At 36.9% G+C, this 72089-nt stretch overlaps 1 pseudogene; it reads right to left on the reverse strand.

Moving 5' to 3' along the window:
* Positions 1–29738: 29738 nt before the first annotated feature.
* LOC133101052 (small ribosomal subunit protein uS9m-like) lies at positions 29739–30939 on the reverse strand (annotated as a pseudogene).
* Positions 30940–72089: the final 41150 nt, after the last annotated feature.

Consider the following 72089-nt stretch of genomic DNA (forward strand, 5'->3'; position numbering starts at 1 on the left):
AACCCTCTTATTTCTCTACATTTTGTAAAAGGAACTTGGATACTCCTGTTTCCAAGATTGTTTGATTTAGCCGGATATAAACCATTAAGCTCGAAGTCACCAATTCCCTTTCCATATAAATTTACCCAGACTATTTATCCCTCATGCCCCAGTAATCTCTTAATCATAGTTATTCTCATACCTATATCATTTTATTTGGATGGCACAGTTAAATTCCCTAGATTTGGGGTTGTGGTATAAAAAAAAATGCTCATAGACCTTTACTATATAAAGGTTAGAATAATGTCAGTGACAACTACTTAGGTAGGCCTTCAGTTCTTAAAGCATGATAGACTTATCCTATTTTCCTGAAGCTAAGAGAGGTAAACGGAAATAATATGGCTGATTATCTAATACGAATTTTTGTTAATAACAATATCTGTATTTATGAAATATCAATACCTACTACACTAACTGCTTTTTAGTAGATATTTTGTAGTTAGTTTTGCATTAAACTTTCTCAACAACACTAGGACGTAAGTTCCATATTTTTCCCCATTTTTCTGATGAAGTTGAATAAAGCAGTATGGGTTTGGTAGGTGCAAACTACTACATTTAGAATGGGTAAACAAGGTCCTAAATGTATAGCACAGGGAACTAGATTCAGTACCCTGTGATAAACCATAATGGAAAAGAGTATAAAAAAAAGAATGTATATATGTGTATAACTGAGTCACTTTGCTGTATAGCAGACATTGGCACAGCACTGTAAATCAACTATACTTCAATGAAAAAAAAAAAGCTAATAGGGGAGAGGTCTTAGTAGAAGCACTTTGATCCTAGGCTCCCTGATTCCAAAGTTCATGATCATGTGTTCTCCCCATGAATCCATTTGGTTAAGAGATAACATAAGCCCAGATTTTTTGTTTGATAATACATGGCTCTTCCTACTCTATCAACTGCTAAATAAATGTTGTTTACAGAAATAATAAGAAAGTGATGTTTGCCTAGGACACTAAGCATAAACATTATAGTCATTTAGATATAGGGCAAAAGGCAAGTGCTTTAGAGTAGAATTAGCCTACATTCATTTTGGCTCCAGTTATGTGCTATGCATTCTTGGGCAACCTCTCTGAGCCTCCACTACATCATGTGCACAATGGAGCATAAGCCTGCTTCTCCAAATCCTAAGTTGTTTTTTATAAATATAAAATTCCTGGCAAAATTCCTGGCACATAGCAGGTACGCAATTTAAGACAATTTAACGCACCTAGTCCAGCACCTATTACTTAGCAGGTATAAATGTGTTAGTTATTTTAATATGTGCCCAGACTGACAATCTCCATTCACAGTAGCACTTAGCACCCTAATTCTATTTGCATACCATTAAGAAATTATAATTTAAGTGATAATTAGTGTAAAGACAAGTAAAATTTTGCTAATGGAAATAAGTCAAGAATGGCAAAGATATTTACAACAGGAAAAAGTCCTGTAGGGAAAGTAAATAAACAAGATTTCCACTTAAGTATTTTAATTAGTTATGTCATTGATGCAACGATTTTACTATGTTACCAATATGTCCTATTTATGTGTAATATTAGTATGTGTATATATAATAACTTATGAAACCTTTTTAGAAGTTTATCAGTATAGCAGATGATTGTGAACTTAAACAGGAACAGGAACTTTTTTGATCAGATATCTTCAATACATAACCTTCAACATATACTCCTGACAGGATTCAACAATAAGCTATCTGGGAAACTTAACTGCTTTCTCTTTCTGACATTAAAATGCAGAGAAATAGAGTGAAAAGAGCACAGGCAATAGTTCTCGATCTTAGCTTTTGTTAAAACCATCTGGGCAGCTTTTAAAGCATGCATTTGGAGCTCCTACTGCAAACATACTGAATGAGTATTCCCAGGTATGTAGTCCAGCATCTTAATTTCTTTTATGCTCCAAATGTGTTTCTTATGTGTAGCCAGGAATGGCAACTTCTGAATGAAGGTGTTGAAACAGAACATTCTGTGATTCAGTCCTAGGTCTATCATTTCTATGTAGCATAGTACATTTGAAAATTAATAGCATTAACTCCTGATTCAAATGGTTGCTATAAAAATTGGACATAAATGTACCTGGATCATATGACACAGATAAAGATATCATTCTCTCTTGATTAACAGTGGTGGAAGTACTTCTTGGTTCTGGGCCCTAAGGAAATCAGTTGGCATGTCTGACAAGATAGACCCTTTACTCTTTTTAGTCTGTCACCAAATAGAACTCTGCTATACTTTTATGTGTGTATGCTCCCAGGAAAGAATAGGCAGTGGTTGAGACTTCATCTTCCAACGCAGGGGATGTGGGTTCAATACCTGGTAGGGGAGCAAAGATCCCACATGCCTCATGGCCAAAAAACCAAAACATAAAACAGAAGCAGATTGGTTCAAGATGGCAGAGTAGAAGGACATGCTCTCACTCCCTCTTGCAAGAGCACTGGAATCACAACTAACTGCTGAACAATCACTGACAGGAAGACACTGGAACTCACCAAAAAAGATACCCCATGTCCAAAGACAAAGGAGAAGCCACAATGAGACGGTAGGAGGAGCGCAATCACAATAAAATCAAACCCCATAACTGCTGGGTGGATGACTCACAAACTGGAGAACAATTATACCACACAAGTCCACCCACTGGAGTGAAGGTTCTGAGCCCCACATCAGGCTTCCCAACCTGGGGGTCCAGCAAAGGGAGGAGGAATTCCTATAGAATCAGACTTTGAAAGCTAGCAGGATTTGATTGCAGGACTTCGACAGGACTGTGGGAAACACAGACTCCACTCTTGGAGGGCACACACAAAGTAGTGTGCACATCAGAACCCAGGGGAAGGAGCAGTGACCACAAAGGAGACTGAACCAAACCTACCTGCTAGTGTTAGAGGGTCTCCTGTAGAGGCAGGGGTGGCTGTGTCTCACTGAGAGGACAAGGACACTGGCAGGAGAAGTTCTTGGAAGTACTCCTTGGCATGAGTCCTTCCAGAGCCTGCCATTAGCCCCACCATAGAGCCCAGGAAGGCTCCAGTGTTGGGTTGCCTCAGGCCAAACAACCAACAGGGAGGGAACCCAGCCCCACCCATCAGCAAACAAGCAGATTAAAGTTTTACTGAGCTCTGCCCACCAGAGCAACAGCCACCTCTACCCACCACCAGTTCCTCCCATCAGGAAACTTGCACAAGCCTCTTAGATAGCCTCATCCACCAGAGGGCAGACAGCAGAAGCAAGAAGAACTACAGTCCTGCAGCCTATGGAACAAAAACCACATTCATAGAAAGATGGACAAGATGAAAAGGCAGAGGGCTATGTACCAGATGAAGGAACAAGATAAAATCCCAGGAAAACAACTAAATGAAGTGGAGATAGGCAACCTTCCAGAAAAAGAATTCAGAATAATGATAGTGAAGATGATCCAGGATCTCGGAAAAAGAACAGAGGCAAAGATCGAGAAGATGCAAGAAATGTTTAACAAAGACCTAGAAGAATTAAAGAACAAACAAACAGAGATGAATAATACAATAACTGAAATGAAAAATACACTAGAAGGAATCGATAGCAGAATAACTGAGGCAGAAGAACAGATAAGTGACCTGGAAGACAGAATGGTGGAATTCACAGCTGAAGAACAGAATAAAGAAAAAAGAATGAAAAGAAATGAAGACAGCCTAAGATACCTCTGGGACAACATTAAATGCAACAACATTTGCATTATAGGGGTCCCAGAAGGAGAAGAGAGAGAGAAAGGACCCGAGAAAATATTTGAAGAGATTATAGTCAAAAACGTTCCTAACATGGGAAAGGAAATAGCCACCCAAGTCCAGGAAGCACAGAGAGTCCCATACAGGATAAACCCAAGGAAAAACACACTGAGACACATAGTAATCAAATTGGCAAAAATTAAAGACAAAGAAAACTTATTGAAAGCAGCAAGGGAAAAATGACAAATAACATACAGGGGAACTCCCATAAGGTTAACAGCTGATTTCTCAGCAGAAACTCTACAAGGCAGAAGGGAGTGGCATGACATATTTAAAGTGATGAAAGGGAAGAACCTACAACCAAGATTACTCTACCTGCCAAGGATCTCATTCAGATTCGATGGAGAAATTAAAAGCTTTACAGACAAGCAAAAGCTAAGAGAATTCAGCACCACCAAACAAGCTCTACAACAAATGCTAAAGGAACTTCTCTAAGTGGGAAACACAAGAGAAGAAAAGGACCTACAAAAACAAACCCAAAACAATTAAGAAAATGGTCACAGGAACATACATATCGATAATTACCTTAAACATGAATGGATTAAATGCTCCAACCAAAAGACACAGGCTTGCTGAATGGATACAAAAACAAGACCCATATATATGCTGTCTACAAGAGACCCACTTCAGACCTAGGGACACATACAGACTGAAAGTGAGGGGATGGAAAAAGATATTCCATGCAGATGGAGATCAAAAGAAAGCTGGAGTAGTAACACTCATATCAGAGAAAATAGACTTTAAAATAAAGAATGTGGCAAAAGACAAGGAAGGACACTACTTAATGATCCAGGGATCAATCCAAGAAGAAGATATAACAATTATAAATATATATGCTCCCAGCATAGGAGCACCTCAATACATAAGGCAACTGCTAACAGCTATAAAAGAGGAAATCGACAGTAACACAATAATAGTGGGGGACTTTAACACCTCACTTACACCAATGGACAGATCATCCAGACAGAAAATTAGTAAGGAAACAGAAGCTTTAAATGACACAATAGACCAGATAGATTTAATTGATATTTATAGTACATTCCATCCAAAAACAGCAGATTACATTTTCTTCTGAAGTGCACACGGAACATTCTCCAGGATAGATCACATCTTGGGTCACAAATCAAGCCTCAGTAAATTTAAGAAAATTGAAATCATATCAAGCATCTTTTCTGACCACTACGCTATGAGATTAGAAATCAATTACAGGGAAAAAAACGTAAAAAACACAAACATATGGAGGCTAAACAATACGTTACTAAATAACCGAGAGATCACTGAGGAAATCAAAAAACACCTAGAGACAAATGACAATGAAAATACGACAATCCAAAACCTATGGGATGCAGCAAAAGCAGTTCTAAGAGGGAAGTTTATAGCAATACAAGCCTACCTCAAGAAACAAGAAAAATCTCAGATAAACAGTCTTACCTTACACCTAAAGGAACTAGAGAAAGAAGAACAAAGAAAACCCAAAGTTAGCAGAAGGAAAGAAATCATAAAGATCAGAGCAGAAATAAATGAAATAGAAACAATGAAAACAATAGCAAAGATCAATAAAACTAAAAGCTGGTTCTTTGAGAAGATAAACAGAATTGATAAACCATAAGCCAGACTCATGAAGAAAAAGAGGGAGAGGACTTAAATCAATTAAATTAAAAGTGAAAAAGGAGAAGTTACAACAGACACCGCAGAAATACAAAGCATCCTAAGAGACTACTACAAGCAATTCTATGCCAATAAAATGGACAACCTGTAAGAAATGGACAAATTCTTAGAAATGTATAACCTTCCAAGGCTGAACCAGGAAGAAATAGAAAATATGAACAGACCAATCACAAGTAATGAAATTGAAACTGTGATTAAAAATCTTCCAACAAACAAAAGCCCAGGACCAGATGGCTTCACAGGTGACTTCTATCAAACATTTAGAGAAGAGCTAACACCCATCCTTCTCAACCTCTTCCAAAAAATTGCAGAGGAAGGAACACTCCCAAACTCATTCCATGAGGCCACCATCACCCTGATACCAAAACCAGACAAAGATACTACAAAAAAATTACAGACCAATATCACTAATGAATATAGATGCAAAAATCTTCAACAAAATACTAGCAAACAGAATCCAACAACACATTAAAAGGATCATACACCATGATCAAGTAGGATTTATCCCAGGGATGCAAGGATTCTTCAATATACACAAAGCAATCAATGTGATACACCATATTAACAAACTGAAGAATAAAAACCAGATGATCATCTCAATAGATGCAGAAAAAGCTTTTGACAAAATTCAACACCCGTTTATGATAAAAACTCTCCAGATAGAGGGCACAGAGGGAACCTACCTCAACATAATAAAGGCCATATATGACAAACCCATAGCAAACATCATTCTCAATAGTGAAAAACGGAAAGCATTTCCTCTAAGATCAGGAACAAGACAAGGATGTCCATTCTCACCACTATTATTAAACATAGTTTTGGAAGTCCTAGCCCCGGCAATCAGAGAAGAAAAAGAAATAAAAGGAATACAAATTGGAAAAGAAGTATTCCAATGTCACTGTTTGCAGATGACATGATACTATACGTAGAAAATCCTAAAGATGCCATCATAAAACTACTAGAGCTAATCAATGAATTTGGTACAGTTGCACGATACAAAATTAATGCACAGAAATCTCTTGCATTCCTATACACTAATGATGAAAAATCTGAAAGAGAAATTAAGGAAACACTCCCATTCACCACTGCAACAAAAAGAATAAAATACCTAGGAATAAACCTAACTAAGGAGGTAAAAGACCTGTATGCAGAAAACTATAAGACAGTGATGAAAAAAATTAAAGATGATACCAACAGATGGAGAGATATGCCATGTTCTTGGATTGGAAGAATCAATATTGTGGAAATGACTATACTACCCAAAGCAATCTACAGATTCAATGCAATCCCTATCAAATTACCACTGGCATTTTTTACAGAACTAGAACAAAAAATCTTAAAATTTGTATGGAGACAAAAAAGACCTCGAATAGCCAAAGCAGTCTTGAGGGAAAAAAATGGAGCTGGAGGAATCAGACTCCCTGACTTCAGACTATACTACAAAGCTACAGTAATCAAGACAATATGGTACTGGCACAAAAACAGAAACATAGATCAATGGAACAAGATAGAAAGCCCAGAGATAAACCCACACACCTATGGTCAACTAATCTATGACAAAGGAGGCAAGGTTATACAATGGAGAAAAGACAGTCTCTTAAATAAGTGGTGCTGGGGAAACTGGACAGCTACATGTAAAAGAATGAAATTAAAACACTCCCTAACACCATACACAAAAATAAACTCAAAAGGGATTAGAGACCTAAATGTAACACCAGGCACTATAAAACTCTTAGAGGAAAACATAGGAGGAACACTCTTTGACATAAATCACAGCAAGATCTTTTTTGATCCACCTCCTAGAGTAATGGAAATAAAAAGAAAAATAAACAAATGGGACCTAATGAAACTTAAAAGCTTTTGCACTGCAAAGGAAACTACAAACAAGACGAAAAGACAACCCTCAGAATTGGAGAAAATATTTGCAAACGAATCAACAGACAAAGGATTAATCTCCAAAATATATAAACAGCTCATTCAGCTCAATATTAAAAAAACAAACAACCCAATCCAAAAATGGGCAGAAGACCTAAATAGGCATTTCTCCAAAGAAGATATACAGATGGCCAAGAAGCACAGGAAAAGCTACTCAACATCAGTAATTATTAGAGAAATGCAAATCAAAACTACAATGAGGTATCACCTCACACCAGTTAGAATGGCATCATCAGAAAATCTACAAACAACAAATGCTGGAGAGGGTGTGGAGAAAAGGGAACCCTCTTGCACTGTTGGTGGGAATGTAAATTGATACAGCCACTATGGAGAACAGTATGGAGGTTCCTTAAAACACTAAAAATAGAATTACCATATGATCCAGCAATCCCACTACTGGGCATATACCCAGAGAAAACCGTAATTCAAAAAGACACATGCACCCCAATGTTCATTGCAGCATTGTTTACAATAGCCAGGTCATGGAAGCAACCTAAATGCCCATCGACAGATTAATGTATAAAGAAGATGTGGTACATATATACAATGGAATATTACTCAGCCATAAAAAAGAACAAAATTGGGTCATTTGTAGAGACGTGGACGAATCTAGAGACTGTCATACAGAGTGAAGTAAGTCAGAAAGAGAAAAACAAATATCATATATTAATGCATATATGTGGAACCTAGTAAAATGGTACAGATGAACTGGTTTTCAGGGCAGAAATTGAGACACAGATGCAGAGAACAAACATATGGACACCAAGAGGGGAAAGTGGCAGGGGGTGGTGGTGGTGGTGGTGTGATGAATTGGGATATTGGGATTGACATGTATACACTAATATGTATAAAATGGATAACTAATAAAAACCTGTTGTATAAAAAAATAAATAAAATAAAATTCAAAAATTCAAAAAAGAAAAAACAACAGAAGCATTATTGTAACAAATTCAATAAGGACTTTAAAAATGGTCCACATCAAAAAAATCTTAAAAAAAAGAAAAGAATAGGCAGTGGTCTGATAGTGATAGAAGGTAAAAAATACTCACATTTATTGAGCACAGTTCCATAATTATTTCTTACCACAAGTTGTGGAATCATCCTGCTGTAATAATTACATGATTCCTCACCTCTGATTCCTCTCTGGCTCATTCAGCCACCAAGCTTTCACTAGCCAATGAAGAAATAGCATGAACCAGATCATACCATGCCTTTTCAATTCAGAGGAAGAGTATATTGCAGAACTCTTTAGTTGCAGAATTGTTTAGTTGCAGGTTTCTAGATAGCAAATTAATTCTTGTTTGATTAAGGAGTTCAATAAATGGAGCCATGCACTGGTCTGGTTAAAGATTTTCAGAAATGAACAGATTCTATTCTTTAGAGAATCAGTATTTATATTTTTCCCTAAGTATGGAGATTGAAATACATCAAAAGCATATATTCCAAAGGAATATTCCAATAGAAAACTATGGCTAATGGGATGTTTATTACAATATTATGGTAAAATACTAGAAAAAATTCAACAACAGGGGAATGATTGATTAAATCACGGTATGACTCAATGACTATTTAACTCTTTGGATGGAAATTGCTTCTTGCTAACCCCACAATGGTGACACTCTCAGAGAACCCAGGTAACACATGACACTTCACCTCTATTCCTTGCCATGCTTTATTGTGGTATATTGCCTAGATGGTCATACCATTCCTTTTAGGACTGAAGCATTCATTCCTTCGGCTGCTGGGAGTACTGGTTGCTAATTGCTCTCTGACAAGTCCCACCCCGAGGACTGTTTACCAAATGTTAGGTATGGTGGTGCCAAAGCTGGCTGTCTTGCCTCAATCCAAAACAACTCTGAAGGGTTATCTTAGCTCCAGAATTCCCTCTAGGATTCATTGAAGCCTTCTTTGCAGTCCAGATTCCCTCTCTGCCTACTCAGCTCCCCACAGATGTCGTCCAAGAGCATTTCCCAAATCACATTTCCTGATTGCAAATCTCTCTCTCAGACTCTGCTACTCAGGGAACAAGATCACCAACTTGCCTGCAATGGACATCTCATCAGCTGTACTGATGCAACTCTCTCTCCTCCAGTTTTGGGATTCACTTACTGGAACTTGGAAATCATAGCTTAAATATTTTTTCATGTTAAAATATATATATGTATCTCCATATTTATAGCTTTACTTGTACTTTCATTTTCTAATAAATCAAATTTGAATTTATACTATATAGAACCAATCATTTAGGAGGATCATTAAGTAGAAACAAAAATGGGTTTATCTTAGTTCTATCCCTAGTCAAGTTGATGCCCTAAAATCAGTTTAGCTAGTCTATTTTAATGAGCTCTTAATTGGTCTTTCTGCCCCAATTATTTTTTCTCTCCAGTCAATCTAATGCAGTGCTAAGATAGTAACAGTCATTTAATACACACCACAAAACTTGTCAGCTCAAAAACTGCAGTGATTCTAGTTATTATTTTAAAATGTATATCTCAGAAATAACAAACAAACAAACAAACAAAAAAAACCCCAAAACTTGCAGTGGTCCCAAATTGCCCCAGGAGTGAAAAATAAACTCTATATTATTCAACAATCTGGCCCCAACCTAACTTTTCTAACCTCATATACATTTTAGTCTATTTTTTTGTTTCTTGCTAATGATCTTCCTTTTCTTCACTTCTAATTTCATACTTTTTGTTTTTCGACAATTTATTTTCCCTATCCCCAAAGGAGTAACCTATCTGTTAGAATGCAGGTCAAATGACACTGGTTTTTGTAGTCTTACTATAACTCCCTGGCCAGAGTAAACTTTTGCTTATTTCAAGTACCACATTTTATATTTGTACCTCTTTCATCAGCTATCACGTTCTACCTTATATCAAGACAATAGAGATAAGGAAATTCCCTGACAGTCCAGTGGTTTGGACTCTGTGCTTTCACTGCCGTGGCCCAGGTTCAAGCCCTGGTGTGGGACCTAAGATCCCACAAGCCTCGCAGTGCAGCCAGAAATAAAGACAACACAGATAATGCTTATTTATCTCTGCATCTGTCACTGTGCCTTCTTATAAAAAGTGCTCGAAAATATTTTTAAATAAATCATAGAAAATGAGAAGTTGGAAGACACCATAGCATACTTGACACACAATTTTTTTTCTATCACTGAAACACCCTTGACAAATTTAGAACTGTTTCACTGAGTCAACACTTATTGTTTATTCTTATTAACAAAAACTGCTTTTTACTTGCTGACTAAACCTTATGTACTAGTTATGACCCATTAGTAACATGTTTGCTTCAATACACTGCAGCAATCATCTACAAGAATATAGTCCTAGCAATTTCTACTGCCCATGTCTTATACCATAAACACAGATGCAGGTTTGAGGTGTCATTTTGCTGATGGTAAAACAAATCAATCAGAATAATTTATGTGTTTGGAGTTTACGTTGGTGTATCAACAATCCAACTGCAATTGAACTAGATTATGAAACATCCAGTTGCTGACAGAGTATGTTATACCTTCAAAAATTCAAAGAGATTTACATCTAACAAATTATGTATTTCAATTTTTTCTCAGTTGCTGTTCCTGTAAAACTGCAGAAACAAGGAGAAAAAAGGTGAGCTTCAGCATTTTTGGCTTATTTGTCAGTTGAAAATATTAGTATTAGTATCAGTACTAGTATTACCTGCTTAAGGAATCTCTTAGCATTCTTCTGGCATCAACTTAGATTATTTATCCATGATGGGGTAGCTGAGAGGGAGATAGAGTGTTTAAATTTTAAAAGGATAATATCAGATAAGTTTGCCTTCAAATATAAAGACATTCTTTACATTAAAATTTATAAATGGGAATAATTTATTGTGAGCCAAGCATGGTCCTAAAAATTTTCCATGTTTATCATACTTAAGCTTCACAGTTACCTTGTAAAATAGGATAGGTATATATGCCTAGGTTAATACTATCCACTAGCATGGAGCACAGCTAAACTTTATACTCAGCAAATTTATTCCAGGGCACACATACTCAACCTTTATGCAATACCATCTTTTAAAAAAATTTTATATAGTTGATTTACAATGTTGTGTTAGTTTCCAGTGTACAGTAAAGTGACTCAGTTATACATATATATAAATATGTGTTCCTTTTTTACATTCTCTTACATTATAGGTTATTACAAGATAATGAATTATACAGTAGGTCCTTGTTGGTTATCTATTTTATATATAGCAGTGTGTATATTTTAATCCCAAACTCCTAACTTATCCTTCTCTCCCCCTCCCCTTTGGTAACCATACTTCTGTTTTCTATGTCTGTGAATATATTTCTGTTTTATAAATAAGTTCATTTATATCCTTCTTTTTAGATTCCACATAGAAGCAATATCATACGATATTTATCTTTGTCTGGCTTACTTCACTTAACATGATAATCTCTAGGTCCATCCATGTTGCTGCAAATGGCATTATTTCATTCTTTTTTATGGCTGAGTAATATTCCATTGTATATATATATACCTTCTTTATCCATTCATCTGTCGATGGACACTTAGGTTGCTTTCATGTCTTGGCTTTTGTAAACAGTGCTGCTATGGGGTGCATGTATATTTTTGAATTATGCTTTTCTCTGGATATTTGCCCAGGAGTGGGATTGCTGGATCATATGGTAACTATCTTTAGTTTTTTAAGGAACCTCCATACTGTTCTCCATAGTGGCTGTACCAATTTACATTCCCACCAATAGTGCAGGAGGAAATACTGTCTTTTGAAGAATTAAAGTATTTAAGGAAAATATGATCTGTACCCCTCATTTAAGAATTCTGGATGATCTAAACAAGTGAGGTACTATAAATTAATAAATACTACTTTGCTCTATCTTTAAATACATGAACACTATGTGAAGAAGCATACTTGTTTATCTCAATAATAAATGGGTTGATACTTAAAAGAAGAATTGATTTGTTTTACACTATATAAATAAATCAATCATATATTTTCTTGAGCAAGAGAAAAAATATTTTTGAATGTGAAGCAAATCATTGTTGACATTTTATCTTGCTCCTTTATATCACTAACACTTGAAAGGAAATATTCATACAATCTTTTTTGGGAATGAAAATGTACAGTAGGGAGAAGGTTAACTAAATGCTCTAAATAAATATTATACATATTTAGAGTGCTGCTATAGGACAACTTAATGTTCATTATATTGAACAAAAATACTGAAAACAAAAATAAAACATTCCCAAGAAAAAGTAAATGTTTTGTGGCGAGTCCTATGCTTGCCATAACTTTTTTTTTCACTTGAGATCATTTGCTATTTCTATTCATGAGGCATAAAAGCCAATCAGAAAGCAACATCCAAAAGCTGTGGCAGCCTCTTTGGTCTGCAGACACAAAAACTGGATTTCAGAGCTAGCAAGGAAGTCAAGAATAATAGGTCAATATCTCAGACAATGTAGACTGCATAAAAGTATATCCAACATTATATGTGCTATTTCTAATTTCTGATTCCTAAGCTGCGCACGCAGGTGGTGAAAGACTTTTATATTTGTTAAAGAAATTTAATCTATTGCTAAAAGAAAAAAAAACCTGTAGAGCAAACTCTAGACCCAGCTGGCTTCACTACAGAAGTAACTTTCATTGTGCTGCCCTTTCCCATGCTACAGCAGTGTCACTGAGAAGTGGCTGAATGGCTAGGGATGATATTCTGCACAACTCTTACAGTGATGTGGCCACATGCCCATGAAATCTAACCTGTGGAATGGGAGCAGGTTTACTTTACTTTGCCTTTACTTCCTAGCCCAGTGCATAATGCCCTCACACCCAAGCCATTTATTATTAATGAGATAAATAAGTATTCCCCTTCACATAGTGTTCATGTAATTAAAGACACATTCTATCCATTGACTTTACACTAGAAAAGATCAATCATTTGTGCATTTCATCTTGGGAAATTACTCATGTATCAGAGACAGATTTGAGCATATTCTAAAGCAAAGGAAAGAGAGATTGAAGTGGTGGTCAGTGTTTCTGAAAGAGCAGCAGGCGCTGAGAGGCTAAAAGGCCTCTTCATAGGCAGGAGATATAGAGGAGACAGATGCGAAAACACAGAGAAAATCAGGGGTAGGGAGAAAGCAGGTAAAGTACCTCAAACTTTGTAGTAAAGTAGGAGGCAAAGCCATTTGCTAAAGCCAGGGGTAGGTTAGAAGGCTGAGACTGAGAAGCCTGGTGAAGATTTGGGACAAGTGTTCCAGTAAGTAAGAGAATATTAATTAGAGATAAATAAAAGGAGTAATAAATAATGAGGTAGTCAAATGAAGCTAAGTGGCCACACCTGCTAAAACTAAAGAACAGTGATGAACCAGGAAAATGGAAAGGAAAGAAACTGGCAACACCAATTCAGTATCAGTGGTAAGAGAGGAAATGTCAAAGTTTCTGGAACACTGGCTGATAGAGCATTAGACACATGTATAACCCAGCATGAAAGAAATAGAAACAACATGTCAGGTCTTTGTCAGAGAAAGACAAGGTAAAATTTTAAAATCTAGTTAAGGACACAAGACTTACATATGTTGTTAACAGGCAAGTTAAGTAAAAATATGTGATTAAGAATAAATGATCATGTTGTAAACCTCAAACAAAATGTTTGGGGGAATAATTAAGGTGAATGAGCTTGAATAGAAGAAGTTTCTCGAAGAAGATGAAGTTCAAGCTGAGTTTTGGAAAAGAGGAGACGGGTGGGCAAAACAAAGATTCCCGGCTGGCAGAGGTATAGAGGAAACTGAGATAGGAAGGAATTGTCAATGCTCTTGAGTGAGCCTTGGTTTCAAGCTTTCCTGAGGGTCCCCGTATGCAGCTCTCTGCCAAGCGTAAGACTAGCCAGGGTCAAAGAGGAAGAGGAAGAGAAAGAGGAGGTAAGTATCTCTGCTTGAGTCCCAAGGGGCAGCCCAGTTAGCGCCCTCACCTGCAAGAATGGAAAAGTGCATCTGTGCTAGAACTAAATCACTCCTGTCAGATAGAAATGCCTCATCTGCCTGTACAGAATAAATCATCCTTGTCAAAGCTGGCTGCTGGTTTAGTGCAACTATGGAAACTGAATGAAGCTCCAACCAAACAACAACTTCCTTCTCTGGACCCAGCTCCCACAGCCAAACAAACAAACAAACGATAAGAAATGTCGTTGTTCATTTTGAAAAAGCCCTACAAGCACTGTCCTGTCAGAAATCAGGGGACAGCATCCATTCATGCTTCAGGAAAGGCAATTTTGAATTCATTTCAGTAGTTGCCTGAAATTAAGTTTAACTGCAGAAAATTCTTCAGTTGACCTACAGCTGATCTTTTACTTTGTCTTTAATTCAATTGCTCAGAAAGTAAACCAGTCCATCTGATTGCTGGAATGAGAGCAAAGCTTTAAAAAAAAGAAAAAATCAGAAGCAAAAACAAGCAAAAAAGTGTCAAAGCCATCTGCTTGGGGAATATCAGAACTGATGCAGATAAATAATTAAAACAGTTTGAGTGGCCTTTTTTTTTTTCCACACAAAAAGAAAATTTCAGGACCACATGGTATAGAAGTATCACATATGGAAACTAATTAAAACCTTGTCAAAGGAAGCTTGTCATCTCCTATACTTCGGTAAGTGAACAAGAAAATAGGACAAGATTGTTACAGAAATGGGCAAAATAATTTACTTTAAAATTTGTCATTCTTTAAGAGAAACACATCTCAGGAACCCAAGTTGCTTATCTTGGGGATGTTACAGTTGTTTTGATCAGAAACAAATGCAAGTTTGGACTAAGCTCGTCCAGAATCTAAAGTATAGAAGAATTTAAATGTGCTATTACATGGCATCTGAAGTTCATGTCATCAAATCATTGCATTAACGTAAAACAAAACAAAACATGCAAACAAATAAAAAGTCAAGGAACCTCATTCCAGAGGTGTATGAAATACAGATGAAGTGGCTCAGAATTGAGATTGAGGTTACCTGAGTTCAGTTCTTAGCCAGCTGAGTTTTGATTACGTGGTCAGTCAGGACTCATCATTATCCCTACCCCACCCATGAGCCTCAATGGATTATTTAAATTGTACATTCCACTCCACTTTCATAGTCCCCTGGAGATTTTGGTACACCTAGTAAAATATATTTTATTGAACTGACTTTAGCAAGGTGCAAATGTCATATTACCCATCATTTGCTGATCCCACAACACCCCCCAACATATACATGTACTCTCTCTTCCCCCTTTGCTTTGTTAAATTTAGATGTCTCTCATAGATTCTTTTTTTTTAAAGTTTACTAATAATTTTATTTTTATGAAATCCAAAAATCAAGAAAAATTGACCTAAGTTAATAGATATTAAAATGTTGATTAGTTACGGAGAGTGGGGATTAACTGAAAGGGGTATGAGTAAATTTTCTGGGAATGGAAAAGTTTAATGTCTTGTTTGGGGTTTCAGTTACATAGGTATATGTATTTGTCAAACTCAGCAAATAGTACAATTAAAATCTATGCGTTTCACTCAGGAAAAAAAAAACAAACAAGTATGTCCAAATACCATGCGTTCAGCACATGAAAACATGTAGGCATACCTCAGAGATATTGCAAGTTCAGTTCCAGACTACCATCATAAAGCAAATATAAAGACAAGCCTGTGAATAATTATTCTCACCTTTCTACCTGGACATTCCCTAATTCTCAGACTGAGAAAGGATTTTATTAGGGCCCCCCCCCACTAGGTGCTTTAGATGTATGATCACGTGTTATCCTAAGAATAACCCTGTTCGGTGTGGACTATTATTATCCTAATGTAACAGATAAGAACAATGATGATGGAGAGAATACCTGACTTGCCAGAAGTCACACAGCCAGAAAGTGACACAGCTGGTACTAAAACCCTATGTGTCTTTCTCAAAAAAGGATCTTGCTGTGATTTATGTCAAAGAGTGTTCTTCCTATGTTTTCCTCTAAGAGTAAAACAAATTGGTTCTGATGAACCTAGGGGCAGTACGGGAGTAAAAGACGCAGACTGTAGAGAATGGACTTGAGGCACGGGGAGGGAGAAGGGTAAGCTGGGACGAAGTGAGAGAGTAGCATTGACATATATACACTACCAAATGTAAAATAGATAGCTAGTGGGAAGCAGCTGCATCACATGGGGAGAGCAGCTGGGTGCTTTATGACCACCTAGAGGGGTGGGGTAGGGAGGGTGGAGGGAGGCGCAAGAGGGAGGAGATATGGGGATATATGTATATGTATAGCTGATTCACTTTGTTATACAGCAGCAACTAACACAACATGGTAAAGCAATTATACTCCAATAAAGATGTTAAAAAAAAAAAAAAGCCCACGCGCAGCAACGAAGACCCAACACAGCCAAAAAAAAAAAAAAAAAAGTCATTAAACCAAACACATCAGGATAAGAAATATATCACAACTTAGACTTCTAGGTTGAATGCAACAAAATAAGAACAAAAAGACCAGTTTTTATTTGGAGGAGCATATTTTGGTGCCTTTATATCCAGCAGCTACCTGCTGCCTGCTGTGATGCCTCCTCTTGCTCTGACTCTCACTCAGAATTTAATTTTCTAGTGTTCAGCTTACTTTCCACACAAAACTTCACTCAGATTTTTCAAGTTGGCACTTTCAACATTTTACTATTTGTTAGTTTTATTCTTCCAATTTTTGTTTTAACAAACACTCTCTTAACTTCTCAGAGAAGTATAAAAAAATAGCTTTCTCTACTTTTGGTTGAAAATCTTTTGAATTGCTCTTTTTGATCTCCATCAAGGAAGTTGTTAAACACCAGTGAGTTCCTATAAGTTCGTAATCACAGTTTCTTTAACTCAGACATGACTATCTTGCTCTTGATCTCTTCTTTCCGACTTTTGGAACTGAACATATTAGCTTAAATAAATGAATATGTCATTTTTCTATCTTACTTTTCGAGACCATTGATGTGACAGATATCAGAATGAAATGCTTTCTTTCATTTTCTACATTATTCTGATAAAGAGGGCAGAAAGGTAAAACTGTCTTTAAATGGAATCCAGTGTCTCATGAGTATTCAGGACTTAGAGTAGCTGACATTGGCAAGGATTGTGGAATGAAGAGCATCGATGATAGGTCTATAATAAAAATGTGGTTTTATCAGAGAAGACATTCTGCTTGCCTTGCTTCCTTTATCTGACATCTAATCAAACTGGAACCAGATTATACCAGGAAAAAATTGTATTTGTAGCACTGGACGCCATCCCTTTCTATAGCCTGAAAAGTGGTCATGATTCCTAGCTGGCTACATCTTTTTCTTTGTGGAGTTAATTATCCCACTTATTGTGTATCTTCTAAGAAATTAACACCATAAATAATACTTGGGTGTTCATATGAATTTTGTCCAAGTAATGATTAAGAACTATAATTTTCCATTGACTTGAGGGTTATATAAAGGTCAGAACAATAAAATAGCTTCTCTTTGTTGAGACTTCTACTATACAAAGAGCCCAAGAAATAGACCTTATATTTCCTCATGTTTTATTTTTCAAAAGCATCGCTAGTATGAAAAACAAATGTAGTGGACTAAGACATTATTACCTTATTACTACCAATGATAATGGAAATAATGGAACTAATATTTTACATTTTGATACTTCTGAGTTTGTGGAAAATTTCCCATGCCTCATTTGTATCTCACAAATACTTTATCTTATAGGCTGCATTTTGAAGGGGGAAAAGTCCTAAAACTTACTGAATGCTTATGTTGTGTTGGCATATTTGGGGTATTTGCAAGTATATTACCTTTAATCCTTTAAACAATCCAGCAGGGTCAACTTATAGATTAAGAAAATGAGGCATAAAAATATTAAGTAATTTCTTTCCTGAATATATGGAAAGTAAGTGAAACTCATTCATTCATATACCCAGCTCTCTACTTATGATTCCACTTGGATATGTTTGCATTATCTCAAACTTTACATGTCCCAAGTTGAATTCTTTATTGTCACTATCAAATCTGTGCTTCTTCATTTCTCCCTTCTCGGTAAATGGCAACACCATCCTCCCAGTTGCTCAACTCAAAAATATTGGAATCATAAATATTTTCTTTTATCTTCCCACATTCCACACCAAATTCATCAGCAAATACTATTAGTTCTACCATATTTATCCTGGATCAAACCATTCTCATCAATTCTACTTAGAACACTTTGCTCTAACCATCATCATCACTCACCGGAACCATTTTAAATAGTCTCTCAAGTGGCCTCTTTAATTCTATACTAACTCTCTCCATAGCCTACTCTTTACAAAGCAGACAGAGTGCTCTTTTGAGAAAGTAAATCATATTATGTCACTTTTGTGCTCACAACCCTGCAATAGCTTGCCCTATCACTCAAAGTGTTAGCCATGGTTTTAAAGGTCCTACAGACCTGTCACCTGCTCTTCTCTTTTCACTCTCTCATAGCCCCACCCCACGTGCCCTGGAAGTCCTCCTTGACCAAGCCAAGCACACACTGCTTCATGCCATTTGAGAATCCCTCTTACTGGATGGCTCTTCTCTTAGATATCCACCGTGGCACCACATTTCATCAGGTATCTGATCAAATGCAATCTTATCAAAAAGACTTTAATCTATTTTTTAAATAGCATCCCAGTTACTCTCCCCTTCTAAGCTTTCATTTCTCCTTAGCACATTATCAACTGATATGAATTTATTTATTTTGTTGTATCATCAATCTTATGTTATTAGCATGGCATCTCCAAGAGACTGCTGACCTTGGTTTGGCTCATTGCTGTATCTCTAGTGCAGAAAACAGTGTCTGGAACATAGTAGACACTCAATGAATATTTGAAATAGCCACACATTCAACAAATATTTACTAAGTCTCAGAAATGTGGTAGCCACAATCTTCTGAAAGATTTAAATCTAGTAGATAAAAATAAACATTGATCTTGTAAGAGCACTGAGTGATAAAATCAAGGCTCACACAATGGGTATGGAAGCGAGTAACAGGTGGGCATAGCCTACCATGAGATATCTGGGAAAAGGTCTCCTAGATTGACTATAGGTATGATGTAGATAGGCATAAAGGAAGATGGCAAGCAAGAGAATTCTAAGACATGGAATATCAAGTGCAAAAACCACCAAATATGGTGAAAGCAAGCAAAGCTCATTTGAAAAAGTTAAAGAATTTGTAAATGGAGAAATGAAGCACATTGAAGCAGAAAGAGATAGTGGAAAATAAAGCTAGAGAAGACGTGCTTCATGCATTAATCTTTTTCCTAAAACAATGGGATCTATATAGACTAGAGACTTTTCAAAGGTCAGTCTAAAATGTGAAGATTGGATTAAAATATGAAGTAGAGATGTGGAAATATAATTTAGGAAGCAATGGCAATAACATAGTATGGTAGCAATGAATATGGAAAAAAACAGTGGACCCTAAAGAAATGCTCTTGATTAAAATGACAGCTTTTATTTGAGACACTAAAAAAAGTTTTGTAGATGGATAGTTGTGATGGTTGTGCAGCAATGTGAATGTACTTATTGCCACTGAACTGTACACTTAAAAACTGTTAAAATGGTAACATTTTAGGTTATATATATTTTATAAGAATAAAAAATTTAAAATAAAATCCTGCAAGTATTTTTTAAAAGCCAGCTTTTAGTTTTTATTAGAAGTGGGGAGTAAGAGGCTATGTAGTTAAGTGTGATTCATAGAATTCCAGTTTAAACAGTTAGATGGGGCCACTTTTGAGATGATTTTGATAAGTAAGTGGAAATGTCAAGTAGACAGGCATATATGGAAATGTGAAGCCCAGAAAAGAGATCTGGACTGAAAATAACAATATAAGAGTTGTTGACATGGAGATGGTAATTGAAGCCTTTGGAATAAATGGGATTGCTATAGAAGAGTATGTAAGAGAGAATCAAACAGGAATGTAAAGAAAAGGATATAGAAACCAGAAGGATATTTAACAGAAGGATAGTGTTTCGAGGAGAGAGAAGTTAGGTAAAATTATGCTAAGAGACCATACAAGATAGTATCTAAAAATGTCCTTTTATTTGGTGACAAAGAGAACACAGGTGATTTTAATAAAAGCACTTTGAGTGGAGTAATAAGGCTCTAAAATGGAATGGGTTGGAAAGTGAGTGGGAAGTGAAAAAAACAGAGGAAAAGCATTTTAGAATATACCCCTTAAGAAGTTGTTATAGAAGGGAACACGAACTAGGCAGCACCTGGATTACTAGAGGAAATCAAGGGGGCACATTTTTTTAGGATGGGAGAGATTTAAGCATGTGTAAATTTCATACAAAGGTACCTGTAGAAAGACAAAGTTTCAGATAAAAAGGGAGTGCTCTGGATTGATACTCAAGATTTTAAAAAGAGAATTAGATTCAGGTCATAGCTAACCTAGGAGGGACCGCAGTCTTCATTATAGTAGGAGGAAAGGATGTTTTCATAGAACTGGGACTAATCAAATGGATTTTTGTTTGTTTCTCACAAACCCATAGTTATTTTTATAGGATAATCAGCATCTTCTGTGAGAAAAATATTCTGTGATACCCAAAATAATGTTATTTAAATACTTAGAATTTTACCAAAATATTTTATTTGGATATTATCAAGGTGGCTTCTGTTTAACTTACCTTTTGGATGACTGCTATTTTACTTCCAGACAGGTAGGGCAGTTACCTGTTCTCTGAACAGGCCATCCACTCGTGTGTCTTGGTGTCTATTTACTTTGCCAAACCAAATCTTGATTTCCTTTGTGCCAAGCTGAGAGATTTTTGCTAAGGATCCAAAATGGAAGAAAATACAGTCTTGCAGAGATTCCGTAAGAGACAGAAACATAAATAGATGATTATAACCCAGTGTGAAAAATGCTGGCATGAGGGAAGTATTTTCACTATAATACCACGTATTATTAAAAATTTGAACTCCTGAAGTATAGAACATGCCTCATTTATCTTTGCAACCTCTTTAGCACAGTAACTATTATGTACATCCAAAGAATTCAAAAATAATTATTGAACTACTGAATAATTGAAAACATTGGTGCAAGCTCTATATTTCTGAATAATGTCATTAATGCGATAAGAGCCTAAAGTTTTTTTGTCACAATTCCATTTTGATTTTTTTTTTGAACTATCAATTATCCCTAGGTAAGGACTACTAGGAAGACTAAATTTGCTAAGAAGGCAATTAGAGTGCTCAAAATCTCAGTAGACCATGTACCTTTACAAAAGACTACACTTTTGATTTTAATCCTAAATACATGGCTCCTATCTACACTGTGCTACTTCTCTGCTTCTCTAAGATAGTAATACATTTTAAAGGCTAATGATAGAGATCAGAGTATTTTAAAATACTAATAATTATGTTGCATTTCAAAATGTACTTAATGTATACCTAATATTAATTTTGAAATACTAATGCTCTGTGGTTGTGTACTGAGGCAGTTTATAAGTCCAGGAAAAACTTGATAAAAATTTCATTGCTTGAAGTTCATCTGAAGCTCAGATATATAGAGCATTTACATTTAGAGACTGATAGGAGAAAATACCTTGTATAAAATCCCTATATTTAAATAAGCAGTTCAAAGTATTTAGAGAAACAGACTCAATCATTGCTTTTACTCTAAAAGATTGAGGACATTGGATGGATGATAATATTGATTGATTGAGTTCTGATTATACTTCTGATTTCAAGGTGAAAGCTCCTAGAGTGTGGAATTTTCTCTATGTTGAGTTAAGCAAGATACACAGGGTGGAAGATACTATAGATAGTTAATGAAATGTATAATAAAAATATGGTTGAACATAATCTTTAGAAGTAATTTCACATTTCTGTGGACTTTTATCCCTATACAGTTTGCCTATCCATTTTATTTCTTTTTTGAAACAAGGGCTTAACATGACTTCTCTGCTGGTGATTATCACATGTAAGCACAAATTATAGAGAATCTTTGACTCCAAAATTAACTTTTTAGTTATTTTTCAAAATTTCTTTTGGCCTTATATTTTAGACACTGAGAAACAAGATAGCATGACGGTTGAAGGGAGATTCTAGAAACCAATTGTTTGGGTTCAAATTCTAGCTCTGCCACTTATTTTATGACTTTCAACAAGTATTTCAACCTCTCTGTGATTTGGCTTCCTTATCTGTAAAATAAAGGTAGTAATTTTCTATTTCGGGGTAATTAGAAGAATTAAATAAATTAGAAGAATTAAATAAACACAAGAAGAATTCCAGATCCACAGCTAACGTTCAGCATGCATGAAGTGTATTGTCACTATGGTCTTTGAGCAAATGGTTTTGGACTATTCTAAACACTTTATCTACATTTTCCTGGTTTGATTGTAGCAATTCTAGTACATGGTAACAGACAACACTAGATTCAACTTAGAAATATAAAACAAGCACACACAAAAAATAAAATTGATGAAAATATTCTGGTAAACTTTTGCTTAATAACTGATGCAGCAATAGTCTCTTGGGCACACCTGCTACCATAATATGTTTAGAGAATAAAACTATATAAGATCTTTGAATTGCAATTTCCACTATTTCAAGTTACAAATTACTTCATCTCTGACACTTGTCACATTCTATGTGTTATATCTTATTAGGCCATTATCATAGACTGCCAAGTAGGAAGGAAAAATATTCAATTATTTTTTCTCAAAAGGATTATAGCAAAGTAAATCTTTGCCATTTGCAGAGTAAAATATATATCTCGCTAGAGTGCCAGGAGAGCATTCAAATCTGGCTATTCACTCTATGTAATTAGGAATGGATCCTAGAAAAAAAAGTCAAATAATATGAGTTTAAAGAATTTTTAAAAACTTAGTCAAACTTTCACAAGTTTGGTGGTAAATTTTTTTTCTCTTTGTGATGTCAGGAATTACCGTAATAATTTACATTTATTTTTGAACATTAACACTGGTCCAGGCACAGTGCTAACCACTTTACATTAATTATTTTTTTAATCCTCAGTATAACAATGCTATGTGGTACAGTTGTTATCCCTCACTGAATTAATGAAGCACCCAAAGCTCAGAGAAGCTAAGAGATTTGACCAAGATTATCTAACTAATAAGTAGCTAATAAGCAGACAAGGTTAAATTCTCAGTGGTTTGTCTCTAGGACCCATGTTCTTAAACTTTATGCTATGCTGCCTCTTCAAGTATTTATTAACAATAGTCAAACCTCGATTTTTTTCTTTAATATAAAATTATTTTTATTCTAATATTCTGAAAATTCTTGATTTGAGTACAGAGATTTCATGTTCTTCAGATTACGTGATCAGATCCCAGACTAACTGAATTCAAATCCTAGTTTTGCTACTGAACACTTTTTTATCTTTGAGTCAATTTATTTAAAGTTTAGGAGCTTCAGTTTGCTCATCTGTAAAATAAGTGCAATCATCATGCTTCATACAATTCTTGTAAATTTTAAATGAATTAATATATACAAATCATATAGACCAGTGCATGGGAAAAAAATTCAATTAATATTAGCTATTATTACTATTAGCAAAAAGCAAGAGCTTGGGCTCAGAATGTTAATATATTAATTAAACTTAGGTTTGGCAGTGAGTAGCAGAAAACTCAAAATGACTGTAGCTTTAAAAAGACAAAAGTTTATTTCTGTTTCATGTAAAAGTTTGGAGATAATCATTTCAGGGCTGATGTACCTTCTGTGTCAGGAACCCAGCTTATTCTGTCTTGTTGTTCTGCTAACTATGTTGTCTGTTGCTCCACTCAACTCACAGTCAACTTTGGCTTGACTGTATCCAGCCACATCCATCTGCGTTCAAGTCAGCAGAGAAAAGGAGAGGCTAAAAAAGAAGAGATAAAAGGTACAGACTAACTTACTCTTAAGTTTCCCAGAAGCTGACACATATAACTTGATCTGACATACTTTTGTTTAGAACTTAACAGCAAGACACTACTAACAGCAAGGAAAGCTGAGAAACATAGTCTTTATTATAGGCATGCATGAAGGGACAAGCATTTTGGGGGGCCTGTCTAGGATTTTCTTAAAGAGCTAAAAACCGAAAGGGTGGGGCTTGAACTTTGTTTCAGTGCTGGCTGGAAACTTGTTTTTCCTAATATATCACTTTTCATAACAATGGATTTATTAGGAAATATTACATGTCTTCTTTACCCTCTTTTATATTTTTAATAATATCCTCTGCCCTAGTTACATGTTTTCTCCTATTTTCTCTCTGTTTTGTTTTTAAAGTAGAAAACCAAAATGCAAGATTTCTCAGTGTGAGGAGTACTATTTCTGGTATAACACATAATGGAGAACCATAAGTCTCTCTACTTTAAAATCTCTTGTTCTCTAAAGTAAATTCATTTGGTAAAAAAAAAAAAAACAACATATTTTTGCTACATGCAAATATTTTTGGAGAAATATGGGAAATAAATTAATATTTTTCTATAACCACTGCATGTCCTGTTGAAGTGCTTAGATAGTTCACCAAAATAATGGACAAAGTATTGACTTTTTAGCTAACATTGTTTCTTGATCCATTTAAAAGATCAAACTTTTGTTTCTGGTAAATAAAACTGTATAAATTGTGTAGTCCACAGGCAATCTCTAAAAATGGTATTTCTTTACATTTTAAACTTGATATTGGTCTGTATATTGGAAAAGTATGGAAAGCACAGGAAAAAGAGTAAATTTATGGTGGAGAAACCTGACAAAGACTACCATTTATTAAAATATATGTGGCATTTCTCCTTTTAAAATATTACTGGCTTTAAACTTAGGCAACTCTCTAGAAGATAGTCAATAGAATGACATTTTTACAAATAAAGATATCAGTCGTGCAAATGATACAAAAGCCATAAAAACAGATTAGTTTTGGAGAAGGCAGACGTCTACGCAATGTTTCCGCTGCTCATCCAGAGATAACCTGAGAAGTAAAAGAAAAGAAATCCAGACTCCTCTTGGCCCTGAATTATTCTTGGTCATTATAGTTGAAGGGGAATTCTAAAAGTCACCCAAGATAATGTGCAGGTTTCTTTTGGTAGGAAGGTCTCCTGAAAAAGAACTTTAATTGATCACAGAACAACTATATTTGACGTCTGATTACCTGTTTAAAATCTACCTATCCAGAACTGAAAAGATTTTGTTTGTTTATTTGTTCATTTTACTTCCCCTAGCTCTTCCATAGAAGGAGCAATAATAAATAAATACTACTTCAAAAAATATTACAAGCGTTAGGAAAAATGGACCCAGTATTGATAAATGAACTTCCGGTTTAAGAAATAACTTCCTGTTAAGAATTACTGAAACTTGGGGCTTCCCTGGTGGCGCAGTGGTTAAGAATCCGCCTGCCAATGCAGGAGACACGGGTTTGAGCCCTGGTCTGGGAAGATCCCACACGCCGTGGAGCAACTGAGCCTGTGTGCCACAACTACTGAGCCTGCGCTCTAGAGCCTGCGAGCCACAACTACTGAGCCCATGTGCCACAACCACTGAAGCCCGCGCGCCTAGAGCCCATGCTCTGTAACAAGAGAAGCCACCACAATGAGAAGCCCGCGCACCACAACGAAGAGTAGACCCCGCTTGCCGCAACTAGAGAAAGCCCGTGCGCAGCAACGAAGACCCAACGCAGCCAAAAATAAATAAATAAATTTATAAAAGAAAAAAAAAGAATTACTGAAACTTGTATCTCCAGCATTGTTCGGAAGGTTGTTTTTGTTTTTGGTGGCTTGTGTACAGCAGAGATATTAAATAATTCTGACATGGCTTAATTTGTGCTCTGTCTCGTAATAGGACTGTGTCACCTTTGCCACGTTACATCTCTCTAAACCTCAGTTTCCTCCTCTGTAAAAGGGGGGAAGTAAAACTTACCTCGTGTGATTATTGTGAAGTATAAATAATATGATGGATGTAAAGTTATTTTTATAGTTCTAGGCATAAAATTGCTGTTCATTAACTAATCACTTGAAATAGTACAAGTATATCAAAAGTTGATATTTGCAAATAGAAGATCATTCTAGAAAATGAAAAGGAAATAATGATTTTATTTCTGCCTCATCCATTACCTATACGGATAGGAGTCCATATTTTTCTTAGGTTGGGAATTGCTTATTTTTGAGAATGAAGTCCTTTTTAAAATCAAAACATTTGCAGATTCCCATACCAAAATAATTTTATAGACATTAATCATGACATTATTTGACCATGATCTATATTTGGATAATACTTTAAAATATATTTGTAATTTATTAATCTGAAAGGCATCTGTTTACACTTTAAAAACTATAATATACATATATGCAAGACCTAATATTCCTTCAGTCTAGGGGAAAAAAATTGATGTATATATGGATTTTTGCATGTATTCCATGCAATAAGAGCAAGATTTCAATGAGTACATGTCCCTCTGCTCTGGATCCACTGATTTAAACTATATCTTTTGACTAATTAAAAATATAAAGTCCAAGGTATAACTGTATTATCCTAAACAATGTCATACACTATCTACGTGAAAAAGACTTGCTTTTTTCACTGTTGTTGTTTGCATGCACTGATACTGATAACCTATCCTGGTGTCATCCTTCTAGTATCCTTGTTAAAAAATATATAATATGAGACAAAGCCTGATTATCAGCCTTTGAAATATTCTGCATTATAAAAAAGACTCAGGAAAATCAAAGTAGCAGGGAATTGCATTAAGATGAAGCAAATCAAGGGTTGACACAAGATATATGCAATGTAAGAGAGTAAATAAACTCTCCAGCTCTAGTCACTGTTGAATGCAGATTAGGATTTGTGACAGATACTGATGGTCATAGGTGTCTCTGCTATGCCTAGCCTTGTAAAACAGGACATCTATATATGGTCCATATTGCCTGTCAATTCTTTTAGAGGGCCATAGACTATCAACTCAGAGCCTGGTGCTGCTGAGGCTTATGAGGTATCTATAACAGCACTACACAACCAGCCATAATGACTACTTGGCACATATAAATATACAAATGGTGCCTGCCCTGGAAGAACTTACAATTTTCTTAATCTGATGAAACAGGAAATAGAATTTAAAAATTAATTACATTTTGATTTTATCTTTGAGCTTCTCATTTTTATGTTCTCTGCCAACTACACCCAAAACATACTGTTAATGGAAATCAGGTGGTCTGGTTTGAAATCTGAGAATAGAAGCTACATCTACCCTGAGGATGGGGACTGGCAAAATAAAATGTCAGTTTGGAGGTAGAGCTTGCAGAATGTGAGCGGAGCAATCGAGGGTGCACATACATTAGTCCTTGTCACACAGAGTGTGGCTGCTTCATGGTGAAGACGCTTCCTCTAATCTCACATAGACTCACACCAGGTTCTGTAGCCTGTCCCTGGAACCCTATTATCCATGGAAGGCAAAGGAGACCAAAATGTGAAGGAGAATCATTTCAGGCGCAAGTTACAATAACAGTGATACTTTCCAACAGTGGATTTTTCAACAGTCTGGATTCTCCTGACATTCTGGCATTCTGTCCTGGGGTAGTTAGACAGGGAGAGCCACCTCAGTCACTTGGTAACAGAAGGAAGTTGGCAGGTCTGAGACATTCAGAAATTACCTTCTTTTTCAGCCAAAGGAAAGAAAAAAAAAAAAAGATGAAATTATAGATTAGCTGTTGTGCCATTAAGTTGCACCTTGAATTTGACCCTAGGCAGGTGATCTGGGGAAACAGAAATAGTAATACTTCAGATGGAAAGTACCATGGGAGGACAAAGAAGACAGAGTTAAATTCCAAGGGAAGAAGTCTGTGAAGACAGCAGTAGAGAGAGAGGCAGGGTAGGAGTGAGCCCCGTAGGACACTGACAACTTCCCAATCTTTCTCCTTGGATCTGTGCCTTGCCAACTGGACATTCCCTCCTGAATAAGCCACAGAATAAACCACAGGATAAACCACAGGATTTATCCTCTAAGATAAGTCATAGCACACTGCATGTGAGTTGTAATTGAATGCTTACCAACCATCCTCTCAGTTGCATTGAGCATCCCTGAGTCTTATTGATCTCTGTATCCTCAGTGCCCAAGACTGTGTTTAATGCTTTGAAAATTCTCAACAAGTAGTTGTGGAATATGTAAGGTATTAAACTGATGAAAGTGTAGTTTAAAAAAATCCTGCTTTCTCATTTCTCAAATATATTTTTTAAACCAATTTGACACCAAAATTTACTTTTACTCATTAAGGTTATGAGCACAGACATTCTGGCATTCCAGCGTGTTCGAATTAAAAATGTAAATATCTCATTCTCCAATTGCAGAGACCACTATGCCTGCAGAGGCCTGTACACTACAATGAATGGGTTTTTCAATTTGCATAATAAGATTACAAAACTAACAGTTCTTGTTTCTGCCAATTTTCCTGAACTCTTTCAAGTTAAAGAGATTTCGCAAAAAAAAAAAAAAAAAAAAAGAAAAATTGTATTTACTACAATTTAAGGGAGCACTTGGAAATCTGATTTGGCAGGAACCTATAAAAGTCATAGACTAGAAATATACAAACATAGCATTATCTTTTTTTGTTGAATCTATAGATTTATAGGCATTTTTCAAATGAGACACTTTAAATGAATTGTGGATTTCCAAACGTTAGTCTCTCCTTGATTGCCAACGATTGTTCCACTCCATATACAGTGAATACTAGTTTGCATGGATCCATCTCATCTAATTATTTTTAAATTTTTAAATTTTTTTCACTTATACGTAGAATCTTTAAAAAAAAAAAAGAGTCAAACTCAGAAACAGAGAGTGGAATGGTGGCTGCCAGGGGCTGGGGGAGGGGATTGGCTTGTTGTCTTCCGCAGAGACTCGACTGAGCTCCTGACAAAGACGCTCCACGGACTTCATTCTTCTCAACAAGCACTCTCATCCCTCAGTTTTGAAAAATACGTTGTAACCACTGTTATCTGGGAAAACGACAGAGGTAGGGGGAGTGAGTCCAAGTCCGTCCTGTCATTAAGTTAGCAGTGTGGCTCTGGTGGGTCAGATCTGTGGGGCTGGGCCTTTCCGTCCGCAAAAGGCGGTCTCTTGATTGGATTCTGCTGAAGGCTCCTTTCAGATCGAATATGCCAAGATTCTGAGTTATGCTTCTAAAGCTCTCTTCTGAAAAAGTTTTAAAAGTAACGCAGCAGAACAAAGCTAAACAGTTTTAAATAATTATTTTTAGACAGTAACCTTTACGACATTGCATTTTAGAATAAATCATCTCACATCTCAAACGTCTGATGGTGCTGCTTCACCCCGGCCAGCAACTGTCTCCTGCGCGTCTGCCACGTGCCAGGTGCACAGTGTCCCTCTCCTTTCCTGCCCAGAACACTCAGCGCTTCTTCCAGGTGAACTTCCTGCGGGCTCCCTCCTGGCCTGGCTTCTTCCGCTCTCTGACACGGGGATCAGCAGTAAGCAGTCTCGCTTGGCGCATCCACTCGACCTCGTCCTCGGTGACAAACCTGCACAAGGCTCTCGCTGTCGCCAAGTGAATGGCCCGCGCCTGCGCCGCCCGTCTGCCCCGCCCCCCCGACACCGCGCAGGTCACGTGGTGTTCTCCAAGCCGGTAGAGGAAGTGGAAAGGGAACATCAGCTGTTCTCTGTCCTGAGTCACCGGAAAGTAGAGCAGGTAGTCTACCCCATTTACTTCTATCCTCCCACTTCCATGGTCATAAACAGCCACTTACGCCTTTGCAGTCTTTCTGTTACCTTGGACTGTGCTGAAGGCCATACCCTTCTCGTCGTCATACTGCAAAGGGTCAATCAGCTGTGTTTTTCGATTGAATGGTTACACTCCTGCAGAACCTGCTCACAAATTCTTCTTCAGCCGCGTCACACGGCAATGCCAATAACCTTTCCAGCAGCCGAATGAACTGTGCCTAATCCTGATCTGACAGTTTTTCCAATAACGTTTCTTCCAGTTCCTCCTTAATCAGCCATCTGCTGCCAATGGGGTCTTTGGCTTTAGTTTTTTCTGAAAACAGACCTTTGGCTCGCAGCTGGTCTTGACGGTTTTCTACATCTAGTAGCTTTCCGTATGCTCCATGCATTAATGAATAATATGACTGTTTGCCAGTATAAAAGAGAAAATGAAATGGGCGGCCATCTTCTCCCCACTGGATTGCTCTTTGTTTTGGAAAAATCTCTTCAGGATGCTTCATTATTGGCCGGGCTCGCTTCTCAAACAAACCACTGGGAAAAAGGTAAGCAATCGCTCTATCGGTATCCTCTTGGGTAAAAGTTTCTGGATCTTCTCCCATCATGTTGGCTAAGTGTCTCTTTCCTATGTTGAATTCTTCAATCTGCTTTTTAGTAAAATCCACTGTGTAAGTTTCACGTCTTAAGGCTGTAACATTTTTCCTTGTTGTTACAACTGTAGTGTGTCTTAGCCTTAATATCTGGCATCCGGGACTTCTCTGGAGCTTAGCAGCCGCGGTTTTCCAGAGGCCCTGTCCCCGGGCAAAGCTAACCCTACCCACAAGAAAGAGCCGGTACGAAGCGGCTGCGCCGCAGGACACACGGACAGCCGCCATGTTGGCTGCGGGAGGCGCGGGCAGTAGGACGAAAAGCCATCTTATCTAATTATTACATGGCCACAACTTATCAATACTTACGCTTCCCTGTGCTCCCATTTCTGCACAATGACATCTCTCATATTGTTTCAGATTCCCTTGACTCTATATTTCATTCATTTCTTCTGCCCAAGTAGGCAAGGTATTGTCTCACCACTGCAGAGGAGCTAAATTGGGATAGTAAATATTCAACGAACTTAGACCTCATTAATAATACTAAAATGTTTTCCTTATAATTCTGTTTCACTAATAAAAGTTTGAGAGATTAATAGTTAATAATAAATATTAACATGACTAATTAATATTAATATATGAATCAGAGGACAATCCATTCTACCTAGGCTAAAATTATGACAATAACAAATAAGTGCACAATAAGGGATCATTTACTTCCCTATATTATGAACTCTAAAATACTCATGCTTCAAAGTATATTGTAAGTACTCACATTTGGAAATGTAATCCTTGGAAAAGCCATGGCCTTGTACCATTCCTTCTTCTAATCCATAGATGAGACCTATGAAACCAGTTGAAATGTTTTCATAATAACGTATTTTTAAATTACCCCTTGTCTTCTCTCTTTTGTGTATTAAGTATTCTCGTTTGTCTTTCAGTCAGAATCCAAAAATTGTTCACCTTGATGTCATTCAAACCTTACCAAGGAGTGCTTTATCATATCCCAAAGAGACAAGCAAAGGAGCAATTATTCATACATAATAGGTGTTGTACAGGGAAGCACTAATTGTTATGTAAAGTATCGACCTCTTTCCTGACAAAGCAATGTCCTAAGCAGCTGTGGAATATAGCACATACTATTTAAACATATTTACCCTAGAATTTCATTTCACCACATAACAATAAAAAAAACTTAAATCATTTGTCACTACAACTTTGACTGCAGGTATACTTTCTTTTACTAATAATTCATCTCAAAGTTCATTGCTTAAGGTTGGAATAATGGGGACAAAACTGAGGAATTAAATGAAAAGCAGAATTCTACCTGATAGTATTATCAGATGTAGATATTGCTTTGAACTTTTCTCAGTACAAAACGTTGGATCATAAAAAACATCTCCAGGTTAGGAATCAGTTTCAAAATACTACCAAACATCATCCATCTGTATTCAGTTAAACCAAATGTTAAACACTAAATGATATATAGTATTCAAGAGAAATAAGACACAACTTTTCGACAAAAAGAAAAATATGCATAAAATCGAATGTTACGTTTCATTAGTTCATGTTCTTTGCAGTCATCAATTGATCTTTTGTAAAAACTAATAAAGTATGAACTGAAAAGAATATCAAACATTCTTAGGAACAATAGTGACATGTTCAGTAAATAAAATTGCTTTAGGTGGTTTTTCTGAATAGAGATATTCACAGAAAGAGTGGCCCGAGCTCATTTGTTGCCAGTGGGCTGTATGATACAGGACCTGTCATACGTTGCATAGTTTTTCAAATTCATGGACTTCTAATAAGATTGTAACCTTCAAACAACATTTAAAATACATTCCACTTTTCCCACAATTTATCATTTTCTAGAAAATGTATAGTCACACAAAAAGGATTTTATTAGAAGGGTTCAGTTGAAATAGAGATGTTGTAGACTTTGGGAGAAGAAGAAAAAGACCAAGTTTGAAATAATAATAATATCCCTCAGGTCAGGCATTGCCTGTCAGTTAATGAATAACTGGGTTAGAGAACCCCAAGGCAAAGCCTATTCCTTAAGTAGCATCGTGTATAGCTGATAAGGGTTTTCATATTGACATTTTCTGTAGTTTCCCACTGGTCTCTTTTTAAAGCTATGGTTCCTATTGATCCACATCCCTATGTTCCCTTTTAGATGTTCTTCTCAAGAAATATGCTTTCATAGATTTGTAAATGTGTGCACAAAGAGAAAAACATGACCTCAGGAAAATATCATGGGGCAACAGTAATAGGTCTTATGCAAGATGTCTGCCATTCTCTGGAGAATGAAGATTGAATGTGGAGGGGGTAGGGAGAGATGCAGTAAGTCTGCATTTCTAAACCCATAATTAAAGAGGATATGTTTCACAAATAATGGCATTTTTAAACCTTCCTGTATTATTTCTTAAAAAGGATTGGGGGTTAATTGAATGTGGGGCTTTGGGCCCCATGCCAGCTGTTCTCATTATCATATTTTCATATTTTTAATTAGTTGCAAAGAGTTACAAGCAAGCTTTCTCCAAATATTTGGAACAATTTAGCATGGGGGCTAATTTATTGGTAAAATCTGGAAGCCACTGAAGAAGCTGGTGGTCTAGTATAATTTAAAATCGTTCTAAACTCCTCATATTCTAGAATATGAGAATTATATATGTAAAAGGAAGTTCTTAGGTTATTGCAGCTAAATACTCATTTTCAGAAGGGCAAGTTGAGCTGCAGAGTGATTGACTTCCCTAAGGTTAGAAATGCAAATATACGACTCAAAGAAATTCACAGATGCCAGTCGGTAGAGGGATTGTTTGTGCATTATTGTTAAAAGTTCAAATCATTTTTTAAGACTCAAAGATAGGATCTGGTTGGAAGGTAAGTGCCCATTACCTAAGACCTTACTCTTTATGCACAGAAGCAAAGGTAAGGAGCAAAGTAAAAGGATTAGACATGTCCAAAAATGGCCCCAGGGTGTGGGGACAGGAAGACTTATACACAGATTTTTTTTTTGTAATTAATTAATTAATTTATTTATGGCTGTGTTGGGTCTTTGTTTCTGTGCAAGGGCTTTCTCTAGTTGTGGCAAGTGGGGGCCACTCTTCATTGCGGTGCGCGGGCCTCTCACTATCCCGGCCTCTCTTGTTGCAGAGCACAGGCTCCAGACGCGCAGACTCAGTAATCGTGGCTCACGGGCATAGTTGCTCCGCGGCATGTGGGATCTTCCCAGACCACGACTCGAACCCGTGTCCCCTGCATTGGCAGGCAGAGTCTCAACCACTGCGCCACCAGGGAAGCCCCTTATACACAGATTTTTAAGCTGGTTAGGAATATCCTTTTTACCAGACCATTGTTTCCCACAATACGTCCCATCTCAACTGTTGCCTTGAGGTATCTGGCAAATAATCCATCAAATAATACATACATATGTAAATATATAAATGCATATGCATACACACATACATAAACAAATAAATAGATATTTTAAATATGTTTATAAACCCATACTCAAATGAGTTTAAGAATGCTACCCCTTCTAGGAGATTGCCACTGAAATATTAATGAAAACCTCTGAGAATTCCTGCAGTTTTAAAGCCTTTGTGAACTCAGAAAAAAAGAACCTCCCCTCCCCCTCCAGGCCTGTACACACATATTTTAATCTGTTGTACTTACTGTTTCTTTAGCTTATGCTGACCTGGGAATGCTTTTTGTTATGTCCATAATCATTCTGTAGAAATAGTGTCCCAAAAAACATATTTGGGAAAACAATGTCTTAAGTGTTCACCTTCATGCATAGAACAATTTGGGATGGAGAAATGAAGAGATAAAATGAACAAATGCAATGAACACCATACATTCTGCTTCTTTCTTCCGTGTTAGCCCTTCTCAGCAAGCAATTCTCTTTTTTTTATTATTATTATTTTATTTCATTTATTTTTGGCTGCATTGGGTCTTCGTTGCTGTGCGCAGGCTTTCTCTAGCTGTGGCGAGCAGGGGCTACTCTTCGTTGTGGTGCGCGGGCTTCTCATTGCAGTGGCTTCTCTTGTTGTGGAGCACGGCCTCTAGGCACGTGGGCTTCAGTAGTTGTGGCACGTGGGCTCAGTAGTTGTGGCTCACGGGCTCTAGAGCACAGGCTCAGTAGTTGTGGCACACAGGCTTAGCTGCTCCATGGCATGTAGGATCTTCCCAGACCAGGGCTTGAACCCGTGTCCCCTGCATTGGCAGGTGGATTCTTAACCACTGCGCCACCAGGGAAGTCCACAGTTCTCTTTTTTGAGAGATCGCATCTGCTGGTTCAGAAACCTCTCTTAGATTTTGCTCACTCTACACAGCCTAGGAGGCGGTATAGCGCAACAATTAGTGTGGACAAAGAGAAAAGCCAACGTGGCTGACTGATAGAATTACATTTCTAAGCCTTGAGTTTCTCATGAAGGTTGAAATGTATGTATACAATTTTTAGAGATTGCCTTGTGCCCTACACAATTTAAAGTAATTGTAGAAAAGATTGTTTCTACAATTCATAGAAAAGATGGTTGTGAAGATTAAATGAGATACTACATGCAATGTTCTTAGCACCAATGCCTTACACAAAACACTCATTAACTATTTGGGCTGATAATAGGAATGTTCATTCACAAGCTAAGGTGCCGAACATAGTCAATTTTTCCATTTTCATTAAAACAATTCCATTTCTTTCTTGACACCCCCACCTCACCCCAATACCAACCTGCCAGGATGACAGGGCATTTGACTTCACTTGGTATCCATGGTTTAGTTTCCATTGTGTTGCCCAGTCCCAAAGTTTAATCCTATTCAGATGCTTGGGAGGGAGTTCAGCAGCTGAAGGCATCTGGTGCTTGGTTTGCCTTTCATGCAGGCTGCTATTTAAATGTCCATTATTCTATTTTTCCATGCTCCTTCAATTCCAGTGATTCTAGTGAAGCTTCTATGTAGTCCATGGGACTTGGACATGACTATATCACTACCTACATGCCAAATATAGGACATGGGAATCCCATCTGGTCTGCCATATCTTATAATCATCACTTGGGTCTTTCCACTTCCATTGTACCATCACTGGGCAGCAGGCTACAAGAACCAGTAACTCTCAGGACTCCCAAATGTCTCAGTCTGTCTCTGCTCTTTTTTTCTCTCTCTTTCTTCATAGACGGGGAAAAAAATCTCTTGCTAATTAATCTGTTGGAGACTGATTTCTATCCTCCCAGTTTCCTGCCAGGATAGTTTTTCCATGTCTACGACTTTTCTCTGGTGTTTGAAACCAAAATAATAAAATAGGGAAACTTAAAGGTAAAGTTGATTTTCTACCCTGCCTCCTCCCAACGTATTATCCTACCCGAATTATTTGTCCTAATTATTCTGGGAAGGTGCTGATATAATCAGAAACTCTTTGGAGCTTTGACTAGTTCTAACCCAGACATACCTTTGTTCTCAACTACGCAGAGATAAGTTCTATCCAGTCCTCTAGCCTTGTCCAAGCTCCTACTCAGCTCTTTCTGTTTACCTATTTATCTACTCGCTTCATGCTACTGGACTGTGTTCTTTTTCAATCCTGGAATTATCTTCCCACTTCACTTCACCCTTAGGTTTCTTGTTCTGTTGTCATTATTCATCTCTTGGTCGGAAGTACCAATCAGCCCTGACAGAAGAGTTCTGTGGGGCTAAAGATGACGGCAGCTATCTCATAAAATGGAGCACCAGAGAAAACAAAAATGAGGCATCATGTAGAGATAAAAACACAGAGGAAAGCTAGAAAGTATAGTCCAGGTAGGTTTCCAAAATGAACTAGGCCAAATGAGCATATGACAAGCTAGGAAGGATAGGGAATCAGGGTGCCAGAGCTGAGAAAAGAAGATACAGGAGTGGACATGAATAAGCAGGTCATAACTTGAGCCAACTTTCTAAGACAAAGTGCGACGTCCAACATTAATTTTTATGTTCCAGTCACTGCATGTTATATGGGCGGGAGCCTCCTTAGTTTCAATGTGTTTAAAAATGGTGATTAGGCATTAAATCTATGCTAAAGTTCATATCAGTGCAACAAGAAATGTCACCTACTACCAAAGGAAAATGCAAAAGATGATCCCAGAGGTTGTAGGCAGGTATTTGCTTTTTCCCTCATACAATGCCCTGTATTTGTTTATCCACTTTAATATACCACCGTCACATCCAGTGTTAGCAGCTTATGTGAGGTGGGTCTTACAGAGTCTGAAAACTCATCCTGGTGGTGGAGTTTAGCCTATTTATATAATATAGCCCAAATAGTTATTTTTATACCCAGATATTTATAACTCTTGCTATTAATAAATTTTACAAGATGCAGAATAGCAGGAAGGAGCTAAAACTATCGTTCTACAAAGTCCCTCTTGTTTATTTATTCAGCATTCTGGATTTGGTGCCAGAAGTTAATCTTCAGGAATCCACCTTATAGAAAGGCACATTTACCTTTACACAGACTAAACCCCAAGGGATAAAGTATGACATTTTCATGAAAGTGACAACAATCTCCAGGCTGATGTGAGAGATATGATGAACAAATTTTATCATCATTTTGCTCTAAATGGTTTTGCTTTTCCTTTTATTTTTGTTTCTCGACTGTTAGGTGATTAGAAAAAAATTCTTTGTGCCTTAGGGCGTCCTTATACACCTGGTCTTTATCACAAAGAATTGTACCTCATTGATATAATTAGGTTTAAAGAAAACAAATGGCTATTTGTTTTCTATTTAGCCCATCTGGAATTTATTTGATTGGTTGATTTGATTTTTCCCTTTTTATTTCGCATTAACTGAGGTTTTTTTTTTTCTTTTTAAATATTCTATTTTATTTCCTCTTGGTTTTTAGTTATGCATGTTTGTTATATTATTTAGTGGTAGTCTAGGACTTATAATATGAATTCTTAACTTACAACAGTGTACTAAGAGTTATGCGTTCATTTGTAATGGAAGAACCTAACAATAGTATTCTTTCACTTACCCTGGTCCCATATTTTGAGCTAATTTTGTCTCATATTGTACTTCTACATATCTTATAAAAAGCCACAATTTATATTTTTGACTTAAGAAATGAAGTTAAAAAAATTAAGACAGAAGAAAAATGTGTTTTATATGTATTGATATATTTTCCATTTGTGATACAGTTCATTGTTTTGTATAACTCTATTTAACTTCATTTTCCTTTGATTTAAATTTCTTTAATATGTCTTATAGAGTTCTATTGGTGAAAAGTTCTCTCAGCTTTTGTTTTTATCCGAAAATATCTCTCTTTTCCTTTCATTATGTCTGTGCTGTACAGATAATTCTAGGTTGACAGTTTCTTTTTCTTTCAGTACTTTAAAGAAGGCTTTTGCTTTGTTCTAGTTTGCTCTATTTCTAATAAATAAATGATCATGCTAATTGTTGATTCTCTGTATATTGTATGTTTATTTTAATTCTCTGGCTGTATTTAAGCTTTTATCTCTACTTTTATTTTCAAGCAATGTAACTACAATATCCCATGCATTTTTTAATATAATTAAGACTTGGGGACAATGAGCCTTTCGGATCTTTGAATTGAAAATTTTCCACAAATATGAAAAAATTTCAGCCATTAATTATTTAAATATATTTCTTTTTCAATTTCTCTTCTCCTAAAACTTAAATTAATTGTTTGACCACATAATATTGTCCATAGGTCACTGAGGCTTTGTTTATTTTTTTAACCATCTTTCTTCCTGTGCTTTTAGTTTGGATGCTTGCTTGAATTCTACTTCCATGGACTGTATGTACTTCATAAACTGCCTTTAAACAGAAAACCTGGACGATTACGGGCCATACTTTGTGTGTTTCCCTTCTCTCAGAAATTAGTCATGCATTGCCTATTGTCCAATGGCTGAAAAGAACTGTGTAGTAATGGATCAAACTATGCAAATATCATCTTACAATTCTATAGATGGGAAGTCCAGTACAGGAATCACTGGGCTAAAATCAAGATGATGACATGGCTGTGTTTCTTCTTGAAACTGTAGTATTTCTTATCTTTTCCAGCTTCTAGAGGCTGCACAAAATCCTTGACTCACAGCTCCCTTTCTTCATCTTCAAATCCAGCAAGTGCAGGTCAGCTCCTTGTCACCTCATGTCTCTCTTCTTTTTTCTTCTACCTCATCATGTTGACCCATCGGAGAAAGTTTCTCCACATTTACGAACTCATGTAATTAGATCAGGCCCACTCTGATAATCCAGGATAATCTTCCGTCTCAAGGTAACTTTAATCACCTGTATCTGTATCTTTATAATTACAACTGCCAAGTTTTAGATATCAGTAACATTCGCAGGTCCTGGTAATTAGGGCATGGACATCTTTAGGCTCATTATTCTGGACCTCAAAAATATATATGTCCATTCACGTGTAAAATACATTTACTTCCTTCCAAGGTCCCAAAAAGTCTCACCCACTACAGCATCAACTCAAATTTCCAAATCACAACTAAATCTAAAGAACTCAAAAGTCCTAATTCTTATTGTCTGTAACATCCAAATTAGGAATGGGTGAGACTTTGGGTGCGATCCATTCTGGGGCACAATTCCTCTCCATCCGTTGGACTGTGAAACTAAAGAAATAAGTTTTCTGTCCCAAATACAATGATGGGACAGGACCGTGATAACAGTTATAGACATGCTGGTTCAAAAAGGGAGACAATTAAAGAAAAAGCAGTCGAAGTTCACAATTGATTTAAAAATCTACCAGGCAAATTCCATTAGGTTTCAAAATTTGGAATAACCCTCTATGGGCTTGAAATTCTCTTCTCTGGGCTTGAAACTCTGCTCTCTAGGTTCATGTCTCTGCTCTCTAAGATGTCCTTCCTTTTCCACTTGCAGCTGAGTAGCTTTATTAGCCTGTTACCTGCCTGTAGAATTTTGGAGAATCTGGCAACTTTTTTCACTCACTAATGTTCCTTTCCTTTTGGTGCAAGGTGGTAGTATTTCTGATGATATACAATTCTCAAGAACTTTCTGGATCTCCCATGTACATCATGGGGATTCACTCGATTAGATAGGGGACTCATCCACTGAACTTTCCTAGATAATTCCCTCTCTATTTTTGGTTTCTTCTGAGATGACTGAGAGGACCTATGAGTCACACCATTAATCTCTTCAAAGAGCCATTTGTGTGAATAAATACTCTGATTTTTTGATTTTTCAAAATCATTAAGGAAAAGTTGAACAAACCCTTGGCTTTTACTTAAGAGTATTCTTTTTCTTTTCTGATAGTACATCTTTTAACTTTAGCATCTTCTGCATCTGGGTGAGCTGAGAAATTCCCAAATCACCAAGTCCTGGTTCCATTTTAATAGTTTTACCCTCACTTTATTTCTATCATCATGAATTTTACTATAAGCAGCAAGAAAGAAAACATGACCCGCCTTTAACCCTTTGCTTGGAAATCTCAACTAACCAGCATTAATTCATTGCTTAAAAATCCTGCAGGACACAATTCCGCTAAGTTTTCTGCCACTATCTAACAAGTATCCTCTTTCCTCCAGGTTCCAATAACATATTCCTTACTTCCTTCTGAGATTTCACCAGAAATGCTTTAATGTCCATGAAACTGACCGTCATTTCATGATTATTTAGGCTTCCTCTAGAATGATTTGTTTTCTCTGTAATGCTCCTCACTTTCTTTTGAATCCTCACTAGCTGTCATTAATGTCCACATTTCTACCAACAGTCTGTTCAAGGCCATCTAAGCTTTTTCTATCATGTTCCACAACATTTTCCCAGCCTGTGCCCACTGCCTAATGCCAAAGCCAGTTTGCATTTTTAGGCGTTTGTTACAGCAGCACTCTTCTCCCAGGTATCAAATTCTGTATTAGCATTCTACTGCTACTGTAACAAATTATTACTTTCTTAGTGGCTTAAGCAGTACAAATGTATTATGGTACAGTTCTCCAGGTCAGAAGTCTGACATGCGTCTCACTGGACTAACATCCACAAATCAGCAGGCCTGTGTTTCTTTGTAGAGGTCTAGGGGGACAATCCATTACCTTGCCTTTTCCAGCATTCCTAGAGGTTGCCAGCATCTCTTGGTTCATAGCTCCTCTCCTTCACCCTCCAAGAATCAACAATAGGTTGTGTCTTTCTTGCATCACATCTCTCTTCCTTCTCCTTCTGTCTCATCTCTCTAACCCAGCTTAGAAAGTTCTCCACATTTAAGGATTCATATAATTAGATTGGGCCCACCAGATAATCCAAAAGGATAATATTCTTACTCAAGGTGCACATCTTGATCTATTCACATCTGCAAATCCCCTTCTTGTCATGTAAGGTTACATATTTACAGGTTCTGGGGCTTAGGGTCTGGATATCTTTATGAAACCATTATTCTGCCTATCACAACTTGTTTCCTAATATTTCTGTGACTTTTATAGCTATTTGCAGCAGAAGAGCTGGTCTGTTACTAGGTATTCCATCATGACTATCATGTAAAGGAAGAAAAGAAATTTGTGGGATAGTTTTATGTGATATAAAACTAAACTCATGGTTTGAAAATTAAAGACATTATTTTAGTTTTAAAAGGAATGCCTTGTCTTTATAGTCAAATATAATTTCATTTCACTTGTTTATCATTTTACATATTTGGATATTATCTTGAGAATGTTATATTTTATAAATTTGAAAAACATATATGTTAATATATCTCACTTCATCAACAAAGACTGAAATAATGAGAATCCAAAAATGTAAAAGTCTTTAAAGTTAGCATAATTCCAAAGCAGAGGAATAAGGAATGATTATAAGCTATGTTTATGTTGATGCTATATGACATTATTCTGTATACCAATAGACAGAGATATTCACCATTTTTGTCATGATCTGTTTTGAATTGCATAAGTTTTAAATTATGCAAAGACTTTGGCAAGGCAGACTTTTGAATAAAATGTAACTGCCTCATACGAGTAAAACAGTTTTTATCAAGATGTTACAGAAAACATCTGAAACATAAAGTTAAACATAAATAAAATGTAAAATTATTTTATAGTCATAACAAATTTTTGCATTGAAACTGTTTCAAGTGTTTGATTAGTGAATTGGAGTAGAGGGAAAGAAGCAAAAACTCCTTAAGAAACATGTGGAAAGGTAGAGAAGAGAAGCTAATATAAAAGTTTGCATTGGCTAAAAAGTTAGGAAATGTTAGCACATTAATACCTACATATGTCTAAAAGATATATACAAGATAGCAAAGGGCAGAAATATAAAAGTATCAGTCCAATTAGTGGTGGAGTTAAAACATATTTTCTTATATTGAAAAAGCTAAATGAACTTGGAAAATCATCATGAAATAACAAAAATAGAAAGCCTTAGTTATATTAAACATATAGCATAATTTCTGTCCAAAAATATTCTGGAATTATTCTTAATGATATTTGCAGACATTAAGGTGTTTTACTAAATTACAGAATAAATATCATACTCTGGATTTTTAGAAATTGTAAATGAAGTAGTAGGAGTGGCAGAAGGCAAGAGGATAAACTATTAATTGTTGGCCTTGACGTGTAGTCAATAGTGCTTTATTTAAGTATGTAGAGTTTTATGATTTACAAAATATGTTCATAATCCTTTTTTTTTTAAACACCTTTATGAGCTAGCAAAGGAAAGAAACAGCTTAGTAGGAATTAAAGTTACAGAGGACTGTTTTTCTTTGCTTCCAGTTCCATTTTAAACTTTTAATTCTTTGCTTTCAAATTCTGATACTATTTGACAGAAGGAAAACTGAAGGAATGTTCCTTGCCCTACTTTGTAAAATGATGCAAGGATAGAATCAGAAATGTGCTTAACATAACTAATCAAATGAATACAAAAGCAACAAAGAACAGAACATGTCAGTATTACTGAGAAGCATATCTTGTGGAATCAAGGTACGGCAGGTAAAATTTATGACAAACTTGTCTATGTATACCAAAGAAATCTCTTACCTGTGTTAAACTTGAGACCACCTAAACACTTAAGATATTATAGAATTCAATTTCAGATTTTAATTAAGAAGCTCAATGTTTTCCTTCAAAGTCTCTGCTAGCAAGCTATGTAACTCCTTAGAGAGTGACTGGATTATGTATTTTTGGAGAACAGGGATAAAGGATATAATGTGTAAAATAAGTTAACCTAATTACAATTACTTGGGTTAAACCCATGAACCCATGCTATATTTTAGCAGAGCCAATTCTCCAGGAAATTTTAATCTGATGAAGTTTCTCTAAGGAATTCTCCTTATCCTGGGTTTGATCCAGATTTAGGAAAGGAGCTGTGTTTTATCTTTCCTCTTGCTTTTTTCCCCATTCTTGCTACAAATTTTCGTATAAGTAATGATCTTGGCTATACAATGAAGCTTTTGGTGTTGAAATAGTTCAAAGGGCCATGATTGGGAAGTTGGAAAGAAGGAAGAGGTGATAACTCCATGTAATGTCATAAAACATCATAAACACCATAATATGAAGCTCTGTGAAGAATGATACTGAAAGATTCCTCTTCCCTCAACACCTCCTGCTGGCCCCTCATGAGAGGACTTGTCTTATTACAGTAGCATTTGATTTCAGACCGATTTCCATTTTAAGAGGAGGAAATAAATAAAAATCTTTTTAAAAAGTAAAGAAAAATTAATATTTAAGTGTATATTCCCATATGTTGGGAAAATATACTTTGATGTCACTGCGAAGTGATCTCAATAAAATCATTCAATTTGGGGAGTGTTCCATCCTGCTCAGATAGCAAACCAGGTAGGGATTTGTGTCCCTTTCACCTAAAGATTTCACTACAGGATCAGAGAAAGTGTTTCTACCAAGTTTCCTAAACATGCACATTAAAAAACAAGACTAAAACTTCCATTACACTGGATACTTTAATCCAAATTCAGTCTACATCATCACATGTGTTTGTTTGTTTGTTTTTCCAGCAAGAGTGCAGCAAATTGAATATCCTGTTGACATTATGTCAATATATTTTAACTTGTGCTCTTTGGGAAAAGACAAAAATTTTTTAAAAATTATTTTTACTTATCTTTAAATATATAATATATCCAAATGAAATAATGTTAATATTCATACAAAAACCTAAATCATGATAAAAAGTTACTAATTTTAAAATTACCCATTTCCTGAGTTTACTGAATTTGCAATATAAAGTTATTCTGTCCTTAACTCTGAGATCAGCTTCTTTATGATGGCTTCATGCAAATGGAGGTACATTCATATCTTTGCTGTGTCATCACTAATTTAAAATATTTATGGGCTTATTTATTGGTACTATACTAAAACCTGAACACAATATGTGTGTATATATATATATACACACACACATATATATATAAAATGTATCCTTATGCATAAACTTATAAACAAAGAATTTTTAATGTAAAAAAAGTAAAGTAAATAAATCTCACCAAATGACACTATAAAGAGATATTCAGAATCATAAAATTCTACGTATATACCTCTGCTGATGACTGCACATAGGACCTTATTCTAGATTTAACATATACTTTTCTTCGGTACTGAGATCATCCAAACTATACATGGTACTATAGCCAGGTAGTTCAGAGAATCAAGCTCTGAAGTGAAGCAGCCAAGAATAACCAACCACACAACAGGAGGCTCTAGTGGCAGCACTGCTTTCATCACTCAGCAGTGAGGATGGTCAGGTTCGAATGCAAGAAGCTTAACCTCTACTACATCAACTCAGCTAGCTGCTTTTTAAACTGTACTTGAAAGGAAAAATACTGCCCCCTACCCCAACCCAAATGAGACCACCTCTTCACTTTGATCAAGTCTATATCTAAGCATCCTTTGAATTTACCTGATTGAAGGATCCTAGTGAGGAGTCCAGCCCCAGGCCAGAATTCTATGTGTGATTTTTCAGGCCCAACCATTGGCAATTACAAAGGCTTTACGTGGCAGACCTCACAGGGGAAAGCTTCCCTTTCCACACCTGACTTGGTGGATAAGCAGCAAACTGCAGTCTCTGAAGGGAGTTGCAGTCAAGGACTCAGGCACCCCTGGCTGGCCTTGCTCATATTCATATCTGCATTCTTGGTGCAGACACCTTCGTTCAGAGCCCACTTTATCTGGGTACTTAGCAGAGGCCTGCCTCAGGCACCTCTTCTGAAATCTCCTTATTGGAGGAAAGGGGGGAAGGGAAACCTGAAGACAGTTTTCTTCACTCTGAGTCAGAACTCAGTACTTCTCCACTCCTAGCTCTTTCTCCTCGCCCTCCCTTCTCCCCCACTAGCTTCATTCAACTGCAGGAGCCTTTTGTTTGGGGCTCTCTCAACAGCAGGACATCCCCTATATCTGTGCTGTCCACCGGGTCATTGACCTGTGTGCCATTCTTGAAGGAAAATGGAAGGAGGGGAGGGAGGGAAGTTGGTGCTTTCTCTGGTTTAGACTTTAGTTATATTATTGCAGTAAGAGATCAAAGGCTTGACTGTTAACTTTTATTTTTGGCTTGTTGCTTTAGTCAACTATTTCTACATCTGGCAGCACAGCTCTCTGCAGCTCAGCTGAGCCCCTGCCTGGCATCCAGAACTTAGATACAAGAGAGGCTAACAATTCAAATTTCCAGGGTTTTATCATAGCAAAATGGATGACTAATGTGGGAAATTGCCAACATGTAGGAAGCATATTCTAAAGTGCTAGGTAGATACTAATGAAAGTAATAATGTTTTAAATTATGACTTATTAAGCATCTGTTGTGAATAATACACCACAGTGGCAGATATAAACAGCCTGTATGTCACTCCTCACTGTACCCCTTGATGTTGTTCTTAGTATTATGACCACTTACGTGTAAGCAAAATGGAATTCAGAGAGGCTAACTACCAAAGTTACAAAGTTAGTTTCAGAATTAGAGTTTGAATAAATTCTCTTATTCAAAGCCCTTATTTTTCTTCTGGTTTACTGCAATATAGCTATCTTTCTAATACATATATGTACAACAGTATTTGTTTAATTAAATTAAAATATTAATATTTTTCATAGAAGCTGAGCTTCAGGGCTAGTATAAAATTAGCTCTCCTGCTTTTCTTCAAAAATTAATTAGACTATCTTGCCCAAGTTTCAGCAACCTGTTTTTCATGGCTTAATATTATTTAGTGTTTCTGATTTTATTATAGAATCTTTTGTTTTACAGGATCTGAAGCTAAGACATAAAATAGAGGGGCTTTGGAGTGTCAGATATGTCTTAATTCTGAATCATTAAGTCAGTCAGCCAGTCAATTAAAAAAAAAAAAAAACCAATAATAAAGTGGAAAAAAATAGTAGGGGAGAAAAGGTCAGGAACATTTCTTTTCCTTTACAAGTGTACTTGTTTCTGCAAATGGTCTCAATGAATCATTTCAAAACTGAACAAGAAACAGATGTCAGTTAATTAGAGAGTTGAGTTTAATGACATGGTTGCATAGGTATGGCACACAAAACATCTGTGTTCTAGTATTAACATTAATTTAATTTCTTTACAGGAATCATTTACATTTTTCTTCATTTTCAATAAATTGTTTTTCACCACACATAATAACATTGTAGTCATGAAATTGTTGCCATCTAAATAGACCACTGTGAGGCTGACTCTACAGCCATCACTAGGTAAGTTCTGTATTCTCATAGGGAACCTTATACGAAAATAACAAGTGACAGTTGATTAATTCTAAATGATGTAGACATTATATTTTTTGTGCCATGTGAGGCTATTTAAGGATTAGTAGGATTAATAAGTCATACCATATGCAATTGTAAAATGTCAGTTTAGGATTTGAGCTTTTTCAGATTTCACTTTACTTTCCCCTTGTACCATTACACTTGTGAAACACAAGGTAAGAACCAGACTAATGCCTGATGCCTAAGCAATTTATTTGGGTGAATAATGCAGTTTTTACTCTCATTCATAAATCTAACTTTAAATATATTTATATGCATATATATATTTATTGAATATTTACCATGTGTCAGACCCCGATTAAAGTACTTTAAATATAATATTTCATTTGGTCCTGTAATAGTCCCATGAGACAGTTGTGACTATCCTATGTGTAAATGAGGAAACTAAAGTTTAGTAAGGTTATAGTAAATTGCCAAGAGTCACAACGTTAGCAAGTGACAAAGCTGAGTTAAAAACAAAGACTTGTCTTATCTTAGCATTAGCTCTTAGCCTCTGGGTCCACTGCCTTTGAGAAATTTTCTCTGCTCCTAGCAGAGGTCAGTATAGGCATAACTCATTTTATTACACTTCACTTTATTGCACTTTGCGGATGTTGTATTTTTCACAAATTGAAGTCTATTTGTGCCATTTTTCCAACATCATTTGCTTACTTCATGTCTGTGTGTCACATTTGGTAATTCTTGCAATATTTCAAATTTTTTCATTATTATATTTGGTATGGTGATCTGTGATCAATGAATTTTGATGTTACTATTGTAATTATTTTGGGGTGTCATGTATTATTTAAAGGCTGTAGGATTTGCAGAATGGTAAATAGCATTGGCTTCAACTTAACATCACCAGCTGCATTAGACCCTAACAAGAGAGTCAGCCTCCTCTTTGAAGCTTTGAAGCTAGGTGTTGACTTCTCTTTAGCTATGAAAGTCCTGGATGGCATCTTCTTCCAATATAAGAATGACAGCACATCTGTTTACAACATGGTTTATTGAATATTTTAAGCTCACTGTTGAGTCCTACTCCTTCTTTCAATGACTACTGCCCACTGACAATGAACCTGGTTGCCCAAGAGCTTTGATGGAGATGTACAATGAGATTCATATTGTTTTCATGCTTGCTAACACAACACCTGTTCATGAATAAAGGAGTCATTTCAACTTTCAAGTCTTATTATTTTAGAAATACATTTCATAAGGCTATAAGTACCATAGATAGTGATTCCTGTAATGAATCTGGGCAAAGTCAATTGAAAACCTTCTGGAAAGGATTCACCATTCTAGATGCCATTAAGGATATTTGCGACTCATGGAAAGAGGTCAAAATATCAACATTAACAGAAGTTTGAAAGAAGTTGATTTCAGCCTTCATGGATGACTTGGAGGGGTTCAAGACTTCAGTGGAGGAAGTAACTGCAGATGTGGTGGAAATCGCAAGAGAGCTAGAATTAGAAGTGGAGCCTGAGGATGTGACTGAATTGCTGCAATCTCATGATAAAACTTGAATGGATGAGAAGTTGCTTGTTACAGATGAACAAAGAAAGTGGTTTCTTGAGATGGAATCTACTCCTGGTGAAGAGGCTATGAAGATTGTAGAGTATTACATAAAATCAGTTGATAAAGCAGTGGCAGGGTTTGAGAGGATTGACTCCAATTTCGAAGGAAGTTCTACTGTGGGTAAAAATGCTGTCAAACAACACTGCATGCTACAGAGAAATCATTGGTGAAAGGAAGAGTCAATTGATGTGGCAAACTTCATTCTTAGCTTATTATAGGAAGCTGCCACAGCCGCCCCAACATTCAGTTGACCTGATCAGTCAGCAGCCATCAACATTGAGGTAAGACCCTCCACCAACAGAAGGAACACAACTCACTAAAGGTTCAGATGATGGTTAGTAATTTTTAGCAATAAAGTATTTTTAAATTAAGTCGTGTACTTTTTTTAGACAATGCTATTGTACACTTAATAGACTACAGTACAATGTAAACATGATTTTTATATGCACAACTCTTTGCAAATAGAAAGTTGTTTCAACCAGCAGAATTCCCTCTCTTTGAGGCATTGGAATCCCAGTTTTCAGGAACTACACTGGGGACCTAATCACCAGGAAAGTGAACAAGACTGCATTTTTAACTCTGAGGTATGCCTGTATATGGGACAGTTCCTATCTACGTCTCTTCTTTTAGTTACACAAGTCCATTAACTATAGAATTCAGGACTAGTCAACTTACTTTCTTAGGATATTCCAGAGTCATTGTTTGGATCTAATTTTCAATACATGTTTCATGAGAAGTTGGGCCAGCGTCAGCATTTTCAAAAGAGCTGCTAAAATTCAAGGGAAATGTATATAGGACAGACATTGGGACCTAAACCAAGCGTCCCCACATTCAGACTAAAACACCCTCTACACTAAGGAGGGAGTGATAGTAACTTACTAGCAGCCCCTTGAATAGGCACCTAAGGAAAGTAAAATACTCTCCAGAGTCAAGAGGAGTGCTAGAGAAAGTGTCTTTAAAATGCAGACATTGCTGTGAGGAGGAGAGTTAAAAATGCAGTCTTGGTCACACACACAAACACACACACACGAAACAGCACGTACTGATAATTATATTTATATGAAATTCTGTAAAAGGCAAAGTGACCATTGATCAGTAATCACTGGTGGTCAAGAGTTGAGGGACAATATTGACTCTTAAAGAACTCAAGGAAATAGTCTGGAAATAGTCTACATGTTGACTATAGTGAAGATTACATGACTATGTACATTAGCCAAAACTCATCAAGCTACATTTAACTTTAAAATGAGTGAATTTTATTGTAAAATTTTTGTTGTAAATTATACTTCAGTAAAGCTGTTGAAAAAATACTATGTATTAAAGTCACTTGAAATATTTTTCTTTTCTGATTATGCCACCAACTTTGTATATAAAAAGATCTGTTTTTTTCAATATGTTTTCAATTTTTTATGGATTTCGTTTTCTCCCTTTTTGGTTTCACTTTGATTCTTCTTAAGTTAGGAAATGCATTTATGTGAATTCAGAATGAAAACTCTGAAACAATTTACATTCACAGAAGCCTTGCTTCTATGTGCATCTTTCACAATGTTTCCCCTCCCACCTGAAGGTTAGAATTAATATTGATTTTTGGTTTTCTAGTCCATCATTCCTTTTAGAATACATAAACATCCCCCCTATTACTTAAAAGTCCATCCTTTGTTACTTAAAAGGTAGAATACTACAAACAATATCAGCACTTTGCTATTTTTACTTAATAAGATATGCTGTAAATTACTCCATATAAGTGTACGGAAATGTTTCCTATCTCTTTTTACCTTCTATGGTACAAGGATTAGCCTCATGTAGGGGGACTGGAGACAGTACTTAGAATAAACTTGCTAATTGCTACATAGGTTTCAAATGAGAGACTGGATAAGAAAGGAGGACACACTAGCTTATTTTATTTTATTTTATTTTTTAAACATCTTTATTGAAGTATAATTGCTTTACAATGGTGTGTTAGTTTCTGCTTTATAACAAAGTGAATCAGTTATACATATACATATGTTCGCATATCTCTTCCCTCTTGCATCTCCCTCCCTCCCACCCTCCCTATCCCACCCCTCTAGGTGGTCACAAAGCACCGAGCTGATCTCCCTGTGCTATGCGGCTGCTTCCCACTAGCTATCTATTTTACATTTGGTAGTGTATATATGTCCATGACACTCTCTCACCCTGTCACATCTCACCCCTCCCCCTCCCCATATCCTCAAGTCCATTCTCTAGTAGGTCTGTGTCTTTATTCCCGTCTTGCCACTAGGTTCTTCATGACCTTTTTTTTTTTCTTAGATTCCATATATATGTGTTAGCATACGGTATTTGTTTTTCTCTTTCTGACTTACTTCACTCTGTATGACAGACTCTAACTCCATCCACCTCATTACAAATACCTCCATTTCATTTCTTTTTATGGCTGAGTAATATTCCATTGTATATATGTGCCACATCTTCTTTATCCATTCATCCGATGATGGATACTTAGGTTGCTTCCATGTCCTGGCTATTGTAAATAGAGCAGCAATGAACATTTTGGTACATGACTCTTTTTGAATTATGGTTTTCTCAGGGTATATGCCCAGTAGTGGGATTGCTGGGTCGTATGGTAGTTCTATTTTTAGTTTTTTAAGGAACCTCCATACTGTTCTCCATAGTGGCTGTATCAATTTACATTCCCACCAACAGTGCAAGAGGGTTCCCTTTTCTCCACACCCTCTCCAGCATTTATTGTTTCTAGATTTTTTGATGATGGCCATTCTGACCGGTGTGAGATGATACCTCATTGTAGTTTTGATTTGCATTTCTCTAATGATTAATGATGTTAAGCATTGTTTCATGTGTCTGTTGGCAATCTGTATATCTTCTTTGGAGAAATGTCTATTTAGGTCTTCTGCCCATTTTTGGATTGGGTTGTTTGTTTTTTTGTTATTGAGCTGCATGAGCTGCTTGTAAATCTTGGAGATTAATCCTTTGTCAGTTGCTTCATTTGCAAATATTTTCTCCCATTCTGAGGGTTGTCTTTTGGTCTTGTTTATGGTTTCCTTTGCTGTGCAAAAGCTTTTAAGTTTCATTAGGTCCCATATGTTTATTTGTGTTTTTATTACCACTTCTCTAGGAGCTGGGTCCAAAAGGATCTTGCTGTGATTTATGTCATAGAGTGTTCTGCCTATGTTTTCCTCTAAGAGTTTGATAGTGTCTGGCCTTACACTTAGGTCTTTAATCCATTTTGAGTTTATTTTTGTGTATGGTGTCAGGGAGTGTTCTAATTTCATACTTTTACATGTACCTGTCCAATTTTCCCAGCACCACTTATTGAAGAGGCTGTCTTTTCTCCACTGTATATGCTTGCCTCCTTTATCAAAGATAAGGTGACCATATGTGCGTGGGTTTATCTCTGGGCTTTCTATCCTGTTCCATTGATCTATATTTCTGTTTTTGTGCCAGTACCAAACTGTCTTGATTACTGCAGCTTTGTAATATAGTCTGAAGTCAGGGAGCCTGATTCCTCCAGCTCCATTTTTCATTCTCAAGATTGCTTTGGCTATTCAGGGTCTTTTGTGTTTCCATACAAATTGTGAAATTTTTTGTTCTAGTTCTGTGAAAAATGCCAGTGGTAGTTTGATAGGGATTGCATTGAATCTGTAGATTGCTTTGGGTAGCAGAGTCATTTTCACAATGTTTATTCTTCCAATCCAAGAACATGGTATATCTCTCCATCTATTTGTATCATCTTTAATTTCTTTCATCAGTGTCCTATAATTTTCTGCATACAGGTCTTTTGTCTCCTTAGGTAGGTTTATTCCTAGATATTTTATTCTTTTTGTTGCAATGATAAACGGGAGTGTTTTCTTAATTTCACTTTCAGATTTTTCATCATTAGTATATAGGAATGCAAGAGATTTCTGTGCATTAATTTTGTATCCTGCTACTTTACCAAATTCATTGATTAGCTCTAGTAGTTTTCTGGTAGCATCTTTAGGATTCTCTATGTATAGTATCATGTCATCTGCAAACAATGACAGCTTTACTTCTTCTTTTCCGATTTGGATTCCTTTTATTTCTTTTTCGTCTCTGATTGCTGTGGCTAACACTTCCAAAACTATGTTGAATAATAGTGGTGAGAGTGGGCAACCTTGTCTTGTTCCTGATCTTAGTGGAAATGGTTTCAGTTTTTCACCATTGAGGACAATGTTGGCTGTGGGTTTGTCATATATGGCCTTTATTATGTTGAGGAAAGTTCCCTCTATGCCTACTTTCTGCAGGGCTTTTATCATAAATGGGTGTTGAATTTTGTCAAAAGCTTTCTCTGCATCTATTGAGATGATCATATGGTTTTTCTCCTTCAGTTTGTTAATATGATGTATCACGTTGATTGATTTGCGTATATTGAAGAATCCTTGCATTCCTGGAATAAACCCCACTTGATCATGGTGTATGATCCTTTTAATGTGCTGTTGGATTCTGTTTGCTAGTATTTTGTTGAGGATTTTTGCATCTGTGTTCATCAGTGATATTGGCCTGTAGTTTTCTTTCTTTGTGACATCTTTGTCTGGTTTTGGTATCAGGGTGATGGTGGCCTCGTAGAATGAGTTGGGGAGTGTTCCTCCCTCTGCTATATTTTGGAAGAGTTTGAGAAGGATAGGTGTTAGCTCTTCTCTAAATGTTTGATAGAATTCACCTGTGAAGCCATCTGGTCCTGGGCTTTTGTTTGTTGGAAGATTTTTAATCACAGTCTCAATTTCAGTGCTTGTGATTGGTCTGTTCATATTTTCTATTTCTTCCTGGTTCAGTCTTGGCAGGTTGTGCATTTCTAAGAATCTGTCCATTTCTTCCAGGTTGTCCATTTTATTGGCATAGAGTTGCTTGTAGTAATCTCTCATGATCGTTTGTATTTCTGCAGTTTCAGTGGTTACTTCTCCTTTTTCATTTCTAATTCTATTGATTTGAGTCTTCTCCCTTTTTCTCTTGATGAGTCTGGCTAATGGTTTATCAATTTTGTTTATCTTCTCAAAGAACCAGCTTTTAGTTTCATTGATTTTTGCTATTGTTTCCTTCATTTCTTTTTCATTTATTTCTGATCTGATCTTTATGATTTCTTTCCTTCTGCTAGCTTTGGGGTTTTTTTGTTCTTCTTTCTCTAATTGCTTTAGGTGCAAGGTTAGGTTGTTTATTCGAGATGTTTCCTGTTTCTTGAGGTAGGCTTGTATTGCTATAAATTTCCCTCTTAGCACTGCTTTTGCTGCATCCCATAGGTTTTTGGTCGTCGTGTCTCCATTGTCATTTGTTTCTAGGTATTTTTTGATTTCCCCTTTGATTTCTTCAGTGATCACTTCGTTATTAAGTAGTGTATTGTGTAGCCTCCATGTGTTTGTATTTTTTACAGATCTTTTCCTGTACTTGATATCTAGTCTCATAGCGTTGTGGTCGGAAAAGATACTTGATACGATTTCAATTTTCTTAAATTTACCAAGGCTTGATTTGTGACCCAAGATATGATCTATCCTGGAGAATGTTCCATGAGCACTTGAGAAAAATGTGTATTCTGTTGTTTTTGGGTGGAATGTCCTATAAATATCAATTAAGTCCATCTTGTTTAATGTATCATTTAAAGCTTGTGTTTCCTTATTTATTTTCATTTTGGATGATCTGTCCATTGGTGAAAGTGGGGTGTTAAAGTCCCCTACTATGATTGTGTTGCTGTCGATTTCCCCTTTTATGGCTGTTAGTATTTGCCTTATGTATTGAGGTGCTCCTATGTTGGGTGCATAAATATTTACAATTGTTATACCTTCCTCTTGGATCGATCCCTTGATCATTATATAGTGTCCTTCTTTGTCTCTTGTAATAGTCTTTATTTTAAAGTCTATTTTGTCTGATATGAGAATTGCTACTCCAGCTTTCTTTTGATTTCCATTTGCATGGAATATCTTTTTCCATCCCCTCACTTTCAGTCTGTATGTGTCTCTAGGTCTGAAGTGGGTCTCTTGTAGACAGCATATATATGGGTCTTGTTTTTGTATCCATTCAGCCACTCTGTGTCTTTTGGTGGGAGCATTTAATCCATTTACATTTAAGGTAATTATCGATATGTATGTTCCTATTCCCGTTTTCTTAAATGTTTTGGGTTTGTTATTGTAGGTGTTTTCCTTCTCTTGTGTTTCTTGCCTAGAGAAGTTCCTTTAGCATTTGTTGTAAAGCTGGTTTGGTGGTGCTGAACTCTCTCGGCTTTTGCTTGTCTGTAAAGGTTTTAATTTCTCCATCAAATCTGAATGAGATCCTTGCTGGGTAGAGTAATCTTGGTTGTAGGTTTTTCTCCTTCATCACTTTAAGTATATCCTGCCACTCCCTTCTGGCTTGCAGAGTTTATGCTGAAAGATCAGCTGTTAACCTTATGGGGATTCCCTTGTGTGTTATTTGTTGTTTTTCCTTTGCTGCTTTCAATATGTTTTCTTTACATTTAATTTTGGATAGTTTGATTAATATGTGTCTTGGCATGTTTCTCCTTGGATTTATCCTGTATGGGACTCTCTGTGCTTCCAGGACTTGATTAACTATTTCCTTTCCCATATTAGGGAAGTTTTCAACTATAATCTCTTCAAATATTTTCTCAGTCCCTTTCTTTTTCTCTTCTTCTTCTGGGACCCCTATAATTCGAATGTTGGTGCGTTTAATGTTGTCCCAGAGGTCTCTGAGACTGCCCTCAGTTCTTTTCATTCTTTTTTCTTTATTCTGGTCTGCAGTAGTTATTTCCACCGTTTTATCTTCCAGGTCACTTATCCGTTCTTCTGCCTCAGTTATTCTGCTATTGGTCCCATCTAGAATATTTTTAATTTCATTTATTGTGTTTTTCATCGTTGCTTGGTTCCTCTTTAGTTCTTCTACGTCCTTGTTAAATGTTTCTTGCATTTTGTCTATTCTATTTCCAAGATTTTGGATCATCCTTACTATCATTATTCTGAATTCTTTTTCAGGTAGACTACCTATTTCCTCTTCATTTGTTAGGTCTGGTGTGTTTTGACCCTGCTCCTTCATCTGCTGTGTGTTTTTCTGTCTTCTCATTTTGCTTATCTTACTGTGTTTGGGGTCTCCTTTTCACAGGCTGCAGGTTCGTAGTTCCCGTTGTTTTTGGTATCTGTCCCCAGTGGCTAAGGTTGGTTCAGTGGGTTGTGTAGGTTTCCTGGTGGAGGGAACTAGTGCCTGTGTTCTGGTGGATGAGGCTGGATCTTGTCTTTCTGGTGGGTTCGTCCACGTCTGGTGGTGTGTTTTGGGGTGTCTGTGGCCTTATTATGATTTTAGGCAGCCTCTCTGTTAATGGATGGGGCTGTGTTCCTGTCTTGCTAGTTGTTTGGCATAGGGTGTCCAGCACTGTAGCTTGCTGGTCGTTGAGTGAAGCTGGGTCTTGATGTTGAGATGGAGATCTCTGAAAGATTTTTGCTATTTGGTATTACGTGGAGCTGGGAGGTCTCTTGTGGACCAGTGTCCTGAAGTTGGCTCTCCCACCTCAGAGGCACAGCCCTGATACCTGGCTGGAGCACCAAGAGCCTTTCATCCACACGGTCAGAGCCAAATGTAGGTAAATCCCTTCTTCCTTCTGGGGTTTATTTTTAGGCCTGTTTTCTGTCTTCAGTTACCTCGCCGCGAGCAGCGCAACTTGCGGCGGCGCCGCCGCCCTGAACCTCCCTCCGGCCGGCCGTCGCCGAGCCTGGGCCATCTATTTTATTATTTTTTATGTTAGGTAACAAATATGACAAATGTACAACACACATGTATTAATATAAAGAAAATAATTAGAATGCAGCTAAAATTCTTTCTAAATGCCAAAATATAAAACATGGGTAAGTATACTTTTTGTCCAGTAATCTAACTACTAGAAATGTATTCAAAATACACAGTTGGCAAAAATACAAAATGACTTTTGTGTGAGGCTAATTTTTGTGCCGTTAATTGTGATAGCAGAAGACTGAATGCAACCTAAAATTCCATTGATAGAGCAGGGATGGAGTCCCATATATGGTGAAAAGGGATAGAAAATGTTGCCATACACTTATATGGAGAAATCTACAGCATATCCCTCTCTTGCAGTTCTTTTTGCCAAACCAATCAGTGTAGTGCATCTTCTTGTAATATGACCAAGGAAAACATGCAAAATATTAGTTCCTATTGGAATGTCATGCAAATAGTCTTTGAGATCCTGAGTACTTAGACTGAATAATCCCTTCACTGAGCATTATGAATAGTCTCAATATATTTTATCCATTAATTAAGTAACTTACTTATTCACTTAATAATCATATAATGTAATACTGAACAGAACTCAGACTTTAGCTCTATCTGTCCATTTTATAGATGAAAAATGTGAGAACTGAGGGTTGTACCACATTTCTATAATATTTTAATTTAAGAATCATGTTTATAAGGAATAGGCCATATCTTTTTTTATTTTTAACTTTTTTGAGGTATGCACATGAAACACTAGATCCTTGAAAAGGTGGGAAGTCAAACTTTAAAAAAACACCTTGCAACATATATATATAAGTGTCCTACAATTAATGCCCTACAAGTAATATATGTTCTATAAATAGTGTTTTACTTCTCCATTTTTCTCCTTTAATCATCTCTTCCTTCTACTCACCACTTTTGTTTTAAATTCTGATGGTGTTTTTGATTAAATGTGAGTTACTGCTTTAGGTTCCTTCATGTCTTAGTGGTACAACTGGTTTCCATAAACTTTGGTGCTACAATTTTTCTACCTCATATCTTATCTTCACTGTATCAGGAATTCTAAGATTGTCTCTTTATTCAACTAATCCATGATTGAAAAGTTTTAGGAGGTCCCATCTCACAAAAGGACAGAGCAGCCTGGCTGCACTTTCTTAAAAGAAGATACACATTATCAGTAATATTTCCTTATGTCTTATTGCCCCTGGGCTGCCTACAGCGGAGTGCTGACTTGGTCTATGACTTTTTCTCATAAAATATATTCCTTATAGAAATATAACTTTTCTGGTATTATAATATTTATGAATCCAAATCTGGCACAAGTTCACCTTAGAGTTGTACTTAACTCATGATTGTGAGTGGGGAAAAAAATGAGAAAACATGAGAAAATGGATAACAATATAACATTTAGTCATAGGACACTATTTATTGGTTGCAGGAGAATCTTAGCATCCTAATTAAAGTATTGGGCTGGCCGAAAAGTTCGTTTGGGTTTTTCCGTAACATCTTAACAGCTTACGGAAAAACCCGAAAGAACTTTTCGGCCAACCCAATATTTTAAGTCTCCTGCAAGCTTACAGTAGGACCACATTCATGCCTGGAATAAGACTTTAGCCAACATGTAGCATAGATTCAAACAAATATCTGGGATCAAAATGCACTACCCTACTTACTGCCTTCTTTTGCACTTAATTTGAATTGTCTCCTCTCTCCCTTCTCAGGGGGGAAGGTAGGTGATATAGTGGTAACACTGCTAGCACTTTTTGGCAACTCAGTGAGCACAGAGTGACAGTCTTCTGTATTAAGTGTGAAGGCTTTGCAGTTGGGAGTATGGTTTACTAAGGACATTTGTGACACTGTGGATTATGTGTGGAGCATCAACTTAGTCCCCAAGATACTGTAAAATTAATACTTTTTTTACAAAGACACCTGGACACCAAAGCCAATTTGTGTGAACACTGCATTTCTTGTATTATTCTGCTGTGCTATTTTTGCCTTTGCTATAAATAGCATCACATATGAATGGCAGTTTCATAGTCTAAAAAAGTTTGAGTATTTTTTGCATCTATTTAATACATCCTTATAAGTCTCAAAACATGAAGCGACAACATAATTACATCTTGCTTTACCCATAATGTAAAGATAATTTATTTGGTACCTCTACTTTATGTATCTAAATCCCTTAATAATCAATGATGGATCATCAAAAAGCAGATATAAAATAATTTATAATTATCATAAGGAAAAAGTTAAGAAAATGATTTTAGAAGTGAAAAGATTTACATTAAAAAGAACTAAAACATTTTCTAAAATGAATCGCTGTGTTTTATTAAGACAAAGAGAGTTTCAAAAAGACAGTTTGAGATTAAGATGTATTTTGCTTTCGAAGTAGGATCTTCTCTTTCAGAGATTTCTATGATTGCTTGCCTGACTCTCTATAACTTCCTAATATATTCACAAAAGACATTTTCAGGGGTTTTTACCCATTAACTCTTCATCTTGACCCTGTTACTGCTCAAGAAGTATCTGTTTATTGCTATTAATAATTTCTAGGCATTAATGATAAAACCTATCTCAGTGACTCAATACATAGATTTCTAAATTATAAATTGATTTCTCTGAATCTTAACTGAAAATTTGGCAGTATCCTAGAGATAGGGGTAGTATTTCCAAATCAGGGCAAAGTTAGATCCTCATCTATACACATTTGCCAAATCAGGGCAAAGTTTGATCCTCATCTATACACATTTGCTAAGAAGGCAGATGCTTTCCACAAACTCATCTAGATGAAAAGTTGATTTTTTGGCTATTAGGAAGAGCAATGATAAGCATACTTACTTATATTCTGCTTTATAAATGGACAAAATAACTAGCAGACAATAGACATACAATCTATTTAATTCATTTAAATTCTAATAATCATCACATTATTTTTAAAATAAATAAACTAAATTTAAAACATTTAAAATTTGGTGATTGCCAATTTTGTTTAGTATCATCAGATTTAAGTGAGAACTGCATAAAAGCAGATTAATCTAACAAATACTTATTTAGCACCTATTATTTGCTAGATATTGCTTGATATATAGATTATGTACAAAGACTTGTGTATTAGTTTCATTTTTTTTTCTTGCAATAATGCTGGATTAAAAACAAAACTCCAAGATCTCAGAGGATTACATCAAGAAAGTTTATTTCATATTCATAGTATTTATATAGGTTGGTTGCAGTTTTGGATAGACTCAGATTGGCTTAGCTGGATGAGGTGGGACTCCAGACTTTGGGTTAGAGACTATCTCCATAGAGCTTTATTCCTGGATTCAGGTCAAAAGATTACTGGTGTTGGGCTGCCTACAATGGGTTGTCTACAATGTTGTGCTTGCCCAGCTTCAAAACCAAAGAAAGAGCCCAGAGTCAGCAACAGAGACATCAATGGGATCAATGGTTTAATGGATAGGGGGATCTTACATGTCTGAAGCAAGGTCGTGGAATGATGACACCACCCCACTGTGTTCGGCCAGGCCAACCGTGAGGGGAAGAATGTGGCAGCAGTCTTCGCTTGTGGGGGAGGGCAGGTGTGACCAGTTATAGGAGGAATTGATGTCATGTTGGCTCATCGGTTACCTGGGAAACCAGCAGAAGGGCACACCCCTCACTGCCCCTTTGATAAGCATAGTGGAAAGTTCTGATCTAAAGCTAGAACAATCACTAGCTAGGGCCTGGGGCAAGTACGTAGGAAGGTCAGTCATGTGAGTAGGGTGTAGGTGAAGCAGGCACTGGTTGAGTAGGGAATGTACAGAGAGCAAGAGAACAGCCATCTTGAGTGCCCTGACCATACTAAAGGCTACCTGCTCTCCTAATGGGGGGCAAGGAATAAGGTCTCTGAGTCTTGGTGGACACTTGCCATGCTTCTTAAGGCCTTAGATGACTGACCAAGTGCCATTTCCACATTCCATTACTTAAAGTAAGTCATATGGCCAAGTCTGAAGTCAATAGTTTGGAAAAGTATATTCCAACAACAGGGAAGCAACGGCAGAGGGTGGTAAGGGTGCAAGAATTGTGGTAAAATAATACAATCTATCACTCCTTGAAACAACTCTATCAGTTCTCAGGGAAACAGAAACTTGAATATCTTCTGTTTGTCTCAGTGAAAATACAAATATGTCAAGGTAAAAATGGATGTAGGAAACAATGCTCATCAAGTCAGTGTTTCTAAACCCTGGCTACACATTAGAATCACCTGGAGAGATGTTTGTTTGTTTGTTTGTTTTAATACCAAGTCACAGGCTTATTCCCAAAAATTTGCATTTAATTATTCTAAGGTGGGGCTCAGGTGCCAGTATTTTTTTAAAAGCTCTCCAGATGATTTTAAAGTGTAGCCAGGTTTTGAAATCCAGCAAGATACATTTCTCAGAATGTGCTTATATTAATAATATCGTCTATTAATAATAATTTATTAACAATGTCTTCAAACTCAGGTTTGAAAACTCAGATGTTGTTTAGAAAGTCAATTCAATCAGATAAGGATGGTTTTGATGAAATCAGCTGTCACTCTCCTTACAGCCAAGTATATTCTCTAAATTATGGCTACTGTTTTGACTGAAATCTAAGTGGTTTTTGTTTTTTGGGGTTTTTTTCCAAGTTTTTTTGGCAGCACCTGCATGGCTTGCAGGATCTTGGTTCCCCGACCAGGGATTGAACCCGGGCCCTCGGCAGTGAAACATGGAGTCCTGATCACTGGACCACCAGGGAATTCCCAGATCTAAGTGGTCTTGGATAGACAGTTTTCTGTGGTCACCAGGTAGACACAGAATATGCAGTATTCTTCCTCTTGGTATTTGGAAAAAAACAAGTTGTTTTGCACTCAGCAACAAGGCAAAGATGTCAGAAAGGAAAGATTGTGCTGTTCATTTTTTTCTGTAAGTTTTCCTCCTTTTAGTGCCCCAGTCTACCTAACATCCCCACTTCACCATTGATCCACATTTCCAATCACTTCTCATGACATCTAGGCACTCTTAACTATGACCTCATTTATAGGACTCAAGACTTTTTTATTGGTTTTTATTCTCAGCATAAACTATAGAATCCTTTTTGGGTACAACTATATTATTACAAAAGATGCAGACCTAGAATAGGAAAAGAAAAATTATGTAGGGGAGGAAAACTTTTCCTTCTTCCCTTCTTGATTCTTTGGCTGGCCAAAGATTACATTGACATAAGGTAGATTAACAGGAGAAAAAAACATATTTAAATTTTGTACACATGGGAGATCATAGAAATATGAGACTCAAAGAAGTGACCAAAGCAGACAGTTTATACCTTTTAGACAAAGAAACAATAAATTTTTGAGAAATTGACAAGAAAAAGAAGTTTGGGCTTGGGATAATAAATTAGTAAGGAAGTAACAAGCTTTGTTTACACAGCCTACTCAGCCCTGAATTCACTATCTCTAGTGATAAGTTTGTCTCTCTACCTCCTGGTACAGGGAGGGTACCTTTCACATGCGAGATTTATTTCCTGCTTTCAGGGGGACAGAAGAGGGTGAGTGTCCTTTTTGTGCTGGCTTCTTAGTAACTTTAATTCAAAATAATCAATACGCCAGAGTGGCATATTTTGGGACATCCTGCCCTGAACCCTATCAATTACATCATAAGTTGCTTCTCTGAATTTTTCAGACTTGGTTTCTATACCTCTGGTTTGTTACCTGTTCAGTAATGGCCTTTGAAAAACTGTTCCTGCTTTCTTACTTAAATTTGCCTTGTTTCTTTTTGCAACCAATCTACTGTATTGGAATTCCGCTATCCTCTTCTCTATGTAGCATGCATTTATTTAGCCAACATATGTTCAATCGATGATCTAGATAACACTTGCATTTCAACAAAAGTTTTCAATGACTTAACAAAAATAAAGACTATGAGAATTACTGGTAGTATGACATGAATGCTTGAGGTCTGAGATATTCCTTGGGAGGGAACATTTGGGGTAATACTCAAATTCTATCCTATATCCACTTCAGAAGCTCATAGCATATATAGGACTATATCTATTTTAATACTCAAATTAATTGCTTAAGCCACCACATGCTCAGGTGAGCAGGAAGTTCAGAATCCCACTGGGGATTTCCCTGCCCCACAAACTCAGGTACATTGCAGTGGATGACGAGCTGGTCCTGCTTGCTCATATACCGTCAGGCTGAAGCTGGACTTCAGGGACAAGTCCTCCGAATGAAAAAATCGTCCTTCGCATTCAAGAATCGTTTGTGTTTGTGTCTGTGCTGTTCTTGCCATTATCTGCGGCTTAGTGACCAGCTTCCCAGCTGCTGAGGTTCTCTGAAGGAGGATGACACTCTCTCCTGCGTTATACTTGGCTGAGAGTTGAATTACCCTTGGCAGGTTTACCAGGATTTATAGCTCAGGACCTTACAGATTCAGCTTAGTCTTTATTCCTGAGGACACTGCTTGCTCCAGGCCTTCCAGGTTTAGGGAGGCTGACATCTCAGGCACAGTTTTCCTTTTGGTGGCATTGTTGTCTTTTCCTTCAAAGAGACATTAGCTAAGTCTTAAAAAAACAAATGAATATGTTCTCTCTTCCTTTGCTCCAAAAGACAAATGGTCTCAACACTCATTTGTAGTTGTTTGGGTGTTTTTTGTTTGTTTTGTTTGTTGGTTTGTTTTTTACTTTCTCCCCAGTGATTAGCTCTGCACGTCAATGGGAACCAAAAGGCAGAGTTACTCTGTCCCCTAGAACAAATGTTCTTCACTGCTTGTCTTTTAAGTAGAAAACTAAAGATAGAATTCCACCCCTGAGATTATTCTTGAATCTCCAATGTGAGGGGAATATAAGTGAGTACTATATTATCTCGTGAGGTGAGGGCTATGCAGATTTCATAAACCTCTTCAGACATCCAAGCTTCTTTCTCCACTGAGCCACAAAGATATAAGCAGTTACTCAATTGGATTATTTTTACTAGTTGTGAAGAAAACAGGTTTAATGCCTTGTTGAAATGTTGTGTGCTATCTACCAAGCTGCCCTTGGAGGGGATGAGAGTTGCCCTGTAAAATGCAATTGTATGTTCCCATTGCCTCAGAGAACCTTTCCTGGCTCCATCTCAGGCGCATCCTCTTGCCTTTAGAATCTATTTCTTACCTGAGTACTCACTGTATGGCCTTAACTATAGCTGGAGCCCAAAAAGGATTGTACTTTACATAAGCAGGAGAACAAGGGCTTTGAAAGTACATTTACACTCTGTAGCAATTACTCATCAGGCCCTACCCACCTCCGCTCCCCCACAGGTCTTCAGGGCTTTTTCTAGAAGATATTTTAATGAGTCACTCTTCTTCAATATGACACCAGGGAACAAGAGACCAGCCTTCTGATGTCGGGGAGGAGCCCACACTCTGCCTAAGGAGCATAGGTTTGGTGGTTCTGACCAGCCCTTGCCAAAAGATTCCAGAGCCCAGAGCAAGATACAAATAGAGGCCCTTATATTTAAAAGTTATAAAGCAAGCTAACAAACCATTACATAAAATATGTCCTATCCTCCTACCTTGACTAATGTATCTTTATAACAATGTGGACAACCAGATTTGAACTTAGAAGTTTCCAGACTGTTTGGATTTCCTTGGTTGTGTGGGGAGAGTCAGCACCGGGGCACAGACCCTTGAACTCAGCTTAGGGTAATTTAGATAGGGAATTCAAGGGTTCCCAGGGCCCAGAGCTAGTCTAGAAGGGGAAGAGGCATGGACTCAAGGTAGATCCACCCCTTCCTTAGCACCTTAGCCCCTTGACCTCTATGGAGAGGTGTAGCCAGAAGAGAGCCAGAGCTGAATCCTCTGAATTGCAGGGCTGGGACCAGAGGCTAAAACATGAAACTGAAAGGGATTTTCTTCTGCAGAATAAAAAGAGGAGTTTTGGGCCTCTACAGAAATTTGGGTAAGACAGGGTGAAACCGAGTGGGGCTCTGTGGGGCTCCCAGGCACTGAAACCGAGTGGAGCCCAGGCACAGAGTCCTCCTTTTGTTCCCCATTTCTTATAGGCAAGACTCCAGCCTCCATGACCTTCCCTGAGTTCCAAAGGGCGGGTTCGAACAGTTGCTAATCAAGGGAGGAGCAGCCAAGAAACCACCTGAGGCGAGATTAAAGGGGCCAGAGAAGCTCACCAAGATTAGGAGACAACCACCTGAGAGATGAAGGGGGTGGAAGCTCTGCTCACACCCTAATCTTGTCAGAGACCCCACCTTTGGACCACTGTTATAAAACCCTTCATCACGTCCTTTGGGGTGGAGACACATAGTTTTTTTAAGGCAGAAGCCTGTTGTGTTCCCCTTTGCCTGGCAAAGCAATAAAGCTATCCTTTTCTACTTCACCTAAAACTCCCTCTCCGGGATTTGATTTGTAGCAAAGCAGATAAGCCGAGGGGAAGTTAAAGAGAAGAACCAGAAGATGATAAGTAAGAGTCAGAAGCTAAGTGAGGATGGTCAAAGATTCTCTCCTTGATCAAACTTGAGTTAGGCTCTCCTGAGTCCCCTTTTTGACTAGGCCTCATCTTTGGTCTCTGTTCTTGGTCCACTTAGTCTAGTTTTAGCAAGAATCCTGCTCAGGCAGTGTAATGAAAAATCCCCCATCCTGATATCTGATCAAATTCCTCTTGCCCCACCCGATATCTTATCACCCTGGCCTGCCTTCAGCAAAACCTCCTATCGAGTAGGTCTAGCAAGAATCCCTCTAGACTGGACATTTCCTCTTAGCAATTTTTTATCCACTGACCCCACTCCACCCTATTCCTTGTCCATAAATCTCCACTTGTCCTTGTTGTATTAGGAGTTGAGTCCAATCTCTCTCTCCTAACGCAAAACTTCAATTACATAAAGCCCCTCTGGAATAAAATCTTCCTTACCATCTTTAACAAGAGAGGAACACCCTGAGTAGTAGAGAAGTATATGAGTCCAAACGTGAACAAGGAGGATGAAGCAGATTTTGAGGCAGAACTACTTACTGTGTATGAATGTGAGGTTCCCTACCTACTCTTAGTCATACAACGTATTATCAAACTGCTTAATCTCATCCATGTGAAAGTCGTCTTTTTTTCCCTAATTTTTAAAAATTTATTTATTTATTTTTGGCTGTGTTGGGTCTTCGTTGCTGCACGCAGGCTTTCTCTAGTTGCGTGGGGGTTACCCTTCATTGTGGTGCGCAGGCTTCTCATTGCGGTGGCTTCTCTTTTTGCAGAGCATGGGCTCTAGGTGCGCTGGCTTCAGTAGTTGTGGCACACGGGCTCAGTAGTTGTGACGCACGGGCTTAGTTGCTCCATGATCCATGTGGGATCTTCCCTGGCCAGGGCTCTAACCCGTGTCCCCTGAATTGGCAGGCGGATTCTTAACCACTGCGCCACCAGGGAAGTCCCCTGAAAGTCTTCTTATTTTAGTTTTTACGTTACATTAAAATGGATGAGGTTGAGTGTTTTTTCATATTTGTATTTTTTTAATTGGGTGAGATCATTTTTTCCAGTTTTATTAAGGTATAACTGACAAAAATTATATATTATATATATAATATATATATATTTAAGGTGTACAACGTGATGATTTGATCTATATATGCATTGTTAAATGAGTACCATAAAAGTTAATTAACACATCCATCACCTCACATAGTTATCTTTTTTGGGAGTGATGAGAACACTTAAGATTTACTCTTTTAGCAAATTTCAAGTATACAACATAGTACTATTTAACTATAGTCACCATGCTGTATATAGATTCCCCAGAATGTACTCATAACTGAAAGTCTGTACCCTTTGACCACCATCTCCCCATTTCCCCTACAGTCCAGCATCTGGCAACCACCATTCTACTTTCGGGTTCTATAACTTTATTCATGCCAAGCTCATTTCTATCAAAAAATGAACTACTGCTGTGCCTGCCCTGTTTTATCACTTTCTGGATTTGATAACCCAGCTCATGATGGACCTCAAGCCACTTAGTCACTTTGTGTCTCATGATCAGGTACTCAGTCTCTACCAGGGCTTAGTAGCACTCAAGGAGCTGCAGAAAGCATGATCTATGCTGTGACTCTTGCCAAAGACCAAACAGCATCATTATCCACCAAGGATCCTAACACCATTGGATCTGCCAATTATAGTGGCAGAGCAGATGCACTGCAGCCTAGACCCACTGTCTTTCTCTATACACGAATCAAAGCTGTAAGCCTCTCATGTTACCTAACCAATGATTTGAAGTGCTTTTCTAAAATTCTCTTTGTAATGCCTCAAAAATCTAAAGAGGCCCAAAGAGCTGAACCTTTTCATAGAGGAAAAAAGTGACAAAGTATGAACAACTTGTAGTTTAACTTAGAGCGGCTAACTCATCTACTCGATTACTGGACCCTAAAACTTACTAATGTGGCAGATCCTTGACTCTTTAAGGGCTTAAATCCCATCTTCTGACATGTAAGTATTTTATTGGCGCATCTAGAGTACTTGCCTCTTCTTTCTCATCACATTCAGTTCATAAGCTGTCATCAGTATAGTGAGCTAGTACAATATGCGTGGAGCATCAAAATAATCGACATCCCTCCCAGTGGACTATATCACGACAGAGAAGAAGAGAGTCAGCGTATCCTTGGGGCAGGGCAGGAACTGAGGGCTGCCATCACTTTATGCAAAGGCAAAATGCTCCTGATTTTCCCTACTGAAGGAGTTCAAGAAGAAAACATTTGCCAGATCAATGACCACATACCAAGTGTCAGAGGCTTTAACGATCTGCTCAAATAAAAGTATAAACATTCAACATGGCAGCTGAAATTGGGGCTACCAACTGGTTAAATTTATGGCTGTCAATACTCATTGACCATTCATTCATCTCATTTTTGGAAGGATTATGAAGGCTAATTAAGAAATGACATGAAAACCCCTGCCATTTCTTCCCAGAGGCATTATTGCTTCTGATTTACTATCTTGGCACGGGCAGGATAGTTTCCAATAGTTTCTGGGGCTTCCACTTGGCATTTCATACAATAATGTCTCATTTCTTTAGTCAGGTAACCAATGTGATTATTCTGCCAGTTGCTAAATACATCAGTTCCAAGTACACATTCCAGGACTGGGGTAATAATCACATACTGTCTGTGGAAATTCTTAGAAACGTTATAAGATAGATTTACCCAACACTTTATTTCCACCTGACCTCCATAATCTCTTATTTTAGTTGATGTTTTGGTTTCCCAGGTATCAATGTTAGATCACACAGATCTGTAAATAACCACAAGTCTTAAGGGGCAAGGATTTTTATTGTATATATTCAGAAGCATTGTAGGGTCCTTCATCAAGGCTTCCAGGATTCTCCTTCAATCAATGGACTCTGGGTTTGTGATTTTAATTTGAACTGGCCTGGGCAAAGGACCACAATTTTCCATTCCAGCAGCTTTTTTTTTTTTTTTTTTTTAAAGTACAAACATCCCAGCAACAGCACATGGTAAGCTGTTGCTGAGGGCATAGGTCTTTGTTTTTTTTAATTTTTTTAAAATTTTATTTATTTATTTATTTATTTATTTATTTATTTATTTATTTATTTATGGCTGTGTTGGGTCTTCGTTTCTGTGCGAGGGCTTTCTCTAGTTGCGGCGAGTGGGGGCCACTCTTCATCGCGGTGCACGGGCCTCTCACTATTGCGGCCTCTCTTGTTGTGGAGCACAGGCTCCAGACGCGCAGGCTCAGCAATTGTGGCTCACGGGCCTAGTCGCTCCATGGCATGTGGGATCTTCCCAAACCAGGGCTCGAACCCGTGTCCCCTGCATTGGCAGGCAGATTCTCAACTACTGTGCCACCAGAGAAGCCCCCCAGCAGCTTTTTTGAGTTTTTACCATCTATTAACACCCTTGTCAGTGGTCCATCTTTTTTAACCCAAGGAACATCATATCTTATCAGTTAACACCCAGAAATACTTGGGAGACAGTCTCCTAGAATGTACTATGTTTTATTTTGTTTGTTACATATGGGAAAAAAGACACATACCAAATACAAGAAAGGTCTTCAATAAATTTAAAAGATACAGTCCTCTTAACTATGAGGCTATGGTGTTGAATAACATCCCAGCACTACAGTCATGTTGGTTTGAAAGAAGTTGAGGGTTAAACTGATGAAAAAGCACACATAGACTATATTTACAAATTTCATGTATCATTGAACTGAGCAAACGTAGCAGAATTTGGTGGTTTTAAAAAGATTATACTATCATTAGCATATCGTGAAGATGTGTGAATATACATGGATTAGAAAGACAGAAATTAACACAATGTGTACAGAGTAAGCAAGAAATCTATTTGCATTCTTTTAAAATATTGATTAGCATGTAATTAAGAAAGGTAAACTATAAAAATTTGTTTAAAAAACACATTCATCTGTTATTTTATAGTATGTACATTTTACACAATCCGCCAAATTCAAGAATAATTATCATGCTCATCTTGAACATAATTAATATCAAATATATAAGATAGAAGTTTAAGAACAATCCACATTATAATAGCATTTTTCTCACAACCCTAAATCATGGATATTTGTAAAACTGAAACTAAGATCTAAACTTAAATAATACTGTGTTTTGTTTTGTTTTTTTAATTTTTATTTATTTATTTTATTTTTTTATTTTTGGCTGTGTTGAGTCTTCGTTTCTGTGCGAGGGCTTTCTCTAGTTGTGGCAAGCGGGGGCCACTCTTCATCGCGGTGTGCGGGCCTCTCACTATCGTGGCCTCTCTTGTTGCGGAGCACAGGCTCCAGACGCGCAGGCTCAGTAGTTGTGGCTCACGGGCCTAGCTGCTCCGCGGCATGTGGGATCCTCCCAGACCAGGGCTCGAACCCGTGTCCCCTGAATTAGCAGGCAGACTCTCAACCACTGCGCCAACAGGGAAGCCCAATACTGTGTTTTTATACTCTTTAAATAATTTACTTGTGTTAAATTTATTTACTCTTCATAAAAGTCCTATGAAGTAAACACTACCATTGTTTCCATTAAAGGTAAGGAAACTGAGAAAAACAAAGATTAAATACTTGCACAATGTCACAAGGCTAGGAGATGGCAAAGCTAGATTTGAAACTTTGTGATTTTCTTAATTACTGCATGGTGTCACCCTAAGTATCAACTCTATGCAATGTTCAGTGCTAGCAACCACAGACAGTGAAGCATGAGAACTCAAGTTTACTGAGAACACACTAAATGTTGTGTGTCAATTTGCTAATACTCTTACCAATCTCATGAGGTAAGTACAATGAGGAAAGAGAGACTCAAGGAACTCAGGTAATTTGCCCAAGATCACAGAGCTAAAAAGTAGTAAATCCTCTACCCAAGTCCATAACCTTTGTAGTTTCCACTAACCGAAGAGGAAATCAATGAGGGAACTAATATTTCTTGAGCATTGGTTTTGTACAACTCTGTGCCACCGGTTGGGGACATTAAAGTGCAGTCTTTGTTCTAAGGAGTTCACTTTTGTGTAAAGCAACTACGTACATATAAAAATAATGAAGAAAGTTTTGTTTCCACATTAGAAAAAAATTAAATTAGTCATTTAGTTCCAAATTATTTTACAGACAGGAAAACTCAGATTAATTAGCTTAATCAGGTCACAAAAATAACAGCAACAGAACAAGGATAACCAACAGCCCAGAACTTTTGACTTCCCATCCAGCCCTTTCTCTGTTGCCATATGCTTTTCTCTGCCAATGGAATGGCACAAACAGTAAAGTTGTGGTTCAGATGAGGGAGAAAGTACTGTAGGCTGGAATAGTTGACTCAATTTCTAGTCAAGATCCTATTTCAGAATATAGTATTTTGGACATCAGCCAGTTCATTAGAAGAAACAAGGATTGGATTTATTTCAAAGCAAATATGAAAATAACCAACATCTCTTTCATAATTGTGCGGATGCGATTGATTTTGCTGCAGTGCTATGTCCATACCAACTGACATCCAATATCATCTGTAATATGTGTAGTGACATAAGAACTATATATTATTTACACAAATTTAAAAAGTAGGGGCATTAGACATTAGAAGTGATGACAATTGAACATGACAACTTTGGAGATACTTGTTTATTACGATTCCAAAATAATAGTTCAGGGTTCTTGTAGCCTCCCTGTTAAATAATGGCTTGGACAGCTCAACAGCAGAACTTTGTTCCATTCGGCTAAAAATTTTCTTCCTAAACCATCTGGGCTGGCAGGTGTTCATCATCAGATCTGGGTTGCTATGAGACTGGAACTTGCTAATGCTAATGAGGTATAGAGACAGAAACCTAAATTTTGCTCATTTGAAACAACCTTATATTTGCCTCTGCTGGAAATACCAGCAACACCTTATGACATTCCAAAATGCAAAACTGGTAATGAAGTTTCCCAAGGAGAACATTCTAGTGATCAAAAATGATAGAGTAAATTGATGGCAATGTGTGTTTGTTTTCATGTTAAACACCGTATGAATCTTAATGCTTTCCCTCTTTCTTGGTAGAGAGCAAGTCCCCAGTCTGTATGTAATTTTAGGGTGATTGGGCAGGAGAAGAAGAGCAGCATCTTTCTGTCGTGTGAGAGATGTATTCCTATCCTGACAGGAAGGAAAGTCAAGTCATTTGCATATGATTGCCATAATGAAATTTAAAGTGTGCCGAAGAAAACACACATTAAACAACAGTTATAGAAAGATGTGATCAATCTGGTGGTTCCCTTAGTTTTAGTGGTCAGGTAGCATTACATGAAATTCATCCTGATGGTCGCAAAAAGGCAGACAGTCTATACACAGGGCAGGGTTGTAGAAAATGTAGAACTAATATTCAAAGTGACCTTGAAAAACTAGAGAAATGGCTTTACGATAACATGATGACAATTAAATGAAGTTTAAATTGTACATTTAGAGGCCAGGATTACTCTTTAGATCTAAGAAAGCAGACAAGTTACTGATCAGAAAGATACCTGGAGTCGTGCTGGATCCCATGATGAACATGGACAGATAAAAGGTGTTGGCACGTCAAATGCATTAGTAAGAGTGATGTTCAGTGTTTTCATTTTCTCAACATTTTGTTACTATGTTGGGTACAGTTTGTGTCACTGTGTTAGCACTACAGAGGAGAAGGGCACCCAATGGATTGATGAAAATGGCAGTTTTTAAACTGTCTATTGTTGTGCCTAGTTTTTTCAGAGTGACTCAGGGATTGCTGGGAGCAGGTGGGCAGGAAGGAGGGACAAGTGAATAAATAACTCCTGATCCATTATTTCAGCTTTAATAAAAGCTCAACTTGTGTCAGTTTTGTATATCAAAGTTCTGTGTAATGTTTGGCTTCAAAGGGGAGGAGAGAGGGCTTGACTGCTAAAAAAGGAAAAAAAGGAACTCTGAAAGCCATCAAATTAAAGCATAGACACAAAGATATGCTTAAAATAAATTCTGTTAAAAACTGTTAAAAGCTAATGGTAAAGAACAAAATGACATAGATTCTGAATTGTACTATGAAATAAAATATTGTGTTGTGCTTTATGAAAAATACCTAACATTAAAGAAAAAGATACTAGGGGTATGTGTGTGTGTGTATTTGTGTTTTGCAGAACTAATCTGAACACACAAGAAATGTCTACTGGGTTAACAAGGACAGAGAGACTCAACAATGCGAAAGGAATGGAGGTAAATACTGCTTAATAAATTATTTGGAAAATTATTGTATATGCTTCCATTTGATAATGATAATATTATAATAAGGTTACTTCGTATAATTACTGTGCTGTAGAAGATTTGCATTCATTATCTCAATTGTTCTTTACAAAAGTCCTATAATTTAAGTGTTTAATCCCCATTTCAGAGATGTGGACAGCAAGGCCTGTAGTGGTTTAGTAATTATCTTCAGACTGCAAAGTTAGTAACTGACAGTTACTGTAAAACTTCAAAGCTTGCAGTTTCCCAATTGTACAACCTACTTTTTCATAAGTTGGAAAGTTCGTAAATGTCATGTAAGATGGTTCTAGAAATCAAATGTATAATAAAAGAAACAGTGGTGTTTCTTTTGTGTGTTTTCCCTCTAAACATGCATAATCCAATCACCATCTTAACAGGTATGGTGTGACCCAAGTAAATACTATTTACATTTTTCAATAGTTAATTTAAATCCTCATCTAAGAGTGAGAATTGTTTTCATTCATTTTAGAGTTTCATTTGGAGAGCTGAATTTCTGAAGCAGCAGAAGTATTATTAGAATAATTCCAAACTGAGTATTGAAATTCTGGTACAATCTTACTCTTCCACTGATGTTTGAAAATATATGTTAAAACAAATGGTCTCTTTGAGCTCTTTTTTTTTTTTTTTAAACCCCACATTTATTTATTTATTTATTTTTTGGCTGTGTTGAGTCTTCGTTTCTGTGCGAGGGCTTTCTCCAGTTGTGGCAAACAGGGGCCACTCTTCATCGCGGTGCGTGGGCCTCTCACTATCGTGGCCTCTCT

The sequence above is a fragment of the Eubalaena glacialis genome, chromosome 11 (genome assembly GCF_028564815.1).
Source record: "Eubalaena glacialis isolate mEubGla1 chromosome 11, mEubGla1.1.hap2.+ XY, whole genome shotgun sequence".
In the NCBI taxonomy this organism is placed as follows: domain Eukaryota; kingdom Metazoa; phylum Chordata; class Mammalia; order Artiodactyla; family Balaenidae; genus Eubalaena; species Eubalaena glacialis.